The following is a 70,094-nucleotide window of genomic DNA, read 5'->3' as shown; positions in this document are numbered from 1 at the left end:
CAGGCTCCCAGGAGAGGAGCCTGACGTGGGGCTCGATCCCAGGACTCTGGGACCATGCCCTGAGCCAAAGGCAGACGCTTAACGACTGCACCACGCAGGCACCCCTAAATGTGTGTGTTTGGCTCAGTCTCTTGTGCCTCTGCTATGAGATAAAAATGTCCAACCTGCGAAGATGCATTGAACAGGAGGCTCGGCCTGGAGCGGAGCCTCAACGAACCCAGAGTACTCTTGGCCTGTAGATACCATTTCCCAGTAAAAGGAAGCTGGGATCCTTCGAAAAATTACTGATTCCAAAGCTAGAGCAAAGAAGCTGTCAGGTAATCTTGGAACATCTTGGTGTGCCAGAATGCACGAACACTAATGCGGTCTTTTGAAAAGGACACAAGAGCTGGATTGAAGGGGTTCCTGCTGGCCAAATTTGAAACAATTTGAGCATCAAAAAGAATAATGATGGTAATGGATTATAATACATACAATAGAGAAAGAATCCAGGAGTCCAGAATCATAGTTAAAAATATAAAGGGGGAGAAGGAGCTTTTCTCCACAGAATTCCGCTAATACTGTAGAAGAAATGACAAAATTAGGAAATCAATTTGCACTCATTAATATACTATTTAATACTTGTAAAGAACTTCAATGAATGCTGAAACCATTGTATGAAAGCTTGATGGGGAATATTTACATGGTCTCGAAGTATCATTGCACAGATTGTTAGGGAAGGGAAATGATCACCTTTATAACAGAGTGAGTTGGTGGACACCACCTTTACTACGTGATCAAACTTTGCATCATCAATTTATGGGGCAAACTAGCATCATGTGTCCCCTGATGTGATCTAATGGGAAGGACACATCACGCACTGGGTTTTCTCACTAAAAATGTTTATCCAAGGGGCAGCTGGGTGGCACAGTTGGTTAAGCTTCAGACTCTTGGTCGTGATCTCAGGGTTGGGAGATTCCCTCTGCTCCTCTTGCTTGGGTGCTCACTCTCTCTCTCTCAAAAAAATACATAAATCTTAAAAAAAGATTTAACCAAAATCTAATAATGAGAAAGCAGTCACACAAACTTAGAATGTGGGACATTCTAAAACACAGTAGCCCTAGACTTTTAAAAATGTCAATGTCATAAATGACAAAAAAAAAAGTCCAGAGACTAGGAGTCTGTTCTGGTTTAAAGGTGATTTAAATATTAGGCTATATTATATCAGTATTAACATTTGGTGGATATGATAACGTTATTCTATGGTTATAAATGCTTTTATTTTTAGGTTTGACATGCTGAAGTATTTAGGAGTAAAATGCCATGATGTTTACAACTTCCTTTCAAGTAGTTCAGGAAATGTGTGTGTGTGTTTGTGTGTGTGTGTGTAAGCATGTGTGTGGAGAAATAGAGTAAAAATCTCAATAAGTTAACAATTAGTGAATGTAGGTGAAGGATTTAAGTGTTCATTGCATTATTCTTTCAATTTCTTGAGGGTAACATTTGAAAATAAAAACTTGAGGGGACATAACAAGGAATAAGTCTAACAGAAGATGTACAAGAACAGGGACCTTAATGTTTTTCAAGAGTTTCGTCAAACACACAAACTTTAATGGTATTTATAGTGTATTTGCCACGTATATACACTATACTATTCATTCTATGTGTGGAAGATATCAGTGACCAAGGTCTCTGACCCTCGTGGAGCTGATTGACATTGTGTTGTTTTGTTATGATTCTGAAGTTAGTAGCAAGAGGTATGAAACCAACGTATGAAACCAACTCATGGCTGTAGATACCATTTATTGTGCACTCGCCTTGCAACAGCAAATGCACTGGGGCAGAAACCCGACTCCCTCCTCCACATGGCTCAGCAGGCAGTTGCCATGCGTAACCTTGGACAGAACAGTCAGTTTCACTGAGATTTTGGCAAGTGGATGAGAACATTCCAGATATAAAGCATAGCTGGAGCAAAGGGTGCTCTTAATTCTACATGTCACACCCACTTTCCCAGGCTGAGGCATAGAACACAGAGTCATCCAGTCGCCCCCCCACCCCATAATTCAGTCCGGGACTGCTGGAATCATGGACTACTCAATCGGGAGTGGAAAAACGTCTGTGCTTCGCGAGGGGCACTGCGATAGATGCTAATGAGGGTGAGGGCCATGTTGGGGCGGAGGTACCGGTTTGTGGCTGACACAGTAGGAGGCCAACGGACTCAGCGGCCTGGAGAGAGGGAAGGGGGACAAACATTGTAATGTTCGTCCTGTCAGACAACTCATAAATGCTGTTTTTCTTCTTTCAGGTTTTTCAGGGAAATCAAGACTCCTTCACACCTGTGGTGAACTCTGTGGACCCGCCACTACTGACTCGCTACCTTAGAATTTACCCCCAGACCTGGGCGCGCCAGATTGCCCTGAGGCTGGAGGTTCTGGGCTGTGAGGCCCAGCAGCTGTCCTGAGGGTCCAGACCACTCCCTAACTCGGGCCCAGCACCCCTCTCAGACTTGCCTTCTGCCTCCGAGCCCAGCTTGCGGGTTATTTCCTGCCCCACACTGCTCATGGCGCCGGGACGTGTGTGTGTGTGTGTGTGTGTGTGTGTGTGTGTGTGTGTGTGTGTGTGTGTGTGTGTGTGTGTGTGTGTGTGTGTTGAAACTGCACGGTCCTAGCAGACGCTGCCCTGAAGCTTCCCAAATCAATTGTCATTAACCCTCCGTTTCCCAAGAGCGTTGCATTCAGTTTAAGTCTTCTCCATTTGCTGCAACTGCTCCCAGATTGGTTTTTCCTTCCCCCGTAATGAGGAAAGTAGGAAACCCATCTGGAAAGCATTCTCCTCCTGACAAATTAGGTCTCTCACACGGCCACCACTTCCTCTTTTGTAGAAAAACAGTGTGTTTAAAGTTGGCAGAAGATACTCATGACATAAGCATTTCAGATTAGGCTTCAAACGTTTAAAATAAAACTCTCATTTGTTTATTATCCTGTGAAGCATGGAGCAAAACATGTTTGGGGATCATATCGCCACAGCCTTGAAGCCAAAGGCAAGTCATTTTAACAATCTGCAAAATGTAGATAATGTAAAAACCAGTACATAAACTCTATTTTTTTAAAAGATTTTATTTATTCATTTGACAGAGATAGATAGAGACAGCCAGCGAGAGAGGGAACACAAGCAGGGGGAGTGGGAGAGGAAGAAGCAGGCTCCCAGCGGAGGAGCCTGACGTGGGGCTCGATCCCACAACGCTGGGATCACGCCCTGAGCCGAAGGCAGACGCCTAACCGCTGTGCCACCCAGGCGCCCCCATAAACTCTATTTTTGCCTCTTTATAGATATAGGTTTAGATAGATATCATTATTTTAGTTGGTCGTCATGGGGCATTGTTGGTGGCATACTCTTACCTCAAAAACCACTGTTTTTAAATTGAGACTCATAGTTGGGAATCAAGAACCCCCCCACAATTCCCTGACGTTATATACAACATTATGTATGAATGCATGTGTGCATTTTTCTGACAAGAGTGTCCAAAGATTTCATCAGAGTTCTAAAGGGGTGAATGGCTTTAAAGAGTGCAATTTAATCTCAGAAGGATGTACAAATAAAGCCATTTGGTCTTAATTCTAATCAACAAGTAAAATAATAGGTTAGGATCACAGGAGTAAAATGACAATGTCTCCTTGAAGTTTGTGCTGACCAGGAAAGGTAATAATCATAACGGATTTCTAAAGGGCATGTTTTTAAGAAAAAAACAAGGAAAATTCCTGGCTATCTGGGATAGGAGCTTCAACTGTGTAATTCTAGTGATATACTCATTTTACTCCCTCCCTCAGCTAATTTTCTGCTGAAACACAACAAAAATGAAACAGGGGAAATTCTATACCATGACTGGAAACCAGAATCCCAATTACATAGTTGGAATTTCGTACACGGCAAAGGGGGCCATAAACCATAGAGCAGTTAGAGGAAGCATCCAAAGTCAGCAATCCAGAGCAGCTTAAAAGCAGGAGTTCCTAGTATAAGAGAAAAATGTGTTACAATCTCAGAAGAAGTAAGAAAACAGATGCTTTTTTCCCCCAAGCTAGAGCATTTTCTAATAATCCTGCTTGATGCTGATCGGACCTTTTGGGGAATGTAGCATTGCTGTCACAGTCTAATCACAAACCACAACCGATGATGGTACAGAAGGTTATAATTCTGTAAGATTGTAAGGTTAGAGGTTAATTTACAGAAATCAATAAATTGTTTTTCTTAATAGCCTGGTAAAAAAGTTAACCCCAAAGGTGATGTGGTTTTATTTCCTGTAAAATGTTAGCCACTCTTATGTCTAACTTAATGACCCTGTTTTGGCATTCTTTTCCTATTGACGATGTACATCTCTATTTCTCAAATGCTCTTGGACCCAGGCCTTTTGTCTGCCTGCTGGTTTCCTCAATAACTAGTTAAATAAAACCATGGCACATACAAACAAATGCCTTCGAGAGTTGTGTTTTTACACTGGAAATAAAAATGTGAGCACTGATATTAAAAACAAACAGAGGCACTGAATGGCAAGATGGAAACTTTAGAAAACAAAATCAGTGAGTTAGAATACCAGATTAAATTGAGGTCAGAGTAGGAAGTGTTATCATTTACAAGAGGTAAAATAAAATTTTAAAAAGTTAGAAATGGAGCCTTGATCCAGGAGAAGGCTTTATAGAGAGAGACTGAAAGAGAAATGCTGTGCTGTGCTTACTGTGGCTGCGGTTAGCAATACTGCATTGTGCACTTCAAAATGTGTTCTTACCACAATAAAAATTGAAAGTTCCTGAAAGATCAGATTAGATGTGGTCAAATAAAACAATAGGAAAAAAATTCTTTGGGATAAAATAATAATAATAATCAAACAAATTTGAATTTTCAGATCAGAATCTCTTAGTGCAAAGCGAAATTAAAGAAAGGAAAACAGACACGATTGCTAGCACCAGAAACTCCACACTATTTTATAATCCTGGTTGAGGTAGTTACAAAATCACTGAGATAATAGAAAGTTAATTATCAGAAGACTGGGGAGTAAATTCACTCTCCTATGACAAATAGAGTCTCTAACTTTAAGTGAACAAATATAATTTTCTGTCACAAACATTTTATCAAACGTAATCTCAAGGTTACAAGTCAACAATCTTTGGAAGATACATATTAAAACAAGTCTATCTTTCAATGTTGTAGAGAAGTGTAGGGGCGCCTGGGTGGCTCAGTTGGCTGGGCATCTGCCTTCAGCTCGGGTCATGATCTGGGGTCCTGGGATCGAGCCCCACATAGGGCTTCCTGCTCTGCTGGGAATCTGCTTCTCCTTCTCCCTTTGCACCTCTTCCCACTCATGCTCTCTCTCACTCTCTCTCTCTCTCTGTCAAATAAATAAAATCTTATAAAAAAAGAGAGAGAAGTTTAGTGAACTCTATAGACTATATAGCAATCCAGCTTTATGATGACAAGATACAGATTCAGACTTAACTTTATTGTTTATGAAATGACCCTAACGATTTCTAACCTTCTTCCTCGACTATCTAATCACAGGGTGATGACTAACATAGCGCTCGCTCCTAGAAACTTTGTGGGTACAATTTCACCCATATTGCTAACCAAGACTGAGACCATAAAATTTCATTGAGATCAGAAGACTCAATATTACAAAGATGTCAGTTCTTCACCAGCGGATCTATAGATTGAACGCAATCTCAGTCTGAGTTCCAGTATTTTCTCATTGTTTAATCAAGCATGTGGAAATGTAAAAGACCAAGAATAGCCAAAATATTCCCAATATCAGATAACATTTATTTTATTTTTTAATATTTTTTAATTATTATTAAGTAATCTCTATACCCAACATGGGGCTTTAACTCACAACTCTGAGATCAAGAGTCACATGCTATGCCGACTGAGCCAGCCAGGGGCCCCAGCAACATTGATTTTAAAGCCACAGTAATTGAGGAACCTGGGCGGCTCAGTCAGTGAAGCGTCTGCCTTTGGCTCAGGTCATGATCCTGGGGTCCTGGGATAGAGCCCCACTCTCTCTCTCTCACTGTCTCTCTGTCAAATAAATAAATCTTTGAAAAAAATAAAGTCACAGTAATTAAGACAGTGGCATTGACACAAGGACAGAACAATAGATGAGTGGAACATATTAGAATCCAGAAGCAGACCCACATTGTATATGGACACTTGATTTATGACAAACTAGCTCTCCAGAACAGTAGTACTGGGTCAATTATAAATCCATATGAAAAACTGAAATTTGGGGCACCTAGCTGGCTCCTTCAGTAGAGCATGTGACTCTTAATCTCAGAGTCATGAGTTCAAGCCCCACGTTGGGGGTAGTGATTACTAAAAATAAGTAAATCAATAAACTTTAAAAAAAGAGAAAGCTATTTTTTAAAAATGAAATTTGACCCTTCCTCACACTATACAAAAATAAAATCAGTGTTAAGTTAATTAAAAGCTCTATGAACAGCAAACAATAAAATTTCTAGGAGGGTCATGGACGTGTTTCTTAAACAGCAACCCCAAAACCACTAACCATGAAGGAAAAGATTGATTAATTTGACTACATTTAGATTCAGATATTCTGTTCATTCACAGAGCGGGAGAAAATATTTGTAGTATGAACAATTGACAAATGGATGTGGAGCAGGTGGAACTCTCTTCTGCTGTTGTGGTATAATTATTTTGGAAAACAACCTGGCATTATCTACCAAAGTTGGGCACGTAGATACCCTACGATAATTCTCTTGGGTAGTGACCTAGGAGGAGAATTGCCACGTGAACCAAGAGACAGGGGAGCACCATCCATAACAGCTCCAACCTGGAAACCAGCCTTATTGCATACGTTTCCTAGTGGTTCATTTTTTTAAAAGCTTTTATTTATTTATTTGTCAGAAAGAGAGAGAGAGCACAAGCAGGGAAAGCAGCAGGTCCAGGGAGAGGGAGAAGCAGGCTTCCCACTGAGCAGGGAACCTGACATGGGGCTTGATCCCAGGACCCTGAGATCATGACCTGAGCTGAAAGCAGATGCTTCACTGACTGAGCCACCCAGGCACCCCTTTGGTGGCTCATTTTAATTGCTGTATGCTATTTGGTTATATAGTATATATCGCAATTTATCCATTTTTTCTCTAATACATCATTTATGCGGTTTCTTCTATGAAGGTGATCATCTTTTCTTAAAAATTAACTTGTAAGATGGGGCGCCTGGGTGGCTCAGAAGGGTGAGCATCCAGCGCTTGGTTTTGGCTCAGGTCATGGTCTCAGGGGTCATGGGATTGAGCCCCAGGTCAGGCTCTGCGCTCAGCAAGGAATCTGTTTGAGGATTCTCTCCCTCTGCCCCTCCCCCCAATCACCTGCATGCTCTCTCTGTCTCTGTCTCTCTCCAAAATAAATAAATAAAAATCTTAAAAAAGATCAACTTGTAAGAGTTCTTTGTATGTTAAGGTTCTTAACCTATTATTTGTCATATATGCTATGAAATGTATTACCTAATTTGTCATTAGTCATTTATATTTCTGTATAATATTTTTCTTTATGAGAGCTTAAATTTTTTATGCAATAAATTTATCATCAGTACTTTCAATTATGGTTTGGAGTTTTATGACATGCTCAAAGTACCTTTTTCCACACCAGGATTACCAAAAACATCCACCCATATTTGACTCCAATATGTACATGGTTTTATTTTTGTTTAGTCCTGATCCATCTAGAATTTATTTATTTTTGTGTGTATGGCCTTTCCTTCAGTGCATCTGAATGAATAGCCCACCATTATATTAAACCATCTCTTTTTCCCCACCATATGAAATGCCACTTTTATCATTTATTCAAGTTCCATATGTATACTATTGTAAGATATAGTAGATACCATGTGGCAAATAAAATACCTGAGAATTCCTCAAGCCTAAAAGGAAACACAGATGTTTGTACATAGGCAGAAAAAGATGCCTTTATGTTTAGCTGTCAAATAGAGAGAGGTGGGGGAGGGTTCTATGCATAGATGATATCATAAGGAATGGTAGCATTCTATTTGGAATTTCAGAGACCTTAGGGGAAGACTCTGACCAGTGTCTTCTGCAGACTGCTGCACTTTGAAGACTGAAGCTTAATTCACTGGCTTCTTTGGATCCCTTGTCACTAAGTCAATTTTCAGGTAAGTGGCTTCCCACCTGACATGGGTCTCTTTAAGTCCTAACAAACTGTAGATGAATGTATTAGTTATGAATGTCTTAAGTATTAGAAAGTCCAAATTAGAATGAGTCAAATAGGGGTTATTTTTTCTCATACCAAGCAGCCTGGAGGTGGGCTGACGGAGGTGTTGGTTTTGTGACTTGAAATTGTCAGAGTCAGAATAGATGTCATTTTCTTGGCCTTTTCTTCATGTACATTGCCTCATGGTAACCCTTAAACAATGGTCAAGACAGTACAAAGGGAAAATGGTAGCACCATCTCTTTTATCAAGACAGCAAAAAGTCTCCCAAGAAGCCACCCAACAGATTCCTGTTAATCCTCATAGTCCAGAACTATGTCACCTAACCATTGCTAGCTGCAAGGATGGCTGGGAGAGGCAGGAGTCAGGTTTTACAGCTTCTCCAGTAAGTGAATAAGAGACGGGAAGGACTGTTGGCTCAGGCAATAGACAAAATTTGCTATCCATTCATTCCTTCAGAAACAATTTATTGAGCATCTGAACACCCTATGTGCTAGGCACTGTTCAGCCCTGAGCAAAACAGACAAAAATCCCTGCTGTCAGAGAGCTGACATTCCCATCAAGAAAGACATAGAATAAAATAAGATAAACAAGTAAACATTCTGATGAGGTTTCTGAAGAAAGACCAAGCAGGCAAGCTGGTTAGGATGTTTGTGGGAGAGTGGTACAGTTTTAATAAATGGTTCTCAGGAAAACCCTCATGGAGAAGGAGATATTTGAGCACCTAAAGGAGGTGATATAATGAGTCAGGAGACCATTTGGAAGAAGGGGTTTGGGGGAACATTCCTTGGAGAGAGACTAGCAAGTAAAACAGACTCCAGATAGGAACAAAAGCTTGTTCAGGCAGAAATCAGGCTAAGGAGGAGCAATCAGGAGGAGAAAATCGTAAGATATTATCTAACTTACAACAAAGTGCCATCTTTTTGGCTGCTCAGTGAAGAGGCAGAAGGGAGGCCAGGATGGAATCAGGGAGACAGAGATGGTGGTGAGTCGTACTGGAGGCGGTGGGAAGTGGCAGGACTATGGAAACACTTCATAGAGAAAGCTGACCAGACTTCTCTGGCAGATGAAATTTGGAAGAAGACAACCCCACAGGGTTGGGCCTGAACAACTGTTATAACTTGCCTGAAGGGGGGTCTAGTCTACGAGGTCATGGCACCCACCTGGTAGAGCATAGCAAACTGTTGTTTTGTGTGGTTTTGCGTTTTGGAGAAGGGATGTATTTTGCTTTGGAAACTGATCATGTTCAGAATTCAGCAGTGTCACTCAGTGAATTATTCTTACGTTCATGACAAATGAGAAGCTTTTTGCAATAAAAACTAAACCACCATAAGGGCGTCTGGGTGGCTCAGTCGGTTAAACGTCCAACTCGTGATTTCAGCTCAGGTCATGATCTCAGGGTCGTGAGATGGAGCCCCGTGTTGGGCTCCATGCTCGGCGTGGAGTCTGCTTGAGATCCTCTCTCTCTCTCTCTCTCTCTTTCTCTCTCTCTCTCTTTCTCCCTCTCCCTATGCCCCTCCCCCTGCTGCTCACTCTCTCTAAAAAACAAAAACAAAACCCCTCCATCTTCTAACTCTTCAGACAAAGCTGCTTTGGAAAGAGCCAAGGAGAAGGACAGCTCCCCTTGGCCAAATGAGCTAGGAGTACAGCTGAGTGGCCTTGAGGAGAATCCATGGAGCCCCAGAAGCCGCTGAACATTGGATTTCTGCTGTGGCCCGTGAGCTGCCTCTTGATGGAGACCGCAAGTTCCTCAACATCTCCTTTACCTGCCGTTGGAATACAAGACAAAGCAGGATGGAAACCACGCTCAAGGGGTATGTTTGCTGTTAAGATCAATGTTCCCATTATCTTTGTAAGATGTAAGACTCATGTCTCAAGTCAGGAAAAGCTGAGTTTGTATTGCAAAATAGTGTTCACCGGGCACCTGGGTGGCTCAGTCAGTTAAGTGGCTGACTCTTGATTTCAGCTCAGGTCATGATCTCAGGGTCCTGGGATCAAGCTCCGCATCAGGTTCCATGCTTGGTGGGAAGTCTGCTTGAGATTTTCTCTCTCTCTCCCTCTCCCTGCCCCCCTCATGCTGTCTCTCACAGAGAAAGAGAGCACAAGCAGGGAGAGGGTCAATGGGAGAGGGAGAAGCAGGCTCCCCAATGAGCAGGGAGCCCCACATGGGGCTCAATCCCAGGACCCTGGGACCATGACCGGAGCCAAAGGCAGACGCTTAACCGATGCTGAGCCACCGAGGCACCCCAATAAATAAATCTTAAAAAAGAAAAGAAAAGGGGCGCCTGGGTGGCACAGCGGTTAAGCGTCTGCCTTCGGCTCAGGGCGTGATCCCAGCGTTATGGGATCGAGCCCCACATTGGGCTCCTCCTGCTATGAGCCTGCTTCTTCCTCTCCCTCTCCCCCTGCTTGTGTTCCCGCTCTCGCTGGCTGTCTCTATCTCTGTCAAATAAATAAATAAATCTTTAAAAAAAAAAAAGAAAAGAAAAATAGTGTTCCCAGTAAAGCAAACTATTCTGGTTTGGTCAATTTAGATCAACAACAACTAACCCACCGACTGTCATATGACAAAGGCTCCCTGAGGACAAAGGGATAATTAAAGTTTTTTGTGGGGAGGGGTTAGGGAAGACTTGTTCCCAGATCCCAGCTGCTGTCATGCACACATACAGCGCTCAGATCTTTTCATGAGGTACCCCCCACGCTTACTCACTATGACCTCAAAACAACCCTTGAGATATCTGGGGCAGAGATTACTGTTTCTATTTGATGTACAAGGAGGCAAAGATAATATTCACCTGAGGGTATCTTTTGTTAATGTAAATCCTTTGAATGCCTTGGAGCCATCACAGCAAAGTAGTCAAGAATATGGTCTCTGGGGGTGCCTGGGTGGCTCAGTTGGTTGAGCATCTCGGCTCAGGTCATGATCTCAGGGTCCTGGGATTGAGTCCCACATGGGGCTCTCTGCTCAGCGGGGAGCCTGCTTCTCCATCTCCCTCTGCCTGCTCCCCCTGCTTGTGCGCTCTCTCTTTGTCAAATAAATAAATAAAATCTTTTTAAAAAAGAATATGGGCTCTGGGCAACTATAAAAGCATGATATCTGGGACCACAATGTTAACTTGAACCAGGGTTCAAATCCCAGCCTTACAATTTACTTGATGTCTCCTCATTGAACATCTTTGCTTTCTCAGCAGAAAACCACGGGTTCTGGCTTAGCAACTTCAGAGATTACTTGTGGGATCGCATCAAGAGCTCCATACCCCCAGCAGCTATTTTTGCTTTTCTTCTCGCCATAGCCATAATGGGGACCCTCTGCTGCCTCACGTAAGCTGCTGTGGGATGAGGAGAGGGAAGGAGAGGGGAACCTGAGGGAGAGGCAGAACAATCAAGTTCCCCACCAGCCCATACATGTATAATTAGGGGAAAGTTTTAAGGAACGTAATTCTTGTTTTATCTGATCCCCTGCACCCGTTACCAACAACTTACAGGTGACATTGAATAACCAGTTTCCAACTGATTTTTTTTTTTACTAACTTCATTAACTCCTAATTATCTTTCCCTTTGGTTTTGGAATTATATATGGAAAATATAAAATTAACTATGTTTTCAAATGCTACAAATTCAAAATTTGCCATAGTATTTATCTATATAAATCATATGAAGTCAAAGAGATCCCTGAAATAGTTAACAAAATAAACATAGGTAGAAAAGCCGTAATTTTATTAATCCAGTCAGTATTTGCCAAAAGATGACTGCCTGCTGGTCTCTGTCCTAGTTGCTAGTGAGACAGAAATAAGACAACTGAATAATTGTCTGGTGGATCAATGCAATGGTGGGAGACAAAGTCCAAGCGGGGGAACCTATGAAAGCATGCTAAAGGATTGTTCAAACTGCACAATCTAGGGGCGCCTGGGTGGCACAGCGGTTGAGCATCTGCCTTCGGCTCAGGACGTGATCCCGGCGTTCCGGGATCGAGCCCCACATCAGGCTCCTCTACTGGGAGCCTACTTCTTCCTCTCTCACTCCCCCTGCTTGTGTTCCCTCTCTCGCTGGCTGTCTCTCTCTGTCAAATAAATAAATAAAATCTTTAAAAAAAAAACTGCACAATCTAATAAAGTGACTGCGGGCAAAGATCAGCTGAGGGTGTGGCGTCCCCACCCACGAGTCCTGATAATCATCAAATGATCACAGCATGGAGAACCCTGTCTAGGAAACAACCTTGGATATGGTTACTGACACACAGAACTGATCGGAGCCAAACAGATGTCAGCTAAGTTTTTGAGAGAAGCTTATTGCCAAAGAAACCAGAGCCAGAACTAAATGAGCTGTCTGTTGTGTGAGCCTTAAAACAGTATTTGGACCTCTGATCTTCCATGAGAAGGACACAGGCTTTGAAGTTTCCTAAGATGGCATGCTCCCCAACACTTGCTTCAGTCACAGCCACAGAGAATAATGGACAGGAAGAACCTCCTAGAAGGTGGGCAATGGGACACAGAGCTTCTCATACAAAGCAGATCAGGCCTAATCAATATGTCTGCCCAGCAGGATTACAGGATTACTTACAGAGCAAATGACTGCTGTGTGTCTCCCATTATTCCTTTTTCCAAATGGGAAAGTTTATGGTTCTACTCTTCCTGCCCCGTCATTGTATTCAGGGTGTGGAGATCAGGAACAGATAACTTGTTTTACTTAATAAGTTACTCAAACCAAGAGAAGCCGCACCCATATTTAAGAGAACCAAGCATCACCCAGGTACTCTGGACTTTGAGCCTAGATACAGTCAGTGATAAACGGGATTTTAGTCTCGTGATAAAGTTGTGCCGCAAGTCAGTTGTTGTGGAAGCAGACAATGAGACAGGAGTTCTGTGTTCAGGGTATTATCAGGGATCAACACCTGTGGAACGTAGGGGGAGAGACGGAGAGGTCAAACTGCTTTGCCAGCCCAACAAAGCCTCAGTTGACCCCATCAGAGTTGTCCCACATTAGCCTGAAATGGCTGAAACTTTTTTTTTTTTAGAGAGACAGAGAGAGCGAAAGAGAGAGAGTGCGCAAGACTAGGGAGGGGGCGGGGCAGAGGGAGAGGGAGAGAGAGAATCTCAAGCAGGCTCCGTGCCCAGCACAGAGCCTGATGCGGGGCCTCAATCCCAGGACCCTGGGATCTCAGGACCCGAGGTGAAATCAAGAGTCGGAAGTTTAACTGACTGAGCCACCCAGGCGCCCGTGAAATGGCTGAAACTTTATAGAGACTGTGCGTTGACAACACTCTCAGCAGCTAGAGAAATAAGGCTATTCTCAAGGAGGGACCCTAGTGGCATATTTCCATGTGCCCTACCGGGTGCCTATAGTCCATGTATGGAAGGAAAAATGCAACACATCAGACAGAGAAAGGCTGCAATTCCCAACCAAAGAAGCCAGGACTCAAAGATATATCTGATTCTTCATCTCTTAAGTCATTGCTACCCCAGCTATGGCCAGCAATGGCCAGCATCTGAAGTCTTGGTCCAACATACACATTCAGAAGGACTTCCCGTGGAGATAAAGCAGCCAACACGCCCAAAGAAATACTTCCCTCTTTGAAGCAGCTGTCCCAGCCTGAGGAGAAAAACCATTAAGCCCTTGCTGGGAACAAGCAAGCTGGCTCTTGAAAGAAACACCAGTGAGGACAGTGAGATATAGTAAAATAAAAGACATTGATGAAAAAATACAAAAGGAGATAGGCAAGACAGGATTTTAAAAGCCAACACCATTAAATAGACTGAATTAATTTAGTTAAAAACTTTATTTAGTTATTTAAAAATATTTTTCACTTTAGTGAAAATAATATTAAAGAAAAAACCGATAGCTGCAGAGGGCACATAATTAACTTCTCTGTAGAAGACGACCAACCCAACACAGCAGGAAAACAACCACTTTGAGGTGTAATTTTTTAAATGTTGCAACAATAAAGGAAGATTTGAGTCTATAGTCATAAAGGGCACATGAAGTCCCAGAAAAAATTGGCACTTGATACTGGGCACATAGTAGACTTTCTTTTTTTTTTTTTTTTTTAAAGATTTTATTTATTTATTTGACAGAGAGACAGCCAGCGAGAGAGGGAACACAAGCAGGGGGAGTGGGAGAGGAAGAAGCAGGCTCACAGCAGAGGAGCCTGATGTGGGGCTCGATCCCATAACGCCGGGATCACGCCCTGAGCTGAAGGCAGACGCCCGACCGCTGTGCCACCCAGGTGCCCCACATAGTAGACTTTCAATAAGACTGATTTTTTAAAAGATTTTATTTTCAAGTAATCTGTACCCCCAATGTGGGGCTTGAACTCACAACCCTGAGATCAGGAGTTACATGCTCTACCAACAGAGCCAGCCAGGTGGCTCGGTTGGTGAAGCATCTGCCTTTGGCTCTCGTCATGATCTCGGGGTCGTGGGATCGAGTCCCAAGTCGGACTCCCTGCTCAGCGGGGAGGCTGCTTCTCCCTCTTCTCCCTCTGTGTGCCCTCTCTCTGTGTGTCTCTCAAATAAATAAATAAAATCTTTAAGAAAATACATTTCGCTGTAAGGATTGGAAAGAGTTTCTCTGTGCCTCTTATACGCTATACTCACCTAGCTGCTTTGTTGCCTGAGGAAATCAGCATGGACGCCTTGTTCATCTCTCAGGGCTCTGCGGGCAATCAGGGACGATGACTGGTGCTAACAAGTATGCAAAGAAATGTGTATAAGGAATTTTTAGTATGATTTATAATAGTGAAAAAATAGAAACAACTTAAATGTCCACCGGCTGGTTAAAGAAAGCACGAATGTTCATACAATGAGTACTATTTAGTCACCAAAATGTCGTAGAGGATGATTACATGGAATCATATTCATGAAATATTGAGTGGGAAAATGCAGATTATAACAAAGGAGATACAATTTAAACTAATTTGTTATTGGAAACTAGGGGCACCTGGGTGGCTTAGTCGGTTAAGCACCAGACTGTTGATGTCAGTTTGGGTCTTGATCTCTGGGTCATGAGTTCAAGCCCAGTGTTAGGTTCCAAGATAGTGTGGAGCCTACTTAAAAACAAAAAAATAAAAATTAATTTTAAAAAACTATATGTACAGGGTAAAAAGGTTTTAAGGATCTAACCAAAGTATTAGACATTGGTTATCTCCTTCTGGTGGTAAATGGGTGGTTGTAATTATTATTACTATTGTTGTTATTGATTTTCATGTTGATTTTCATCTAACTGCACTTCCCAATCTTTTCAGAACAAATTGTGTTGTTTAGTTAGTAAGTTTTTTTAGCAAATACTTTATTTTCTTAAAAGATGTGTTTGTTTGAGAGACAGAAAGTGCAAGTGGGAAGGTGCAGAGGGAGAAGGACAGAGAGAATCTTCAGGCAGACTCTGAGCACAGAGCCCAGTGTCGGGCTTGATCCCATGACCCTGAGATCATGACCTGAGATGAAACCAAGAGTCAGACACTTAACTGACTGAGATACCCAGGTGCCCCTAAAAGATACTTTAAAAACAAAGGAAGAGGGGCACCTGGGTGGCTCAGTGAATGGAGCATGCGACTCTTGATCTTGGGGTCATGAGTTCAAGCCCCGCGTTGGGTGTACAGATTGTTTAAAATAAATCTAAAAATATCAATCAATCAATAAATAAAAACAAAAGAAGAAAAGCTACCTAACCATACTTCCCCATCTACCTCCAATCCCAACCATACGATGCTAGAAACATTCATACTCTTATTTTCTCAAGTCATCAAAGCATTTTGTCTGAATGAAATCACAGGGTTCATATTAAGAGGAGACGTCTAAAATCGTATCTTGGAAAAGGTAATATAACAACAAAGTAACTTTGTGCAAACTAGGCCACAGTATAGGAATTTAGTTAATCGGTTTCTCTTCTTTTCCCAGTGTTCTTGTAGGTGAACCAGTCCAATGAAGCACTAGGAGATTCAGTTGGGCAGAATATGCTATTTGCTTACGATGAGGAAGTACCTATCGATTCAAATTAAATTGTCTTCCATCTTAAACTATCTTTGCCTTTATTTTCTCCTTTAAAACATGTGATTGAAAAATGGGAATAGGCTTATTGCTGTTTTAGCCTTACTGCTGTTTTGATTATAAAAGTAATACATACTTATTACAAAAAATTTTTCATAAAATACCAAAAGAAAAAAGTACGTATAATCCTAGTACCCAAAAATAAACACTGTTAACATCTGGCTGTATCTTTCAAACTTTCCTCTATGCTTATATGACCAGTTTCTCAAAATCTTTTCTGTGAAACAAAAGTTCTGTTTTAGTAAATGTTATGAGACAGTAGGGCTCAGTGGTCAATTATGCTTGAGAGATGCTGGATTAAACATATTTAAACATATTTATTTGCTCCAGGACATCCAAGAGACCTTAAAGGGTCAACATTGAGCGGCTCCTGGGTGACTCAGTCAGTTAAGCATCTGCCTTTGGCTCAGGTCGTGATCCTGGGGTCCTGGGATGGAGCCCCACTTTGGGCTCCCTGCTCAAGGAGGAGTCTGTTTCTCCCTCTCCCTCTGCCTCTCCCTGCTGTTTGTACTCTCTCTTGCCCCCCCAAATAAATGGATAAAAAATTTTTAAAGGCCAATATGAATCTCCACAAGAGGGTATAATATACAGCATTTCTCAAACAAATTTGAACATGGGATTTTTTTATGGATTCTCATGAGAACTGCTGATATCCACACAGGCACAGAAATTTGTTCACATAGACAGTGCTCCTTTTACCATACTGTGCGTGCTGTTTTGTAGCCTACTTTCTTTTTTCACTCTATGACAAATCATAGTATTCCTTGCAGTGGGTATGACACAAGTCATTTAACCACCCCCCCTTTTCCAACAATTATTTAGGGTGTTTGTACTTGTTTACTATTATAATATTATATTATAATATGATACTATTATAAATGTAATGCTGGTAATAGTTGTACAAATTATCAATTTGCTTTTCTCCTTTGCTGTTCTGGGTTTGAAATCACTCAGTGAACACTTACCTAACAGTTACTGTGAGCCAGGCACTGTTCTGGGCACACAACAAAACAGCCAGTAATCCCGGCCCTTGTGGAGCACTGAGCTCGTGGGAGGATCCAGATCATTGAGACAAGAGGTATTCCGGGCAGAAGGCACAGCGGGGTACAGGAGTTGGGACAAGAGCACCCCTGGTATGTTTGAAAGCAGCAAAGAAACCAGAGCAGGTGAGGGCAGGGTAGGTCCCGTGGGCCAATGAATGGATTTGGGCTCTTCCTGAGGGTGATAAGGGAGCCAACAGAATGTTTGGAGCAGAGGAGGGAAGTAATTGGATAGATGTTTTTATAGGGTCATCTCAGCTGCCATGTTGAGAATATAGGGGAGCAAGTACAGAAGCCAGGAGACTAGTCAGGTGAGAGACAACTTCGCTTGGACCAGGGTGGGGAGCAGCCGAGTTGCAGGCAGCGTCAGATTCTGGAGATATCTCGAAGGCAGAGTCCGGCAGGATCTGATTCTAAGTTGGATGAGTGTGGGAGAGAGGGAGGCTTCAAGGATGCCTCCCAGGCTTGTGGCCTGAGCAAGTAAAGGGATGGAGTCATCATTTATCGAGCTGAGGCAAACTGTTGGAAGGTAGGAATGTGCTACATGGAAAATGCAAGGACAAAGAAAGACTGAAGTGATATTCTAATTGATACTGAGATGAGATCTAGGGAGCTGTCAGCCACAGGCCACACCACAGGCCAAGGTGAGTGTAGCTAAGACCGACAGAAGCTGCTGAGAGCATGATCGAAGCAAAAGACCATGGGGGGCACTAGAGGCCAACAAGGGACAAGTGGAAAAGTGAACATATCTGTCATCCCCCTTCCGCTTGGCATCACAAGCCCCTCCTGGCCCCCAAGGCAACCCCGGTCCCATCTTCTAACACCATAGCCTTGCCTGTTTTTAAACTTTATAAAACCTCAATTATATGTATGTATTCTTCTGTGGTTTTCTTTATTTACTTTATGTTCCGAGATTCTCCTTATTTAGACCATCAACTGTAGAAGGACGCTTACCGTTTCCAGGGGTTTCTTTTCTCTCCTCCATAAAGCTTCTATAAACATTATTGCCCATCTCACATGTGCGAGAGTTTTCCCACAGAATACGTGCACACCCCACCCCATGAGCAGCGCTCCCCAAAGTGATTGCACCAATTTACGCCCCTGTGAGAGGTACAGGTGTAATGTTCCCAGTGTCCCACACGCTTGAGAACACAAAACATCATCAGTACTTTTGCCGTTTGCCAATCTGGTAGATGAGAAATTATACCCTGTTGTTTTCTTACTTTGTCTTTCCCTGATAACCGATGAGACCGAAGACCTTTTCATGTGTTTATGGATCATTTGTCTCTCTCTTCTATGAAATTCCTATTAATGAATTTTGCCCATTTTTCGAATTTGTACTTTTATTTATTCTTCTGTAGGAATTCTTTACATATTCTGTATACCATTGTTTTGAACGCCATTGATGTGGAAAATACCTTCTCCCAGGTCAAGGATTGCATTTTCACTCTTGATAGGATGTATTTTGAAGAGGGGACATACTTACTTTAAAGTGGTCAAATTTGGCAATCACTTTCTTCTAAGAAATCCTTTTCTGGGGTGCCTGGGTGGCTCAGCCGTTAGGCGTCTGCCTTCGGCTCGGGTCATGATCCCAGGGTCCTGGGATCGAGCCCCGCATTGGACTCCCTGCTTGGTGGGAGGCCTGCTTCTCCTTCTCTCACTACCCCTTCTTGTGTTCCCTCTCTCGCTGCCTCTCTCTGTCAAATAAATAAAATCTTTACAAAAAAAAAAAAGAAATCCTTTTCTACCCCAGTGTCACAAAGGAAGTCTCCTATATTGTCTTCCAAAAGTGTTTTGCTTTGCCTTCCACTCTTAAGTCCTTCAAACAGAGAGTCTGACATGGGGCTTGATCCCAGGACCCCAGGATTATGACCTGAGCTGAAGATAGAAGCTTAACCGACTGAGCCACCTAGGCGCCCCCAATTGTAGTTTTTTAATACCATAAGAAGCTATACTTTTCCATTCACAAACTTTGACCTGAATTACTGTGCCTCAAGGCAGTTCAAGGAATTGAGAAAAACAGATAATTGCAATAAATTCCAAGAAGCAATAAATTCCAAGGAGCAAACCCAGATTCTGAGCAATGAGCGCCCTGAGCTGGCCGCGTAGGGTCATCCCTGCTCGGAGTCAGCTGACTCACTTGGCCAGTACTTTTCCACCCCGAGCTACACCTCAGTAAAAACTTGAACTAAATTTTCTCAAGGAGTCACTCTCTCTGAAGTTCTTCTGACTGCAGTAGTTTGGATAAAGTGTTTGCCTTCACTTCTAACTGGTCTTGGTTTCCATTTTGATAAGATGCATCTCCAATACGGCCAGTACCACCGAATCTATAGGCTGGTTGAATCTTCCAAACCATGACCATGACTTACCTCTCCATTTTTTAGCTCTTCTCTAGTAGATTCCAACAGAATTTTATAATTCTATCCATATGGTATATAGAGTTACATTTATTCCTAGGTATTTTATCATTTTAGATGTTGCACTGAATGGTATCTTTTAAAATTATATTCTCTGTGTTGTTGGTATACAGAAATGCAGTCGAGGGGCGCCTGGGTGGCACAGTGGTTAAGCGTCTGCCTTCAGCTCAGGGCGTGATCCCGGCGTTATGGGATCGAGCCCCACATCAGGCTCCTCCACTATGAGCCTGCTTCTCTCTCTCCCGCTTCCCCTGCATGTGTTCCCTCTCTCGCTGACTGTCTGTCTCTGTCAAATAAATAAATAAAATCTTTTAAAAAAAAAAAGAAATGCAGTCGATTTCTGTATTTAAAAATCTATAAGGGGAGTGGGGGGATGGGATAACCAGGTGATGGGTATTAAGGAGGGCACGTGTTGTGATGAGCACTGGGTGTTATATGCAACTAATGAATTGCTGAACACTACATAAAAAACTAATGATGTACTATATGGTGGCTAATTGAATAAAATATTTTTTAAAATAAAATAAAAAATAAAAATCTATCAGGGGCACCTGGGTGGCTCAGCCAGTTAAGTGTCTGCCTTCTACTCAGGTCATGATCTCAGGGTCCTGGGATCAAGCCCCGCATCAGGCTCTCTGCTCGGCAGGGAGTCTGCTTCTCCCTCTGTGCTCTCCCTCTCTCTTTCTCTCTCTCAAATAAATAAATAAATAAATAAATGAAATATTTAAAAATAAAATAAAAATAAAAATCAATAACCTTACTAATAACACTTATTACTTTTAATAAGTTATTGATAGATTTTTAAATATTTTACAAAGACAATAAAACATCTGCAGGTAGTAACAATTTTGTTTCTTCTTTTCCAATCTTTATACCTTTATAATTTTCTCTTTACTGAGCTGGATAGGACTTACAATACAAAATCTTAAAGAAAATGCATTTAGCTTTTCACCACCAAGTGTATTTGTTGTAGATCTTTTACAAATCACGTTGAAAAATCAGGTTAAGGATGCTTCCTTCTATGCGTGATTTGTTTTTAAAAAGTTTGCTTTTTTACTACTATGAATAGTTATTGAATTAAATTGAATATTTTGGGGGGTGCCTGGGTGACTCAGTCAGTTAAACATCTGCCTTGGGCTCAGGCCATGATCCCAGGGTCCTGGGATGGAGACCCATGTTGGACTCTCTGCTCAGCGGGGAGCCTGCTTCTCCCTCTCCCTCTGCTTTCCGCTCCCGCTGCTTGTGCTCGCTCTCTGTCAAATAAATAAATAACATCTTCGAAAAAAAAGAACATTTTTCATCTGTGAGATAATAGGATTTTCCCATTAATATATTAACATGATTAATTTGGATTAATAGATTTTCTTTTTTTTATCTTTATTCTTCTTTTTTTGAAGATTGTTTATTTATTTACTTGAGAGAGACAGAGAGAGCGGGAGAGAGCACAAGCAGGGAAGTTGCAGAGGGAGTAGCAGTCTCAATCCGATGCGGGGCTCCATCCCAGGACCCTGGGATCATGACCGGAGCTGAAGGCAGACGCTTAACCGACTGAGCCACCCAAGCGCCCCAAAATTTTCTTTTTTAAAAGAAGATTTATTTATTTAGAGAGAGAGAGAGAGAAGAGGGAGGGGCAGAAGGAGAAGGATCTCATGCAGAGGGGGTTCAGCCTCACCACCCCAAGATTATGACCTGAGCCAAAGTCAAGAGTCCAGTGACCAACCGACTGAGCCACCAGGTGCCCCTGGATTAATAAATTTTCTAATGTTAAGCTAATCTTGAATTCAAGTAAGTATCTGAAGGTTTTGGTCCAATTTAGTTATCTGTAGTTTCTTGTTGGATCTTACCCATGCGTCCTCGCTTTCTTGTTTGTATGTAGTAATCTTTTTTTTTCTATTTTACTATGAGCTGTAAGGGCTGAACTATGTTTATGAATTCTCAAGGGAGAATTTTTGTTTAGCCCTTTGTGGTAGACTCAATCACTAGTCCTGCAGAAAACAGATGAGTGGTTACCAGGGTCTACGGACCAGGGGACTGGGGAGTCACTGCTAATGCCGATAGGGCTTCATTTAGGGGTGATGACAATGTTCTAGAATGAGAGAATAGTGATGGTTGCACAACTTTGTGATTATACTAGAAACCACTGAATTGTTCACTTTGTTTAAGATTTTGTTTTTATTTATTTATTTGTCAGAAAGAGAAAGAGGTAGAGGGAGAAAGAGCGTGAGCACGGGGGGGGGGGAGGGGGCAGATGGAGGGGGAGAAGCAGGCTTCCCACTGAGCAGGGAGCCCGACCAGGGCCTCAGTCCCCGGGATCGGGATCATGACCTAAGCCCAAGGCATACGTTTAACCAACTGAGCCACCCAGGCCATCCCTGAACTGTTCACTTTAAATGGGTGAATTTTATCATGTCTTGGGCTAGCCCTCAGAGGAGACCTGCTTCATGGGGAGGTGGGAAAAAGGAAGCATGGTTTGGCTCAGAAGCAGCAAAGGCATGTGTACTATGGTTTCTCTCCCTAGAGAAAAAAGGTAACTGTAGTTCTGAATATATTCTATGTGTACAGAAGAAGGTTTGGAAAGTTATAGTCCAATGTGGGTAAGGTTGTCCCCTCTGGGGAGTGGGAAGGGATGAAGGAAGGGTTTTTCTGTACTTTATATATTTGTGTATTTCTGATTTGTTTTCTTCTTAGTTCAATCACACTGCATTATGCCAATATGCCACAGTTGATGGGCATTTGAGCTGTTCATAGGCTTTTCCTATGAACAAAAGTATTTTCATGAGCATTGTTGTACATGTTCCTTGTTGTACATATTCAAGAATTTCTCTTGGATATATATACCAAGGATATATATACCTAGGAGTGGAATCGCTGGCTAAGAAGGTAGATGCATGAATTGGTATGGACTCACATTGTGTCCAACACTTGATATTTTAAGTCTTTTTAATTTTTGATAACTGAGTGGGTAGTATTTCATTGTAGTCTTGATTTGCATTTCCCTGACCACTGATGAAGTTACACACCTGTTCATATGTTTATTTCTCCATTTGTGAGATGGTTATTCATGTTTTTTACCCATTTTTTACTGGATTTTTAAAAATTAGTAATTTATATCCTTTGTATATTTATAACAGGAATCCTTTGTCATTTCCGTATACTGAAACTATTTTCTCCTGATGCATGTGTAGTCTTTTTTGCTTTTTACTTTGTGTTTTGATAAGTAAAAGTTCTTAATGTAAACAAAGCCAAATGTATCAACATTCCATTTATAGTCAGTGGTTTGTCTGCATTGTTTTGTTAAGAAATCTTTTTCTATCCCCCACACTAAAAGTTCTTTGCTGATGTTTTTTTTTCAAAAGCTTTTTGACATTTAAGTATGTTTTTGACATTTAAATTTTTAATACACCTGGAATATATGGGGTTTTTTTTGCGTATGACAGGAAGAGGATTCCTATTTTATCTCTTTCAATTTAAGCAACCATTTTTCAGCTTCACTTAATGAAAGTCTTTGTTGAGTTACCTAACATCCCAACTGTATTATATACCACAATTCTACACATGGAGGGGCGTGTTTCTGTGTGTTCTGTCATCTATTCCATTGCTCAATTAATATATTCCTGCACCAATATCAGACTCTTCATTTTGATAGCTCTTGCTCTCTTTCCTTTTCTCTATGTCTCTGTCTTTCTTAGCTTTCTACGGTTCCTTTGTGGTCATCGTAGGGAAGGGAACCATCAATTATGTGATCTCGGCCTCTTCTCAGAGAAAACTGGTTGATGCGGCTGCAAACTCTTGCCCTCGGACTTTTTGAGACCAGTAAGCCCAGTAAATTTTTGTTTTGTTCAGAAACTCTTCTTTTTTTTTTTAATTAGGACTCCTGCCTTAACACCAGCAAAGCACTAGGGTGCTAAGGAATTCTGCTGTAGGAATGTCGGTTCCCTTTGCTTCCAGGGATCCCTGAAAATTTTTGTGGCATTAACAGTAGGAGATGGGGCCCAAGACAAGGAAAAAGAGTTTGCTGTTGGAAGCCATCAGGCCCTTCATCACTGAATTGCAGAGAGCAATGTAAATCACAGGGTACTTGCAGCCCAAGGAGTCTTAAAAGCATTTTCGCAACGTTCTGGGCCCGCAGAGATTTCTGGGTAAAGACTGAAGTTGAAGGGACGGCTTCCCTGCTGTCCTCACGAATTAGGCCAGGGTGTGGGCCGAGCTGGGGACCAGCCGTAGCGGGAGCGCGCTGGTCTTTACACCTCCGACCCCTTCGGGGTTCAGCCTCCGGGTCCGGGCGTGGGCGGGTCTAGGGGCGGGGCGCGGAGGCGGGGCGCGGGCGGTGCTCCGCCCCCGCCCGCCCAGCGCGCTGCCTGCGGGGTGCTGACGGGCCCCTGCGCCGCCTCCGCCGTCTCCACCGCCCCGCAGGCCTCCGTTCTCGCGCTCCCGGTTCAGCGCGGCTCGCGACTCCCGGCTCGCGGCCCTGCGTTCAGGCTCCTGGAAGATGACGCTCAAGGCGAGCGAGGGCGAGGGCGGGGGCGGCATGCGCACGGCGCTCTCCGACCTCTACCTGGAGCACTTGCTGCAGAAGCGCAGCCGGCCTGAGGTGAGAGGGCCCCGCGGTTCCCCGGGCGCAGGGTGAGGGGCCGGGGCTCGGCTCCAAGCCGCGCTGCCCGCTGCGGGACCTGCTCAGTCCGTGGCCCGGCCCCGGGGGGCTGCCCTCGGAGTGGAGGCCGCGGCGGCTACCGGGCTTCCTTTGGAGGGCCCCAGGTGCGGCGGGTCGTTTCCCCCAGGAGCCCTTGTATGTGGAAATCAGGAGAGGCCGCGGCCTGTACAGAGCGCTTATTAAGGCCAAGGAAAACTTCGTGGACGGAAGTCAGGGTTAGAGAAAGACCTTAAGGAGCAGATCCAAGAAGAGTAGGTCTGCCTGCTCGTCGTTGAAATGCTTGTGTTTGGGTCAGCGTTGTAAGACCTCTAAAGCGCTCACTCACCGTCCCTCCGCATTTAGGGAGGGCCCCTTGTGCTACTGTGCAGATGGGGCGGCCGGTGTCTATTTTCTGGTGGAAAAGGAATCCAGGGATTCCAGAGGTAACTGGGATGGGTGGGAGGTAGCTGTTAACCTCTATCCTCAAAGATGCCCTGAGAGGATGTTGATCATTTTCGTATTATCTCTCATAGTTCTGAGTGTGGATTTCACCTAGCAAACAAGGTTGTCTCTTAGGCAGAGCTACAGCCACCAGAATGCTCACTCACTCATCTGCAGGCTGACACTGGCCCCCAGATGGAGCCATCACCCCAAATATAGGCACAGCAGCCCCTCCAAGTAGCCTGGCCTTCCTCACAGGTTGGTGGTCAGGTAGTACTAGTGAATGTCCAGAGAGAGACAGAGAAAGAGAGAGCACAAGCCAGGCAGCAGCTGCACTGTCTACAGGGACCCAACCTCAGAAGTCAGTGTGAATCTCCTTCCTAGGCTGCAGGATTGTTCTGGGCAGGGCTATATCATGCTCACTGTTTTTATTTTAAATGCCTAATAAATAGGTCCTCAGAAATGTTTATGAATTAATGAATGACTGAAGAGGTGGACCTTAGAGATTTAGCATAAACTTAGCTGTCCGGGCTCCTGGCGCAAGAAAACAATGGATAAGCGTCAGCACAGGGTTCACACCTGTGTGTTGTTTCCAGTCATGATGGCAAATGCATAGTCATGTAACCATCACTAAAATCATGATACAGAACATTTTTACCCCTCCAGAAAGTTCCCTGGTGGTCCTTTACAGCCATTCCCCCCAACCCCAAAAACCTGGAAATCGCCCTGGAAACAGAGCTGTTTTGACACTAGCATTTGGCCGTTTCAGGACTGTCTTATAAATGGAATGCGGCTGTATGCAGTCTTTTCTATGAGGCTCCTTCCACTCAGCACAACCAGAACCCCATATATAACTAAGTGACCAGACCTTGTGTAAACCTGTCTGCTCCGTAGGGCAGGCTTGAGAGATTGTGGGCCTCTTGGAAAAAAGGCCCTATCACCACGAGACTTCTGTTGTCCTACACCCTGGCTCTGAGTCAGCAGTTGTAGTGGAGCTGTGAGTTTATCCGCAATTACTGCACATGCCCTGCCGGGTAGCCAGTTAGTTTTGCTGTTCTTAAAGGATTTGAAGAAGAGGAAAGAAAACTTGCTAAATCCCTGAATGGAATAGCATCCAGATCTACCATGGTGCGGACATTGGAGGGAGGATCTCCAATGGTTTCTTGAAGTTCACCTTCCCTCTGGGACTCCTATCTTTGCTGCCACCACTAGGCTCTGCCTCTCCCTTGCTGTGTATCCTTGGGCAAGCTTCTGGGCTCTCTGTGTCTTAGGCTTCTCTTCTCTGTCAGACGGACCTGTCTGGAGAGTTGTAGGGATGGTTCCGTGAGGTAATGCTTGTCAAACACGTTGACCTTCACGGGAGCGTCCATTGTCTCCTGAAGAGCGGCCTGTGCCAGAGCAGTCCACACATCTTCCCTCCTGGCAAGAAGCAGGCAAACCTGTGGCAGAGCTGTTGGCTTCAGTGGAATCCAGAAAATGAGGAAGCTGAAACCTTCATTTAAGGGGAATGCTTTCTGTAAAAGTTCTAAAGACTCAAAACCCAAAGTTTCACTTCTGATTATAGTTCACGTTTAATATTGAAAACGTATGGGACCGCCTGGGTGGCTCCGTCAGTTAAGGGTTAAGTGTCTGCCTTGGGCTCAGGTCATGATAGCCCCCCACTCCCCACTCCGGGGAGTCTGCTTCTCCCTCTTCCTTTGCCCCTTCCGCTGCTCGTGCTCTCGCGCTCTCTCTCTAAATAAAATCTTTTTAAAAGGAAGATAATTTTGCAGTAGATTTGAACTATAGTCTGGCTCCTGTATTTAAGTATATTTGTTTTCTTGCAGAAACTCATAAGCTATCTGTGGCCTTATTCTTGACAGCAGTACTCACGAGTGCACATACAATTGGTTGTAGAATTCCTCTTGTATCCTGCTCAAAAGAGCACTTGTCCCATGTAGTAGGACGTTGAGAATCCCTCAACATTCACTTGGGCCTTTCCCACAGTGAAAAAGGACCTAACAAAAAATCTGGCCCCAGGTAAGCTTCCCCTAAGATCTGTCTGTTTGTCCTTAGGCAGGCAGATGCGTTACTCCACACTGGTAGTCGTCCATTCTGACGCGGTCTTGTTGATGGCCTACTCTGTGCGGGCCTGGTTCTGGAGCTGAGAAGTCCAGAAGGGAGGACGCCGAGGCAGGTGTGGAGTGCCGTGTGTAAAGCTGTCAGACCTTGAGTCTTGCCAAATCTAGGATATCGTCGGTGAATAGTGCTCCAGGCCAGGATGACTGCTTGTGCAAAGCCATTGAGGAGGTTCTTGCCAAGTGTGACATTCAGAGTGTGATCATTCTTCGTTGTGAAAAGTAATACACTTGTGGCAGCCAAAAAATGTCCTGAGACACTGTCAGATGTCCCCCGGGATAAGAGAGACAAAATCGGTTGACATTTCGTTGATGCAGAAATTTCACCCCTAAGCAGTGAATTGCTCAAACCTTTCAGTGTTGCTAAAAATGGAGGGCCCTGGGTGTGGAGTGTAGGAAGGCAAGAGAAAATGCAGCTCCGAAATTGTCTGTAGGGAAGGGAAGTGACCCCAAGGGTGGGAAACAGGAAGAAAAACTCTGAATTAGGGAACCAGAATTTTTTCTGATTCTTCACTTTTTCCTTTTCCTTCATATAAAGAAATATACACGCATACATACATGTGTAGGTTTTTGCTCAAAAGTCACCTTCCCTGCAAGGGAAGAAGCCTTTGCCTCTGTACATAGTACACCGGGTAGATAAAGTGCATTGGAAAAGGATCTTTAGAGACCTGACCTTTGGACTGATTGATGTATGTTCTCCGGCGGATCTAGTGCCTGAGAAACAGTGCACCTAGTTAATGTATGATTTTAAGATAGTTCTTGCCAGAAACTCCTGGCTCCTAGGCCTTCCTCTCCCCAGCTCTTCCCCAGCTCTTGTCATTTGTGGTAAAAGTGCTAATCTCTTTCTGATAATACCTTAGAGCACTCTCGGTTTTCTCAGTTTCTCTTTTTTTCCAAAGTGGAGTGGGATCCTGCCCAGGCTGATGTGGGCCAGCTCCCATAGTCTGCCCTCTGGTGATGGCTTGTGTTCTTGGCTTGGCCTTTTCCTAAGTCTCCACGCGGAAACAGTTGGCAAAGAGCCTAACAGTAGGCTGAACAAATGTTTGTTCTTGCCTGCACTCACTGTCACTCATTCTTAATCCGAGCGTTTGGATGAAAAATCCAGCTTTAGTTGCTCTGTTCTATTCACCCGCACCCCCGCTCACCCCCACTCCCCACCCCCACCAAGTTTGTTTTTCATCTTTTTTAAAATTCCAGCTTCCTTTGAACAACTGCCTCTGCCCTTTGAACCCTGCCGCAGATGTTTCCTCCAAAGGGTTTCAGGGCAGCAGGCATTCCCACTCCAGCAGTTTGTACAATAAAAGGCCAGAAGGCTGCAGAGCAAAGGCCAGACAGTGGAGTCCTGGGGGGATGTTTACTCCCCAGTTTCTCCAGACCTTGAGCAGTCATCTTTAACCAGAGCCACTCCCCATTGCCCCCGGGGGCTCTGGGGCCTCCCGCGTCCCTGGAGATGAGGGCTGTGATCTTTAAGTTTAAAGTGAACTCTAGGACATTTGCCTTTATTACTTGTTCACCGTTGTGTGTGTCACTTACCAATCACGTGGCAGTGGTGGCGATGGTGGCAGGAATGACTCAGAAACAGCAGCACGTGCCTTGCGAGTCATTCATGTCATCCTGTTCGAGGTGTATGTGGGGGGCTTATGTTCCAGCTCAAGGAGACAAAACGAACAGAATAAGCAATCAAATATATATCTCTCAAAGTGGAATGTATTACCAGCTGGGGAAACAAGACAAGTTACGGCAGATCAGGGGGCCAGGACAGGTGCCGGGTACATGGGAGGTCAAAAGATGGGCGAGTTAAGTATCCCGAGTGGAAGGCAAACACCTTCTCCTTTCTCCTAAGTTCAGTGTGGGCCGGTTGTGTAGCAGAACACTGGGATGCAACTTCATGGGGCAAAACTTGTGTCTGAATCCTGATTCTTGTCTTTGCCTCCCGCTGAAGAGCAGACTGCTCTTTGGTCTGCTCCAGGACTTCCTGTGGTCTTCCTCTTTGTGCCCCTGCAGGTGCCACTCTCCTCATCAATCAGAAAGCCTTTGTGAAGCTCCATTTCCCAGGTTTTTGTTTTCTTTTGTTTTGTTTTTGGATTTAATTTTTTAAAATTTTTTGTTATGTTAGTCACCATACAGTACATCCTTAGTTTTTGATGTAGCGTCCCATGCTTCATTGTTCGCGTGTAACACCCAGTGCTCCATGCTCCAGGCAATATGTGCCCTCCTTGATACCCATCACTGGCCTATCCCAGTCCCCCACCCCTCTCCCCTAAAGCCCTCAGTTTCCCAGAGTCCATAGTCTTTCGTGGTTCGTTCCCCCTTCTCTTTACCCCCCCCCATTCTTCCCTTCCTTCTCCTACCAATCTCCCTACTATTCCTTTGGTGTTCCATAAATGAGAGAAATCATATGATGATTGTCTTTTGCTGCTTGACTTATGTCGCTTAGCATAATCTCCTCCAGTCCCGTCCATTTTGCTGCAAATGTTGTGTAAATGTTCTTTCTGATAGCTGAGTAATATTCCATTGTATATATGGACCACATCTTCTTAATCCAGTCATCTGTTGAAGGGCATCTCGGCTCCTTCCACGATCTAGCTATTGTAGACAATGATGCTATGAACATTGGGGTGCATATGGCCCTTCTCTTCACTATGTCTGTATCTTTGGGGTAAACACCCAGTAGTGCGATTGCTGGGTTATAGGGTAGCTTAATTTTTAACTTTTTTGAGGGACCTCCATTTCCTAGTTTTGAAGAAATCTGAAAACCGTGTTCTGTGTCCTTTGAGCGCTTACTGTCTAAGACAACCTTAAACTTGATGGAGGCTATCTTTTCCATTTATCACTTACGTCGCATGAATGAATGACTTCCCCTTATAGTGATGAGCTGCCGAAGGGCAGACAGCGTGACTTAACTATGTGAAGATGTCCCTCACTTCATGTGGTCACAGACCCACAGATTAAATTAAGGAATCACCTTTACTCTGTCTGTGTGTGTGTGTCTGTCTGTGTGCGTGTGTGTGTCTGTGTGTGTACACAGACATCAAGTGTAAGTATATGTCAGTATATCCTTGCTCCCACAGTTGTCTGTCGTGAGGAGATACAGGGGGCTGGTTGGAGGAGCTTGCTGTGAGGTGAGATCGAGAAGTGGTGTAGGGAAGTTTCACTGAAGACAGACAGGCCCTGCGGAATGTAGAGTGTCTCAGGAAGTCAGGGTTGCTCAGGGACAAGTTTGCAGTGGAGAACGTTGTACTTTGCTTTTAGAAGCCTTACTATTACAAGCTGGTTCTTTAGTTAGCACATTGGAGATTTCCGTTTATCTTAGTCATCATTCACAACTTCGGGTGAGTGTAATGGTGACTCTGAGTCATCGCAAGGAACATCTTGATGGGTAAGCACATTTGAAAGACCAACCTTTGGGACAGCAGCTCTTGAACTTTTCTGACTGGAATGTGTTCTGCCTCTGGTAAGCTTTGCTGAGCCCTTAATTTAAAGGCTGACATGTTAAAAGCAATCTTTGCAATAAAGCTGGAGAAGAAGAATATGAGGTAAGTGCGCCGGGTTATCTGCCTCTCCTAGGTACACTATCATGTGGGCTTCTTCCCCTTTCAAAGGTCGCTTTGTATTCTGTGGACTAAGACTTTCTAATCTGTCACTGTCGAGAACATTATGCAGGTTCCCACTGAGTCTGGAAACAGGTGAATCATCGTAAATGGTTTATTGACAGTACGTTACGGCACGTGATACACTAATATGAGCCATGTTTCCTGACTTTATGGCCACCTGTGGTTAGCAACGCACATAACTGGTAGTTGCTGATAAGCCTATAGAATTCATTCCCAAGTTGAGTTTTCAGCTTTCTCAGCCCCACAGTTAGTAGTGGTAAGAAATTCATAAATGAGGGTCAAGGGAAGTCCTGTCTTTTATTTCATACTCTGAGGCCAGAAATTTGACACTTGAGCTCATCATTTTTTTTTTTTTGCAACAATCATACAGTCAGTGGTCCTTGAATTCCTCGTTCTATAACACATGCAGATGGTGAAACCATCCAGATAGCACAGATGGTGAATTTGAGAAGAGGAAGTCTTCCTTCCAACTTGACACTACTTTTCCTCTGGTTTTCTTGAGTCTGCTGACTGGAAATGTTGAATGTCGTACCCTGTTGCGGGCATCTGTGAAGAGTGTTAACCACATGGTCTCGGGTCACCATGGGCCATGCTTTGAAGAACTGTTTGGTTACTGTGTGTCATGGCCTCTTACTTTTCTGAAAACCGATCCTGTTCAACACATAGCTCTCAAGGATGTGTCGTCGGTACCCATTCTTTGGTAACAAGCTCTCCTGGTTATAGTTGTTGGGTTGCAAACTAGCGCTACTTGCCGGCCATTTTGTTACTTATTTTGTGCAAATAAGTTTGTTCCTGTGTACTAGGAGTTCAATAATAGTACAGTATCAAAACCATGCAATCGACATTGGTACAAGGTGTGAGTGTAGTTCTGTGCCATTTTATCATGGGTGTATATGTATAACCGGCACGCCAGTCAAGGTACAGAACTGCTCTGTCGCCACAAAGACCTGCGTGGTGCTGCCCCAGGACAGTCACGTGTCTGCTCATCCCTACCATCTCTCATCCTTGGCGACCACTACTCTGTTCTCCATTTCTATAATTCTGTGATCTCAAAAATGTTATATAAATGGACTCATATAATATGCAGCCTTTTGAGATTGACTTTTTTCACTCATTAGAAGGCCTTTGAGATCTATCCCAAGTTGTGTATGTTAATAGTTTGTTCCTTTTTATTGCTGAGAAGTGTTTTGTGGTATGGATGGACCACAGTCATCTGTTGAACTGATCACCAACTTTATAGCCATTCTGGTTGTTTCCAAGCTTTGGCTATTAGGAATAAAATTGTTATGAACCTCCACATTACAAGTTTTGTGTGAACATTTCCCTCAGGGTGCTGTTGCTGGGCTGTAAGGTACTTGTTGTTTTTAAAGATTTTATTATTTGTCAGAATGAGAGAGAGAGAGAGAGAAAGAGAGCGCTTGCACACAAGCAGAGACAGAGGGGTGGGAGGGGCAGAGGGAGAAGCAGGCTCCCTGAGGAGCAGAGACCCAGCTTCTTCCTCTGCCTGTCTCTCATGAATAAATAAAATCTTAAAAAAAAAGAAGTACCTAACTCTCTTCCCAGATGGCCATTTTACATTCCCACCAGGAAGGGTGGGAGATTCAGTTTTTTCGCATCCTCACCTGCAGTTAGTGTTGTCATTGCTTTTATCTTCGCTGTTGTGATAGGTGTGTGGTGGGATCTCTTTGCGGTTATAGTTTGCATTTCTCCCTGATGGCCATCCTTCCTTCCTTATCCTCTTCAGTGAGATACCTGTTCCTGTCTTTTGCCTATTTTTTAAAAAGATTTATTTATTCATTTTAGAGAGAGAGAAGGAGACAGAGCACGCATGTGTGCATGTGGGGGGGAGGGCAGAGGGAGAGATAGAATCCCACCTCCAGCGAGGAGCCCTATGTGAGCTGATCCCCGAACCCCTAGATTATGACCTGAGCCCAAATCAAGAGCCTGATGCCCAACCCACTGAGCCACCCAGGCTCCCAGTCTTTTGCCCATTTTTTAATTAGATAGTTTCTATTTTTTTAGGTCTTTATTTAAATACCAGTTAGCATAGTGTAATAATAGGTTCAGATGTACAGCACCCAGTGCTCACCACAAGTCCCCTCCTTAGTCCCCATCACCTAGTTCACGCATCCCTCCCTGCCTGCCCTCTGGGAACCATCAGTGTGTTCTCTAGAGTTTTTCTTTTTTTCAAGTTTTCTATTTAAGTTCCAGCTAACATACAGTGTTGGATGTTTGGTTTGTAAACGTTTCCTCTCATTCTGTAGTTTGTCTTTTCATCCTCCTCACACAGGCTTTCACAGAGCAGAACTTCTTAATTTTTAAGAGGTCCAAATTATCAATTTTTCCTCTTATGGATCCTTTTTTTGTGGCAGGTATAAGAACACATTGTCTAGCCCTAAATCCTGGTGACGCTCCTATGTTGTTTTTCTAAAAACTGTTAGAGTTTTACACTTTACATTTAAGTCCATGATCCATTGTAAAGGTGAAAGGTTTAGGTCAGTGGAGTTTTTTTTTTTTTGGTCCATATATGTCTCATTGCTACAGCGCCATTTATTGAAACAACTACCTTTCCTCCATTGAATTGTTTTTGCACCTTTGCCAAAATCACCTGGGCATATCTGTGTGGGTCTATTTCTGGGTTCTCTATTCTGTTCCATTAATCTGTGTGTCTATACCAGTCTTGATTACTAGTAACTATATAAGTCTTGGAAGTGTGTAGACTAATTTGTTGTAACCCACATGGATCAGGTGCAGAGCTACTCCTCAGCCATGTGAGCAGTGCCAGGTCTTCTGAAATTTCTAAAGAGAGCTTGGAATCTTCTGCTTTTTACTAAATAAAAGTATGTGGTCAAATAAAACAGATTTGTGAGTTGTCCATTTACAGTTTCTGCTTTAAATTATACCATTATTTCTTCATTTATCATCCCACTCACTGTAGAGACTACCTCTTGACTCCCCACTTTGTAAAGGGACAAGATCAGTGGCCCCTTCCCTTCACTTCTTTTCTCCCAACTTCTGTCATGGTGTTGACATTGACAGTCTTCAACTATGATTGCTTCACGACTTGTCTGTAGGTAGATTCTGAAAAGGGGAAGTCAATAAATGGTTTTTATATTATTCTAACTGACTGCCGACCCAACAGCTTTATCCCACTTCTCCCTGATCTTTTTTTGTGTTTGTTTATTTGACAGAGAGAGGGGGAGCACGAGCAGGGGGAAGGTCAGAGGGAGCAGCAGGCTTCCCGTTGAGCAGGGAGCCTGCCAAACCTCGGGCTTGATCCTGGGACTCTGAGATAACGACCTGAGCCAAAGGCAGGCGCTTCACCGACTGAGCCACCCAGGTGCCCTCCACTTCTCCCTGATCTTGTTTGAGACAGCAGGATGCCCAACTCAGTTGTTATTTTCTGAGCTCCTTTGGCCACCTGGGACAGCCACGATGTGCAGTTCTGGCTGAGGAGACATGAATAGATGTCCTCTGGCCTGGCTCTTCTTCCTGCCTTGAAAGTGGAGCTGAGAGCCAGATTGGTGGTGTTTCGGGAGCTGTTTTCACCTCAAGCCTCCTTTGTTTGGTTTTCTGTGCAGGGACTCCTGAGCCCCAGCATGGCACAGTCCTCCGTGGCTGTTCTTCGATGAGCAGGTTCCTGGCTCTACTGTCACAATTCTTCTTGGTCTATGGCCTTTTCCCTATCATCTCCTTTCTGTCTTCTAGAAAGTTATTGAAATCTCTCATCCCTGGTGACTTCCTCGTGTTTTCTTTTTTGTGGGTTTCTATTTTCCTCTCCCCTTTTCCCCTTTCATTTATACAGGGTCCAGGATACTTAGGCTGCCAACTTGAGCCTGGATCACAGTCAAGACAAATTTTATCTTGCCGGAATAGAAAGCTTTGTGCTTTCTGGCACTTTTGGGAGTAATATGTTTTCATTTGACTATATAGAAATTTATTAAAAAATGAAGGGATGCACGAAATTTTGAATGCTGACCATTTTTAAATAGGTATATCTTTTTTTAAAACAAAAGATTTTATTTATTTATTTGACAGAGACACAGCGAGAGAGGGAACACCAGCAGGGGGAGTGGGAGAGGGAGAAGCAGGCTTCCCACTGAGCAGGAAACCTGGTGCTGGGCTCCACCCCAGGACCCTGGGATCATGACCTGAGCCGAAGGAAGACACTTAACGACTGAGCCACCCAGGCGCCCCAAATCCTGACCATTTTCTTCAGCAGTGTCTAAGGGTGATCTGTTACTATCCTTGTTTTGCAAATGAGGAACCTAAAGCACAGAGAGGTCAAGAAACTTGCCCAAAGTTACCCAGCCATACTTGAAAGAGTCAGGGACTCAAATCCAGTATGTGTACAGTTCTGTGAAAAGGTTTGCTACGTGGTGTGTGTATGTCAGGACACCCCCATACAGATGCACTGGTAACTGTATTATTAGACCATTTCCTGTAGAGCACCTTCAAGTTATATGAAGTTCTGTGCTCCCAGGTGCCCCAAGTTGATTTTCAAAATACAATACAATTCTATTTTCATACCAAATTCTATAGGACTCATGTGACATATATGTCACGTGAGTATTTTTAAGTTTTAGTTGCTACACAAGGCACTTTTTCTTTCTCAGCACTTCCCTCTTTTGAGGCTACCCAATAACTAACACGCCTTCAAACCTCACCATCTTATCAGAGTTTCTACTGACCTCTTAGAAAAGATGAAATAAATTAAAATTTAAATATCATTTTATATTATTTCATAAGGTGCACCCCCAATGTTATGAGATGTACATCTGTCCATAGGCCTCTACCCTCTGATCTTCCAGTCCTTTCCCCTCTAGGCCCTTGGCTACTGCCCAGGAAGAAATGAATGAATGAATCTAGACCTAGACAGACACATTCGCCGCTGGGGATATTCCCACTTCCCCTTATTCGCAGTGTGGGTGGTGAAGCACGCCACTCACAGTACCCCCACTGTCTTTGAGGGTACCCCCCCAGGTGTGGCTGGAATCTAGTGGCTATCCATTTGGACCTTGTACTCAAATACTGAATTTACCCTTCCATAAACCAGAGTCAGGCCTATTCTTCTTCCTCTAGGTGGCCATATTGTTTTTGATTTACTATTTTATTTGGGGTGGGTGGGGGACACTTTCAGAGGTTTCCACTTGACTTGATAGCTCTTACCACAAGCTCTGGGCTACTCCAACATTAATGGACTAGAAAAATGAGGAAGAACCAGCAAAGGAGACTGAGAAGGAGCCCTTCAGGTAGCAGTTATTGGTGTGTGGAATCCAATGGACAGCTATGCCAGTTTATTCATCATACTGGTGATGGACTTTTGACATCCTTCCAGGTTTGGGCTTTTAAGAAAACTGTTGAGCTGAGAAGGATACAACACCACTTCCATGGGATTCCTACCAAAAATGTACAACCTCAGCCTAATTGTAAGAAAACATTAGACAAACCCAAGTTGGGAGTCTACAAAGCAGCAGGCCTGTCCTCTTAAAAATGTCAAGATCATGAAAGACAAAGAAAGGCTGAGGAGCTTTTCCAAATTAAAGGAGGCTAAAGAGATGTGAAAACTGAATGCAGTGCCTGATCCTGGGTCCCAGCCTGGGAAAGAACATATATAGCTATAAAGGACATTATTGGGGTACTTGATAAAATTTAAAGAGAAACTGAGGACCAAATATAGTGTTGTATAAATGCTCAATTTTCCTTTTTGAGAAAGTTTTAGTTCTCAGAAAACACACAGAAGCATTTACGGGTTAAGGAGCATAATGTCTTCAGATGATGTTTAAATGATTCCAAAAATTAAATTGTATAGTATTTTCTTTTACAAAATAGTGCTGCGATGACATCACTATCCACATCTTTTGTTCCTCACTTTCTGTTCTGTTACTCTGTCTGTCAGACAACACAGTGAGTGCCAGTTGTCCAGCTTTGCCTTTGTCAAGATTGGGAGAAAGGGGTCCCAGTGGAGATGTGATCTTGGGATGGTGGGAGGGGGCGTCCCTTGGGTTCAGTGGTATTATTGTTATCATCATGGGCCAGGGGCTAATCCTAAATGCCTAATTCTCTTCCTATTTGTAGCCAAAGATAATCTGTGAGAGACTAATGGTAACCTGAATCATCTTTACGCAGAGCATCAGGTTGTTTGAATGAATCCCACCCTGGATCTTGGCTATAGACTGTGAGCGTGCATGCGTACATGTGCGTGTGCACCCGTGCATGCACCATGCAAGTACGTGGCCCCTTACCAGAGACCCTTGGTGCAGCACCCTGGATATCAAACCCATTACTGTTTCTGCAGCAAACTGGATAAACATGTCTATTAAGTTAGATAATAACATTTACAAATAGCCTCACATCAATTTAGATGAGGGATGCCAAACTTATGAAATAACCATTGGTTTTCAGAGTCTTTTAGATTTTAGAATTGCAGTTACAGACAGACAGCAGGCCTTTGCTGCCTCCTTTATCCATTGCTTTGTTGCTTTGATCTGACAGGCTGTGTCACACCAGGTGAATGCTGTGACTGAAGATATGTACACCAATGGTTCTGCTGCCCCAGGTAGCCCTACCCAGGCCAAAGGGCAGGAAGTACGGAAGGTGCGACTCATACAGTTCGAGAAGGTCACAGAAGAGCCCATGGTAATCTCTTATCATATTCTAACCCACTGTTTACTCTCGACCCCTTGAGTCCCTGGGCCACACAAAGAAATGCAGAAGGCTCTCAGCCCTCCCTCAGATCTCTCCTCCCGGCAGCTTTCACGCCCATTCTAGCCGCAGATGAAGAATCTTTCTCTGAAGAAATCACCTTAAATTGTCCTAAAGATAAGCTCAGGAAGAGCTGAAATAAAGCTTACTGTGCCATTTGTCTTCCTTGCAGGGAATCACTCTGAAGCTGAACGAGAAGCAGTCCTGTACGGTGGCAAGGGTGCTTCACGGCGGCATGGTGCACAGACAGGGTACTCTGGCGGGTCGTAGGCTGTCTTTCACTCAGGGATTAATCATTTACTCCCTTTTCAGTGCTGAGGGACAGGAAGCTTATAATCTTTAAATCCAGGAGCATTTTTGTGTGGGTGGCAAGAGATTTTTTGTGGCTTAATAACTGGCTCTTTGTATGACTTGCCCAGTGCCACCATCTCTCCCTCTGAGTGTTCTTACACACCTATTTATACCAATATTTTTCCATGTAATAGTTGAGCAATTAAATATATGCAACCTATTGCATGGGACTTTGAATACATAAAAGTGAAGGAAACAGACCATCTCTACTTCCTGGAGCCAACAATTAAACTGAGAAAATACACATTAAACAAATAATTACAAGTAACCGTTGTATCTTCTTACTGTGAAGGTGCCATCAGTTTTCAGATGCATCATTTAGTAAAAGCTGTTTGTGGCGGGGGTCGGGGGAAGAGAACATTAAAATAGGACACGTTTTTAGTAGCTGATGATAACCTGTATTTGCTACTTGATTCATTCCATACTTTGAGCCCTACCCTTTGATGTTTAGTTTGGGCTTTTTTTGTATCTAGGGTGGCACAAATATTGGTAACTACTCTTCACATAGAATCTAACCATTGATTGACTTTACCGTTAGGTGGCGTTTGTGGGTTTTAGCTGCACAACGAAACTGCCCAGTGCTTGCCTTGCTGCATCCCTCAGCGGAATCAGAAGAGCCATTCCCTTCCCCCATGCTTAGAACGTGCTCTAGGTCATGCTTGCTTTTCTGTGGTATCTTGATTTCTATTGACAGCTCTTGTTTTAATGTTTATTCTTTGTGGACTGATTTTGTGTTTTGTGGTAGGCTCCCTTCACGTCGGGGATGAGATCCTAGAAATCAATGGCACAAATGTGACTAATCACTCCGTAGATCAGCTGCAGAAGGCGATGGTGGGTATTTTCTATGCCGTTGATATGTTTGCGAACTATGGATCCACATTGGTGTCACTGTGCATCATTTTTTTTTAAAGATTGATTTATTAGACAGAAACAGCCAGCGAGAGAGGGAACACAAGCAGGGGGAGTGGGAGAGGAAGAAGCAGGCTCCCAGCGGAGGAGCCCGATGTGGGGCTCGATCCCAGAACGCCGGGATCACGCCCTGAGCCAAAGGCAGACGCTTAATGAGTGTGCCACCCAGGCGCCCCCCCTTTTTTTTGTGCATCATTTTTCTATCAAATCTTTATACTTCGTTGAGGGGACTCTTACCGCTGCTAATCTTTATTCTGTGCAAGAAAGGACAGTTCTGTACTTTCATCTAGTAAATTTCTAAAACAAGGTGAATAACCCAGAGTGTCTGTCTAGAAAGAACACTGGACTGGGTGTCAGAAAGCGTTGGTCTTTAAGGGCAGCTCTTAAACCCTGCTCTACTTTATGCTAGCCATGATTTTGAACAAGTGAATTAATTTCTCTAAGTCATCTGTAAAATGAAGATAGGACTCCCTATTCATAGATTTGTTATGAAGAGTGGATGGGATATTATAAAGGAAAAGTTGAGGGGCGCCCGGCAGCCTGCATCGGAAGAGCGTGCAACTCTTGATCTCCGGGTTGTGAGTTTGAGCCTCACATTGGGTGTAGAACTTACTTTAAAAAACCCACATGAGGTAGTTGGGTGTCGTTGGCCACATCTCAGACACTCAGCAGTGGTATGCTAAGGGACATGCCAGGGAATGAACCAGAGAAAGCAGCTTGGGAAAAAGTGTCATTTGATCAAGAGTCGCATGCCCTTCAGACTGAGTCAGCCAGGCGCACCCCCGCCCCCACTTGGGTAGCTCGCCTAGTGCTGGGTTCCAGTACGTGGCCCTAGGGGCGCTGGGCCCGCTTCTGCAGAATAAACCCAGTGTAAAGATTACAGCCCTCAGGGGAGGGGGTTCTTTTCATTTTAAGCCTGAATTCTGGCTTGACCTCATCTCTGGGGATGACACAGTGGGAGTTATAACCACAGGGAGTGCCGTGTAGAAATAAACTTTTACAATTAGAGGAACAAGTGAGGAGCATCCCTGGTTCGGTCGGTAGAGCATGTGACTCTTGGTCTCTGGGTTGTGAGTTCGAGCCCCACATTGGGGGTAGAGACTACTTAAAACTAAAATCTGCTTCTGACTAAATGAAATAACTGAAACCAGATTTACCCTGCCTTTTGAAACAACCAAAACCCTAAACATCCATGTACCTAATGACAGAGCTTCAAAATACTCGAAGCAAAAACTGGTAGAACTGCAAGGAGAAAACGACAAATTCACAATTACAGTCCAAGATTTCAGTATCTCTCTCGTAATAATCAGCAGAACAAGTAGCTAGAAGATCAGTGAGGATATAGAAACTGCGCAGAACCCTACAGTGCTATTGTCCTAAAAGAAGGCACAGGGTACGGACTTCATTTCGATTCTGATGCAAACACACAGTATAAAACCACATGCCTACCACCTTGTGGGGTCATAAGAACGTCACTGCCAGGATGTCCTGTCTGGGTGGCTCAGTCACTGAAACATCTGCCTTCAGCTCAGGTCATGATTCCAGCGTCCTGGGATCGAGCCCCCGCATGAGGCTCTCGGCTCAGCGGGGAGTCTGCTCCTCCCCCTGGTCATGCTCTCTCTCTCTCTCAAATACATTAAAAAAATCTTAAAAAAAAAGAACATCACCTCCATCCCTGGAGCTTCACCTTTGTAACAGTCTTCACCACCCTCTGGAGCAGGCTACCTGTTTCCTGGTGGAACGTTGATCTGTGGAGTCCGTCTACCTGCTTGTCTCTCATCTAAGAGGTTATCTGGGGCCTTTTCCCACCTGTGAGAAGGAGGTTACCAGCACAAGAAGGGTGATTTGTTTCCCCACAGCATATCCTCCACAAAGCAGGCCGCTCTGTGATTTGGCCAATGGTTGCCTCTCAGTAAGACTGGATGCATTTTTTTCCTCAGCTTGTGGTGTGACTCTAACCTTTGCAAATACGTGAACCTTCAAAATTTGTGCTTCCTTTTGATTTATGAAAATATAATTGAGTACGTAAAAGTTAATTTGTGTCATGACAGAAGAGATCATAAATAGGCTTGGAAAAATATTTGTTGCACATATAATAGGTAGAAAGTTAGTAACTCTAATATTTAAAGAGTTTCTAAACTTGGTTATAAAAAGACACACAACCACAGAGAAAACTAGACAAAAGGTATAAGAAAAGAGGCTCAACTTGAATTACAGTAATGCAATCACAGAATAACGCAACCATGAAATACTTTCCACCTATAAGATTGGCAGAATGAAAAGGGATGTTAACATGTAATTCTGGCAAGAATTTGGGGAAAAGGGCCTCTCATAAATTCCTGATGAGAGTGGAATTGCTATAATCTTTTGGAAAAGTAATTTGAGGACGGCTATTTTTTTTAAAGATTCTATCCATTTATTTATTTATTTGATAGAGCACAAGTAGGGGGAGCGGCAGGCAGAGGGAGAAGGAGAGGGAGAAGCAGACCCCCTGCTGAGCAGGGAGCCCAGTGCGGCCGGATCCCAGGACCCTGGGATCATGACCTGAGCCGAAGGCAGACACTCGACTGAGCTGCTCAGGCACCCCAAGGACGGCTATTAAAATGTTCTTACCCTTTGATTCTGCATTTATACCATGGGATTCTATTCTGTAAAAATTAAAATGCAAGTATAGAAGAATATATGTTCAAGGATGTCTATTGCATGGGACGCCTGGGTGGCTCAGTCAGTGAAGCGTCTGCCTTTGGCTCAGGTCATCATCCCTGGGGTCCTGGGATCGGCCCTGCATCAGGCTCCGTGCCCAGCATGGACTCTGCTTCTCCCTCTGCCTGCCACTCCCCGTGCTCCTGATCTCTCTCTCTCTCTCTCTGTCTCTCTCTCTCTCTGATAAATCAATAAATAAAATCGTAAAAAAAAGAGGATGTCTATTGCAGCAGGTGATAGTGAAAAAAACTGGCAACAATTGACATGCCCAGTAATGGGGAGTATGACTGAATGAATAGCATGTTATGGAATAATGTGTAGAGTGTAATCCCATTTTTGTTAAAAGTAAACAAAAATACATACATATGAATATGGATATATGTGCAAATATTTGGAAATGTTTTCTTTGATGTCAAGAAAGGTACGGGTTCCTTTAGGTTCACCTGGAGACCTTTTAGGGTTGAGTGTGGGGAGGAGGGAAGAATCATTAGTTTTTTCTTCATTATTCTTTGCGCAGCTCCGTGTTGTTACACTGGTTTATGGGGCACATGAGACTTTGATATCGAAGGAGGAATTGTCCTACAAAATTTCAAAGTCTACAGTAGAGATGGATGTTGGAAAAACACACTCTTCGGGCACTTTGAGAGGGGAAATAAGACTTTATGAAACCCCAGATCATACATTATATATCCATTATAATTTTATTTCCCCTTTCTTTTTTAATAGAAAGAAACCAAAGGAATGATCTCATTAAAAGTCATTCCCAACCAGCAAAATCGTCTTCCTGCACTACAGGTAGGTGACACCATTTTCTCTGTTGTGTTCTTTGAGGTTCGATTGAAATGACATGATTCTAATTTTAAGTTCTCAGTATATCATGAGTGTAGCTGTCTGGTGCTCTCTGAACTAAATTAACATCCATTACATACAGGCAGACCTTCTTTCTGAGTTGCTTGTTTGTAACCGATGTGAAAGGAAAGGGTAATCTCTTTATTCTAAGAAGAAAATGGGCAAAGCAAATAAAGCGATAATTCACAGGAGGAAAAATACAAATGGACGCTGACCGTATGAAAAAATAGCCAATTTTACCAGTCATCAAAGAAACACAAAATAAAATGTGTGCAGTATCATTTTTCCCCCAAGCAAATTGGCAAATCTTTCTTAAGATTTTATTTATTTTTTTTAAGATTTTTATTTATTTATTTGAGAGAGAGAGCACGAGCAGGGATGAGGGGCAGAGGGAGAAGGAGAAGCAGACTCCCCGCTGAGCAGGGAAACCCAACGCAGGACTCCATCCCAGGACCCCGAGATCATGATCTGAGCCGAACGCAGACACTTAACTGACTGAGCCACTCAGGCGCCCCGCAAATTGGCAAATATTTTTAAAAACAGTAATAGCCCAGTGATTAATAGTACCAAAGGAAAGAAAGAGTCCTCTTTTTTTGAGTTCAAATTTTTTTTTTTTTTTTTAAAGATTTTATTTATTTATTTGACAGAGATAGAGACAGCCAGCGAGAGAGGGAACACAACCCTGAGCCGAAGGCAGACGCTTAACCGCTGTGCCACCCAGGCGCCCCTTTTGAGTTTCGATCCCATAACGCCAGGATCACGCCCTGAGCCGAAGGCAGACGCTTAACCGCTGTGCCACCCAGGCGCCCCTTTTGAGTTCAAATTTTAAAAAATAGTTTATTTTTGAAAGTTGGAGGAAGAGTATTGCCTACAAAACCCAAGTCCCCTGGATTTATTTATTTTTAATTTTTTTTATTATGTTACGTTAGTCACCATACAGTATACATCATTAGTTTTTGCTGTAGTGTTCCATGATTCATTATTTGCGTATAACACCCAGTGCTCCATGCAATACATGCCCTCCTTAATACCATCACCGTCCTATCCCATTCCCCCNTTTCTGATAGCTGAGTAATATTCCATTGTATATATGGACCACAGCTTCTTAATCCAGTCATCTGTTGAAGGGCATCTCGGCTCCTTCCATGATTTGGCTATTGTGGACAATGCAGCTATGAACATTGGGGTGCATATGGCCCTTCTCTTTACTACGTCTGTATCTTTGGGGTAAACACCCAGTAGTGCAATGGCTGGGTCATAGGGTAGTTCAATTTTTAACTTTTTAAGGGACCTCCACACTGTTTTCCAGAGTGGCTGTACCAACTTGCATTCCCACCAACAATGTAGGAGGGATCCCCTTTCTCCACATCCTCTCCAACAATTGTTGTTTCTTGCCTTGTCTATCTTTGCCATTCTAACTGGCGTAAGGTGGTATCTCAGTGTGGTTTTGATTTGAATTTCCCTGATGGCTAATGATTTTGAACATTTTTTCATGTGTCTGTTAGCCATTTGTATGTCTTCATTGGAAAAGTGTCTGTTCATATCTTCTGCCCATTTTATGATTTGTTTATTTGTTTCTCGTGTATTGAGTTTGAGAAGTTCTTTGTAGATCTTGGATACCAGTCCTTTATCTGTGGTGTCCTTTGCAAATATATTCTCCCATTCCGTGGGCTGTCTCTTAGTTTTTTTGACTGTTTCCTTGGCTGTGCAGAAGCTCTTTATCCTGATAAAGTCCCATAAGTTCATTTTATCTTTTATTTCTCTTGCCTTTGGAGATGTGTCGTGAAAAAGGTTGCTCTGGCCGATGTCATAGAAGTTGTTGCCTATGTTCTCCTCTAGAATTTTGATGGATTCCTGTCTCACATTGAGGTCTTTCATCCATTTGGAGTTTATTTTTGTGTATGGTGTGAGAGAGTGGTCAAGTTTCATTCTTTTGCATGTAGCTGTCCAATTTTCCCAGCACCATTTATTGAAGAGACTGTCTTTTTTCCACCGGATGTTTTTTCCTGCTTTATCAAAGATTAGTTGCCCAAAGAGCCGAGGGTCCATTTCTGGGTTCTCTATTCTGTTCCATTGGTCTATGTGTCTGTTTTTGTGCCAGTACCATGCTGTCTTTGTGATCACAGTTGTAGTACAGCTCGAAATCCGGCATTGTGATGCCCCCAGCTTTGTTTTTCCTTTTCAACAGATCCTTGGCGATTCGGGGTCTTTTCTGGTTCCACACAAATTTTAGGATTGTTCATTTCAGCAGTTTGAAAAATGGCATTGGTATTTTAATCGGGATGGCGTTGAAAGTGTGGATCGCTCTTAAGAACACTTACTCAGAATTCATTGAGACTCTACCTTAGACACATCCCTTCGCTAGAAACTGGAGGTGATAGACAGAGAAATGGGTCCATTCCCAGTTCGCAGACAGCTCAACAACGGTAGAGGAGAGAAAGTGTTTGGATAGGGCCTTGACAGATGAATGTATGTAAAAGTTTCTAGTGAGGGTCATTTATGTTACCGTGGCAACATTTTCTTTTTAAGCAATCTTTTTAAATCAAAGTTTGGGTATACGTGGGTGTATGTATATACTACAAAATATACAAATCACAAGTATAAAAGTACCCATCTGACCAGCACCCAGCTCCAGAGACAGAACATGGCTACGAACCCCTGGACCTATTTCCAGTTATCATAACCCTAACTTCTAACATCAGAGACAGGTGTTGCCCCTTTTTTAAATTGTTGTAAATTGAATCATACACTATGAATTCTTTTATTTCTCATTTCATTCACGCAGTATTATGTCTGTGCTGTTTCATAGATGATTCCTTGTCCTTCGTTTGCTTTCCAAAGGTCATTTGCGCAGTTGCCCCAGACGCTCACCAGTACTTTTTCTTCATTGTGGCCATTGTGGTTTTAATTTCTATTTTCCTGGCGACTAATTAGACTAAGCTCTTTTTTTTAAATGTTTTTCTCCATTTGGATGCCCTCTTTTATGAAGTACCCATTCTGAGGCATTTTCTTACTGATTAGTAAGAGCTCTCAATGTATTCTGCATAAGAATGCTGTCCTGTGTCTTTATGAGACTAGCCTTAGTTCTTCAAATTGCGTTTGGAAAAATTTACTATCAAAGCCAATGGGGCCTGTGTTCATGTGTGTTTGGGATGAGGGGAGGACCGTGTTCCATAACAGCTTTCAGTACTTTCTTGCTCATATTTTCAATTTCTTGTGCTGCTTTTGGGAAATTGTGTTTTGTAAGGGATTTGTCAAGTGTATTCATGTGAAGTTGTTCATGATATCTTCTGAGAACCTTTTCCGCATCTCTAGGATGTCTACCTATCTTCTACACATTGATTTTTATAGTTGGCCTGGTAATATATTCAGTAGATGACCATACTTAACTAATTCCTCATTCTTGGAAAATTACCTTGATTCCAATATTTCTGTCTTGTAAATAATGCTGTGGCGAACATACTTTTCCATACATCATAACTGACAACTTGTGCATAGAAGGGGATCATGGAGACCAGGGGTATCCACAGCTTAAGACCTTTGTAACATTCATATTGTTTATTTAACATACTGTGAAAAGATTTCCCCAGGAAATATGCATTTCTTTTTTTTTTAAAGATTTTTATTTATTTATTGGACAGAGATAGAGACAGCCAGCGAGAGAGGGAACACAAGCAGGGGGAGTGGGAGAGGAAGAAGCAGGCTCCCAGCGGAGGAGCCTGATGTGGGGCTCAATCCCATAACGCCGGGATCACGCCCTGAGCCGAAGGCAGACGCTTAACCGCTGTGCCACCCAGGCGCCCCGGAAATATGCATTTCTGATAGTAGCTGCTTTGTCCTCCAAGACAGACAACTCAGCCCCAGTAACCACCAACATGTTGGAGGGATCAGGTCCGACCACAGTTTCAATCACTTCTCCCTGCTGTTCACTCAATCCTGACCCTATTTACTTATAGCAGAACTTTCAATCAAATACGCTGATGCTGGCGTCTCTCAGTTCCCTTTGCCTTATTTTTTAGATGTTCATGAGAGCACAGTTTGACTATGATCCCAAAAAGGACCATCTGATCCCTTGCAAGGAGGCGGGACTGAAGTTTTCTACTGGGGACATCATCAAGATAATCAACAAAGATGACAGTAACTGGTGGCAGGGGCGGGTGGAAGGTTCCTCCAAGGAGTCAGCAGGATTGATCCCTTCTCCTGAGCTGCAGGAATGGTGAGTCGCTTTTGTATGGGTGAAATTTACCAACGGAAGGACTCATGCTTGCCACGCATAATCGCTCAGTTTCAAAAATCTGTCACCTCGTGTGTAGTTTCTGTTTCTTGACCAAGTGTAATGGCTGAGGGGGCAACAGTAAGCCAGTGGACTTGGCTTGCAAGCCATTGCAGGTAAAGGAGCCCGAGTGAAGCGCTCTTCATCTGTCTGTGGGCCTCTGTTTCCTCAAATGCTTTCCCTCTGCTTCCAGAGCAAGTGACAGCACTGGAACTGGAGCCCTCTCTGGTCTCTGTCTCCCAGGCTAGTGCATTTCTGAGACCTGCAGAAAACAGTCACATGTGAAATGTGTGTCCATGATGCAAATTCCCAGTACGTAGAAAAAATAAATCCTGCCCCCGAGTTGGGTAGCTCGCCTAGTGCTGGGTTCCAGTACGTGGCCCTAGGGGCGCTGGGCCCGCTTCTGCAGAATAAACCCAGTGTAAAGATTACAGCCTCAGGGGAGGGGGTTCTTTTCATTTTAAGCCTGAATTCTGGCTTGACCTCATCTCTGGGGATGACACAGTGGGAGTTATAACCACAGGGAGTGCCGTGTAGAAATAAACTTTTACAATTAGAGGAACAAGTGAGGAGCGTCCGGCTGGTTCGGTCGGTAGAGCATGTGACTCTTGGTCTCTGGGTTGTGAGTTCGAGCCCCACATTGGGGGTAGAGACTACTTAAATATAAAATATTAATACAAATTTGGAATTAGAGCAACAAATGAAATATAGCGCCAACCGTGCATGGTAATGGTGAAAGACCCAAACAGGTTGGCTGTGGCTTCTAGGCCATTGTCAGAGGTAACACGTTGTGAAGAACATTGCAGGACTGGGAGCTCGAGGCCACGAACAGCAGATGGCTGAGGAAGACACGGTAGTACATGGTGTTCACCCGGGGGCTGTGACTTACTGAGATGTGCAGTCAGTGTAGTGGGTTGCAACAAGGATTTCTTTTGCAAAATGACATCAAATAGAAGTACTGGAATATATTCGGTGTATCTAAGAGGAGGTATTATTTTATGAAGCTGCTGTTTTAGTTGTATATGTGATGTGTTTGTATGTTTTATTTATAGATATATATGTGCATATATACAGCTGCATTGTATAGTATATTTCTTATACTGAAGTCGGGTCGTAAAAATTCAAAAACCAGTGAACCAGAGAAACTGAGTTGTTTCTGGGTTGTGTATGGAATCTGCTGAGAGGTATGGGATACAGACTCCAGGTTTACCTGTCTGAAGGCAGCTTACAATTCGTTGTGCTCCAAACTGCCTGTTATGCACTTTGTAGACATTCTGTAGCTCTGCAAACAGGAGGCTCAGACTAACACAGTGATGGCTTCTCAGGGCGCAGTCACCTCCCTTGCCTTTCTGGAGCGTTCTTATGTGGGTATCTACATACCTGGCACTGGAAATGTGTCCAGGAGCGAGTGACCCCCCCATCACATCCTCCCCTCAGTGCAGCCTGACCATTCCAGCTGGGCTCCTTCCACTTGTTTCTTTGTGTACCTGTTGGCTTCTCCATACTAGTCTAAACCCTGCTCATCACAGACCCAGAGCCTTCTACTCACAGAGGACGGGGTGGGAATGGGAGAGCTGGAGGGAGAGAGGGCAGCTGAGGGGGTACTGGCAGAAACACAGAAAGCAAGAGACTGGGGGGGGGATATGAGAGAGACACAGAGATTGGAGAGAGAATGAGACGTGCACACATAGGCTGAGAAAGAGACGGACACACAGAGAGAGATTGGGGAAGCGGGGAGGGAGAGAGGGACAGGCTGAGAGACCGGGGAAGGGCCTCAGTGAGAGTGAGGGCTGAGAGAAAGAGGGGAGCGGATGAGAGAGACACCGAGGGGGTGTAAGAGAGGAGAGGGTCAAGGACAGCACGAAGTTTTTGGCAGATTGGTCTGGAAGTTGGGTTTTTTTTCCAATATTTTATTATTAAGTGATCTCTATACCTAACGTGGGGCTTGAACTTCCAGACTGACATCGAGAGTCACAGGCTCTACGGACTGAACCAGCCAGGCGTCCCCGGCCTGGAGGTTTGATGTACAAGGGGAAAGGGCTCACCAAGCCCTGTCACGGCATAGGCGGATGACCTGGGGCTTTTACGCTGAGGTTCCAATGATATTGGTCATCTTTTCCTGCCAGGAGAGTGGCAAGTGTGGCTCAGTGTGCCCCAAGCGAAGCCCCAAGCTGCAGTCCGTTTGGGAAGAAGAAGAAATACAAGGACAAGTACCTGGCCAAGCACAGCTCAAGTAAGCTTCCGGGCTTCCTCTCCGCTGACTTCCGGCGGCAACAGGGAGATGGTTCGTGCATGCTGGACCATAAGTTACACAGAAAGCAGCCGTGTCTTCTGGTTTTCTTTTATTACAACATTCATCTTCCACTCATTATCCTCACTCCTCAGGTAGCCAACCGAACAGCCTTCCAGACCTTTCTCAGTGTGTCAGTGCCATCAGCACGACCAGCTCATGGTCTGAGCAACCCCAGAAAAGAGCATGTTTTCCTGAGAACTAATTTTGGTTTTATTTTTTACCTACTGTGGTGGGTAATATAATATACTACGATTATAAATGGGTTCAAGCAGATTGTAGATTAACAGTTGAATAAACTGCCATTCAGCTCACCCTCCCTAGTGATTAGCTTTTCATCTGCATCTCTGTCTCTGGCAGCAGTGAAGAAAGAACACTGGTGTGGAGGTGGGGGATAGAGAGATGGGATGAGTAGCCAAGTGGCCCATCCCAGGGGGCTGGAGCGCAGGGCAGCACGATGTTACTGCAACTATGGAGAAGAGAGAGGAAAGAGGAGAATACGGGGTCCAGAAAATTAGAGTCCAAGGAATTCACTGACAGACAGAATCATGTTGAGTTCAGATGGAAGACGTTGGGAAAAGCAAGAAATAGACCCAAAGGAACGGCGTCCATGGTCCAGAAGTGGTATACGGTGACGGCCTGTCTGTCATTCTGTCACTGCTGACTGTGGTTGTTCCTGACAGTGTCCCAGCTGGTAGAGTTGGCCAGAGTCCCCATCACCCTTTTGTTAAGGTTACATGAAGTTTGCTTGGCTGAAAAAAGCAGTGGGGCGATTAAGGGTCTCACTGCTTCCATCCCAGCCCCTGTAGCCTATTGCATACCAGAGTTCGTCTTCTAAAACCAAAATACGATCATGTCACTTCAATGAATCCAGGCCCAAGTCCTTTCTCCCCGGGCTCAGCTGCCTTCGTGCCAGGCTGACAGACTTTCAGCTCTTTCCCACCTCACCACCAGAACCATGTTCTTCCCAGCTGTGGAAATGAACATTGCTTGGTTTCTTTGTCCCTAGTTTTTGACCAGTTGGATGTTGTTTCCTATGAGGAAGTTGTTCGGCTCCCTGCATTCAAGAGGAAGACCCTGGTGCTGATCGGTAACTTCTCGTTGCCCCCTCCTCCATGTTGCTTTGCTGGTTAGGGTACATTTCCCTCCTTACGGTCCTGCCCGCGGTATATGATGCCCCCGCTTCCTCCCTCCAAAAAAAAAAAAAGGCAGTGAGGAGGAAAAGAGAAAAAAAGGCAGTGCAGTCTCTTGGGCTCTCTGAATCCTTACAGGTGTTCCAATGCAACTAGACCTTACAAGTTTTTCAGCAACTAATTATTTTAGGTGGGCACCTCACCACCCTGTCTTTAGAGTTAAAACATTAGTGGCTTAGAGGAACTGTGTTAGGGTCCCAGAGAAATTTCCAGGAAAAACACTGCTTTAAATCCAGTTCCACTGGGGCACCTGAGTGGCTCAGTGGGTTAGGCGTCTGCCTTCAGCTCAGGTCATGATCCTGTGGTCCTGGGATCAAGCCCCACCTTGGGTTCCCCGCTTAGCGGAAAGCCTGCTTCTTTTTCTCCCTCTCCCTCTGCCTGCCGCTCTGCCTGCTTGTGCCCTCTCTCTCTGTCAAATAAAATCTTTTAAAAAAATCAGTTCCATTAATTTCAGAGAGCTCAGTAAAGCAGATATCTTTAGAAAACCTCTGTGGGAGCAACAGTTATGTTCCGAGTCCTGGCCCTTAGCCCTTAGAGTCTCCTCTCCCAACTGGGACACAAGGGCCTGAAGCCCTCGATCCTCCTGCACTTAAAGGAATGCGTGCCCCTCCCTGACCGCAGTCTGGAAGCCACACTTGCTCACTTTCACCCACATCCCATGTCTAAACCTCTCCCCACCTTTGTCTTTGGGGAAAGAAATGGAAGCCCTCATGAGAATAATAGCAACCTGGTTTCTGTTTTCTCCAAGCCTTTCTTTTCTTCCTCCACAGGAGCCAGCGGGGTGGGTCGCAGCCACATTAAGAATGCCCTACTCAGCCAGAACCCAGACAAGTTTGCATACCCTGCCCCATGTAAGTACCTCTGGGGTCCTTGGAGGACAGGTAGTGGTCTTTTCTATGTGTGACTTTATTTTAAATGTTTGATTATAAAAACAAAATTTGGGAAAATGCAAATGTGTACATATAATCGCTCCAGGTAACTATGTTGCTATTCTTTTCTGTGCTGTTTGCCTGCATAAGAGAAGCAGTTGAAAATACTTTTATCCTGCTTTAAATAAGGAAGCAAGTAATGTTATTGAAAACATAGATGACTGGGGCACCTGGCGGGCTCAGTTGGTGGAGCATACAACTCTTGATCTCTGGGTTGCAGGTTCAAGCCCTACGTTGGGTGGAGACATTACTTACAAATAAAAACTTTAAAAAAAATTGTTACTTTTTTCATTTTACTTTATATTATAAACATTTTCTCATGTGCCTAAATCCCAGTCCATTGAGAGGCTATATTGTAATTTCCTTAGCTCTCCACTATTGCTGATATCTAGGCTGCCTCTCATTTTCCTGAATGTCTTCTGAATCAAAGCAGCGCTCAGGAAAGGCACAATGTCGGCAGTAGTCCTCAGTAGGAGGAGAATCGGGCCAGTGGCCAGGTAGGGAATCAGATGACTTGCTTTCCCCAAAGTGCATCTGCATAGTATGATTGCGTACATCCCCAGGAACAGATCCTCCTTCTACATTTTGCCTTTAGGGGTAAGTGACATACTAGGGGCAGAAAGCAGATGGCCCGTGGTTGAGGAATGAGTGGGAAAGTTTGAAAGTAGAAATAGCCAGTAGAGAAGAGTTGTTGTTTTATAAGATGGGAAGAGAGAGAGGCGTGTGCAGGTGTGGATTGAGAGACAAGCAGAGGGTGCACAAGACAGGGGTTGTGCTTCAAGCTGTGATATCTGGGGCATGTTTTAGAGGACAATTTATATGAATAATAGTAAATGTTGTGACTTAAGAATATTCCAGCATTTAACAAAATGAGTTTAAACCAAACCAAAGTACTCTTCTTTCCAAGCTATTAAAAGGAAATTTCACATACACACATTTTCAAGAAATCCTAACCATAGCCCATAGATCTGTTTAAAAAATATAATCAGAGGCACCTGGGTGGCTCAGTCAGTGAAGCATCTGCCTTCGGCTCAGGTCATGATCCCAGGGTCCTGGGATTGAGCCCCGCATCGGGCTCCTCACTCGGTGGAAAGCCTGCTTCTCCCTCTCCCTCTCCCAGCCACTCCCCCTGCTTGTGTTCTAACAAGTAAATAAAATCTTTAAAAATATATATAATCAGGGGCGCCTGGGTGGCACAGCGGTTAAGCATCTGCCTTCGGCTCAGGGCGTGATCCCGGCGTTCTGGGATCGAGCCCCACATCAGGCTCCTCCGCTGTGAGCCTGCTTCTTCCTCTCCCACTCCCCCTGCTTGTGTTCCCTCTCTCGCTGGCTGTCTCTCTGTCGAAATAAATAAAATCTTTTAAAAAAATAATAAAATATATATATATATATATATATATATAAAATCAACTGTCATTTCTCCAATTCTGAGCTCTAATATTCCTGGGATTGGTGATTTTAAGAACTGTAACTTCATATAGGAAGAGGGATAGGAATGTTCTTCATTGGGCTTTGCCTCTTTAAAGTTAACCACATTCCAGATGGACAGGCTGTTTCCTGTCCTGCATCGTCTATGGTCAGCCCTTCAGGATCCTGTGGGAGAGAACCCTCTATTAAACTCTCTGCACTGAAGGCAGCTGGGATTTAAGTACAGATGCCATGGTCCAAGCCCCTAGGAGATGGCGAGGACCCAGTTTTGTCAGGGATTTGGGTTCTTGTGCAGATACAACACGACCACCCAAGAAGAGTGAGGAAGACGGGAAAGAGTATCACTTCATTTCCACCGAAGAGATGACCAAGAACATCTCCGCCAATGAATTCTTAGAGTTTGGCAGCTACCAGGGCAACATGTTTGGCACCAAATTTGAAACCGTGCACCAGATTCACGAGCAGGACAAGATTGCCATCCTTGACATCGAGCCCCAGGTGGGTAGGCATGACAAGGCAGGCATGGATGAGGTTTGGGTCACGTAGTTTCGGTGGGGTCATCTAAAACCACGACAGTTGTACCAGAAATGATGGAAATAGTATTGGGCTTGGTGACGCCCAAAGATACGTATTAGAAGGAAGCCATCATGATGGCTAACTCTGGTCCTTTTCTTCCTCCCTCCCCTTCCTCTTCCTCTAGACCCTGAAGATTGTCCGCACGGCAGAACTGTCACCTTTCATTGTGTTCATCGCACCTACTGACCAGGGCACTCAGGTGGGAAGGACGGGGTTATGCAGGGTGGGTGGAGGTTCATTTTCCGGTTTGCCTGGACTGGGACATCAGTCCAGAGCACAGCCTGTGACCAGATCTCCCATGAGCCTCTTGGCTACTGCTATCCTTCTTCCTGAAAGGCCAAGAAGTCAAAGGGCATGGGCACATTTGATTTACTCAGCAGACACTTATTAAACCACTAGGTAGGCCAGTACCCATGCTAGGTAACAGGGACAAAATAAATCAGAGCCATAGTTCTAGAAGTGCTTGGGATCCAGTGGCAGAGATGGGCAATTTGGCAGATCCTGACACTGGTGCAATGTGGGCTCAAGTGGGAAGGACAGAGGTGGCACTGAACCCACCACCCCGCCAGGGAGAGGAAGAACTAGGCGGCCAGGCATACACTGCAAAGCCACCCCCCACTCACCACTCCTCTTTCTCTGTATCGGTGTGTGGAGAGCTGCTTCAGTCTTAGTGGCTGCACCACCTCCATTGTGCACATGTGGCAGGACTGTCACGTTTCACCGTTCCCTTCTGACTCGGTGGACGGTACACGTGGCATTTCACATATGTGCAGATAGCTCTGTAGAAATTCCAGGCAGGGTTGCCAGGTCCAAGGATGCTTATGATGGGAATTGAGAATTACCTGGGAAAGTGCTTGTTTCCTGTGCCAGGAGCATGTTATCCAAAGTTTCATTTTTTGACCAATCTACTAGAAAAATATAGTCTCTCTGTACTTTTCTCTTACTGTTAAGTGGTTGCATGTTTTATCAATCCATTAAAGGCTATTTGTATCATCTTTTCTGCAAACTGCCAGGTCACGTTCCTTGGCTTATTTTTCTCTTGCGTTATTGGCCTTTCTTGTACTACCTTCTAGGAACTCTGTACTCGGGTAATTAGCCCTTGGTGACATCAGTTCTAAATATTTTTTTTCCCAGTTTGGCGTCTTTTGGCGCTTATTGCTATGCAAACGTTTTTACTTTTATGGAGTTATCAGTCTTTTCATAGCCACTTGTTTGGGACTCTAGAAAGAGGCCTGGGGTTGTAAGTCACCCTTATCCTTGTCCCAGGGTTGCGGCTGTGGTGGCTACAGCAATGGGGAGATAACTGCCTAAGTCCATGCCACAGCGATGGGGCTATTGATCTTCAGAGTTCTGATGATTTATAATCAGGGTTGTTTTGAGATCCTCTAAGAATTGCAGTGCTCTTGAGTGTCTCTCTACACCCTACTCTATTAACGTTCTCAGGGAAGGTGTTCAGAGCTTGAGTCTTTAAGCAGGTGACTCTGAGGCAGGCAGTGGTCACAATGAACGTCCACTTAAAACCCATCACTGACTTCTTGGGCTCCATGCTGCGGGCCTGCCTCATCTATGCTTCTCTTTTCCTTGCAGACGGAAGCCCTGCAGCAGCTGCAGAAGGACTCCGAAGCCATCCGCAGCCAGTACGCACACTACTTTGACCTCTCACTGGTCAATAATGGTGTTGATGAAACCCTTAAGAAATTGCAAGAAGCCTTTGAGCAGGCATGCAGTTCTCCACAGTGGGTGCCTGTCTCCTGGGTTTACTAAGCTTGCAGAAAATGGGCAATGGTGCTGTGCCCTCCTCTAGCGGTTTGAATTTCATTCTCCTTGCTTTAAGACAAACAGGGACACTCCAGCTAGTTTGTCAGCTTCCAGTGCTCTGCATCTATCCTAATTAGGCCAGTGGGTGTCAGTCTTGTTCAGGCTCCTTGGCTGGGCTCTGATTTTCCTGATATAGATGGAGCCCCATTGATGAGGGTTTTGGAAGAATCTCTGGAAATCTAAGGCCCAAAGTACTATAAAAATGTAACTGCTAATCAAAGATGGTGCACACAGAGAGGAAAAAGCAATGGCCCTTGTTCTTTAAAGCCTGTGCTCCTTCACCTTTAATTACACTGGGCATGTCATGTGTCTTTGAAGCATTTGTAACCTCAACTTTCTAAAATGCCAGAATGAAGCAGCTGTGCAACAGGATGATGTCTGCTCTAGGGAAACCCTCAAAAGCAATAAAAACGTTGCTGTGTTAAGATACCAATACCCTGTTAACTCTCTGGAGAGGGAAACGGCACCACCTGTCAGCCCCTGAGGACAGCATCATAGCAGTTGCCTCTTCTGGATTCAGAAGTCTCCCTCAACCCCACAGAGGTCAAGATAACCCCACCTCCCATCATGGGGATGTGTGATGGGCAGGGAGCCATCCGGTGTGCTACATGCGGACCTGAACGCTCACAGACGTGTAACCTATAAAACGAGTTTGGGAGCAAAGGTGTGATCATCCCGTTTCTGCTCCATGGGGAGAGTGCTCAGAATGCTTTGCTTCCGCTTGCATCTCCCCCATTTTTCTCCTGGCAGCTGCTTTTTAGCTTTCTCGTCATTCTCAAGACCTGGTTTCCACAGCGTCCCCACAACTGGCTGCCCAAATTAATCTGTATCAGAGGCAAAGGACTCCACTCCATTGTTCACACAGCAGCTAGCTGCAGGGATTACGAACAGCTGTGCCCTCAAACTCCTACCACCACCACCACCCCCCCAAGTCTCCCGAGGCTGGTGCCCACATAGACATGCACATAAGATGCTCTAATCCTGGACGAGGACCCAACAGGCGCACACATGTAGCTTCCTGCTTTTTGACTTGCCAGAGGCTTCTATTCTGACCTCCTTTCCAGTGGAGGGAAACCCAGCCTCAGGCCTATGGTCAGAATCCCTCCCTGCCAGACACACTGCATAAGTACTTCTATCTTCCCCTTCTCAACTGTTTGGGGAGATCACTGGATTCGTGATGATTCCCCATTTTACTCTAGTCAATGTCCTGAATGAAGATTCCAGAGCATTTATTCCCGTGCCAGGTAATAGGCCCCAAGATGAATGTCACGAGACAAGAACCAGAGAGAGTAACCAAGGAAAAGCATCAAATTTCAAATAGGACATCAAGTTCCCTAGATTTTTAATCAAAAGTTTATATTTTTTTGTTCTACTAGGGTAACATCCCCCAAATTAGAAAGCCCGAAAAGAGATACTTAAAAACAAGTAAACTTTAATAAGTAAAAAGTACAACCTTCTCCCAGCAATAAGCGATTGCATCCTTTGAAAGTAAAGGAGATTAGTTAATAAAGAAGAGAACATGGAACACTTTTTTAGCTTCTGTCACAAACACAAGTAGGCAGATGAATTCAGGCGTGTGAGGCTGTACACACAGGCTCTGAAGGAGTATACAAAGGACACTAAGCCAGAGACGGGAGTGGATATAGCTGACACAATGGCTCGCATGTGGCCAGGACAGACCACTGTCCTCACAGGACATGGGAGAAAAAATTTATCCCCCCAGCAAACAACGTGGTTCAGTTCTATCCTTTTACTTGCTCCACACCATTTCACTGAGCAATGTTTAGAAACTTTTAAAATGGATTGTGGGGTGGTGCGAACCAGGAGAGCGCTAGGGTGTTAAAACAGCCATCGGGCACCAGCCGCAGCTGGTTCCTGGGCTGGGCTGGATCTGAAGGAGAGGATCCCCCACTCTCCCAAGCGGAGAAGTGGGTGGCATCAAACCTGCTTCCTTCGCCCATATCCTTAAAACAGGACAGGATGAAATGACCACACCAGGAACGTCACTGAGTCCTCAAATAGCAGCTAGAATGTGCCAGAACTCTCCACCCTTTCTGGGACCTGTGTTCCATTCCCTCAAGAACAAAAGGAATTCTGTTTTCGCAATAAGGCTTTAATTTCTCTTCCCAAGTGGACACAGCGCTCACAGCGGCGTCCACTACTCAGAAACCACTTCCACTTTTATTTTCTTCTTTTTCTTCTTCTTCTTGGTGCCGTCGCTGTCCTGGGAGACAGAGAAAGCCTCACAGCATCTGTTAACAACCACATTAGGGGAGTCCCAAAGGCCCAAAAAGCCTTTTCAGGATCTGTGAGGATATTCGGGATAAAATCAAGTTTACACAGAACACAAAGTCCTGAGCTTTTCAGATAACACAGATAACACCCTTCACATCCCCCCTCACCATCCACAGCATCCCAGCTGCGCGGTGTTCACTGTAAGACGCTGGGACCTGCCTCTGTCCATCCCACAGCAGCGGCGAAGGGCACAGGCACTGTGGGCACCGGGAGGCTGCGGCTCCCTCCCCCTGCGAGTCTCTGACCGTGCGCATACATACCCCGTCTCCTGGGTCGTCCACACTCTCTCGAGCAGCTTTGGCCTTTTTATCCTTCTTCTTCTTCTTCTCCTTCTTGATCAGCTGCGCAGAGGTCTCGTCACTTTCACTCTCTCGCTTCCGCTAAGGTGGAGACAAGTGATCAAATGTTAGATCTTGGGTAAAAACAGATGAGAAACGTTCAGTAAGAAGGTAGAGTACCACCGGAAAAGTTCCTGACTAAATCCAAGAGGAAGGTTTCTAATTACAAACCCCAACAGAACCTTAATTTACAGAGAATTCAAACACGGTCTCATCCCTGAAGACCAGGAAGCCACGGGCGCAGCGGGAGCACCAAAGCAGCAGTGGCGGGCTCAGGGACTGTGAAAAGTGCAAAGGTGGCAGGCAGTCCAGGAGTTTGGACAGGCCCCATGCACGCCCGAAGCTCTTCCCAGGCAGCTCGTTTCAGGTCACTCAGCACAACCACTCTGTGCTCTAATGCCTGAGAAACTGGGGTGCTACCACATATTTTCCTGAACTTTTCAAACGCTGAGCTAATGCGATTTAGAGGTTGTCAGCCGCAGGTGACTTTGCTGAGTTTTGTACAGCTTTGATTTCAACACAAGCTGTGCCGCCATCTGACCCAGGGTGGGGGCTACAATAACACGTACCTCCACCGTGTTCCAGTGTTGTCGCCTCTGCTGAGCCCACAATCCTCCCAGCAGACACAACACGGAATGTGAACTGGAGTCCACACAATCCAAATGAGTACCCCAAGGTATGGCATGACATCCTCTCTACTGTGTGCATCACGCACCCCCAAGGGGAAGCCTTGCCGTACTGAGCCATGACACGCGACTGCAACCAGCGAGAGAAGCCAAGTGCAATCATCTCCCAAAGCGCACTCCACACGGCTCACAGCACGTCACTTACCTTTGGGGCCTTCACCACTTCGGCAACTTCCTGTGCGGCTTCTAGCGCTCTGGCCCCCACCTCTCTCTTTGCAGAGTCACTGAAAGAGAAGTCGCAATACGTGAGATGCACCGAACGGCTTTCCAGGGAGGTGAGTACTGCTGCGTCCTCAATCAGTGATATCTAGCAAGTCTAAAGCCACCATCAAAATACTGACGACAGACAGAAGAGCTCACCACTTACTGTTGCAGACTGACTCCCTCTAGAGTCCCACGAGCCAGACTAGAAAGGGATAACTGTCTGCTGTGCAGGCCCAAGCCCCTGCCTGGCCCAGGCAGTCAAGCGGTAGTCCCTACAGCTCCCAAGGCCTCGTGAGCACCACACAAGTTCCTACAGTCCCACATTTTAGCAGCTCTCCCCCAGACTAAATCTGCCACCTCCCCATACCCAGGCTCCACACCCTCCTGTCCTGACTCACCTAGGCAGCCACCAAGCCGCACCTACCCCTCTGGGCTCTGCGGCCTTCCGTCCTTACTGCAGTTGACGTCCTCACCTGTAGCTGATGTACTACTGCGTCCAGGCAGCAAGCATGCCGTCTCTACCTGCCTGGGGCTCTCACACATCCTGCCCTCACCTGTAGTCCACATACTCCTGCATCCAGGTGGCAGGTGTGCTGTCTGTGGGCTTCCCATGCTTATCCAGAAGACCCTGCTTGATCATCAGCTTCTTCTGACTTGCCTGGTAGACCGTCAGGGTTTCAACATCAGAACAGTGTAACACATGAAGCAGGTATTACGCTTGCTCAAATAAGACTCCTCCCTTGGGTGTTCTCAGCTGGGCCTCACACTTCTCTGCAAAGCACTCAGAACTCACTCTCTCCAGCAGGAGCAAACGTGGGACTTGTCAAAAGTCACAAAGCCTACTTTATCAGTGAAAGCCTCTGAAATGTCATTTTGTGCCACTTCCCTCCCACCTCATTCTTCCACCACAGGGCCTTTGAAGTACATACGATTCCAGCTTCCCCAGCCTCTCCCCTCCCTTCTTCACCTCATCAACACATAACATTGTGTCCTTTATGTTGGCATGGCTCCAGCGAAGACCCCTTACCCAAACCCCCCAACCAAGTCCAACCCCTCATTTTGGACTCCTGAGGCTTTTAGTTGTGCTTGGCTTCAGTTGTGCAATAGGACTGATGTCCATCTGCTTCCCCCCAGTAGACTAAAATCTGTAAGGTCTGAGATGGTCCCATTTCTACTCACCATCACTCTCCAGAGCCCAGTACAAAGCAAGGTTGTGATGATAGGGACAAAGTCGAGAGCCACCCAAGTGAGTATTCAACAACACAAAAGAGTTAACTCACAGCAGGGCGCACACCCAGTCCCACTTACCTTTGGACCTAAACCCCACTTCCGAGGATAAGTGTCTCTCTCCATGATTACTCTCTTGATCTTGGCTACAATACCGTGGTCACAGGTAGATATCACTGCTGTGGTCATTAATGCAATAGCTGCAGGTGTTAGAAAGAGATGAAAGAATGACTTGGAAGGGAGAAACTTTGTATGTTATGAGCCCTAATTCCACTGTTTTATATAAATTTTAAAACCCCATTTTAGGGGCACCTGGGTGACTCAGTTAAGCGTCCAACTCGATTCAGCTCAGGTCATGATCTCAGGGTCATGAGATCAGCTCTGCATCCAGGGTGGAGCATGCTTAAGATTCCCTCTCCCCCTCTGCCCCTCCCTCCGCTCGTGCATGTGTTCACACGCTCTCTCTCAAAATAAATACGATCTTAAAAAAAAAAAAAAAACCACAAACATTTAAGGGGCACCTGGGTGGCTCAGTTGGTTAACCGTCAGCCTTCGGCTCAGGTCATGGTCCCGGAGTCCCGGGATCGAGCCCCGCATCTGGCTCCCTGCTCAGCGGGGAGTCTGCTTCTCCCTCTGCCCCTCACCCCGCTTGTGCTCAAGCTCTCTCTCTCTCTTTCAAAGGAATAAATAAAATCTTTACAAAGAAAAAAAAAAACATTTAAGACTCGAAGCTCTACTGCCTTGAGGTTTCCTTTGCTGAGGATGTTCTTATGGAGAAAATCCACCGTTATGGGAAAAAAGCTCTGAAACCATATTAAAATGATCAGTTGAAAAAATATTTACACTAACCACATAAAAATCAATGCTTCCTAAATCCTCAAGAGACCTTTTTTTTTAAAAGATTTTTTAATTTATTTATGTGACAGAGGGACAGCCAGCGAGACAGGGAAGACAGCAAGGGAGTGGGAGAGGAAGAAGCAGCCTCCCAGTGGAGGAGCCCGATGTGGGACTCGATCCCGGAATGCTGATCCCGGAATGCTGGGATCACGCCCTGAGCCGAACAACCGCGCTACCCAGGTGCCCCCTCGAGACCTTTTAATAAGTAAATCAGAACTATTCATTTAACCTGCCTGATTTGCACCAGAAAGAAAGCACATCATCAGAGTCCCTTCTCAGTTGCAAGCAAGGATCTACGGATAGCAGCCAGAGAAGGGAACACCTCAGTAAGGCACCCTAAAGACACACTCATCAGGCTTGGGGCTCAGGGCACACATGGGGAACAGCTTGCACAGCCCCTTCAGGGCAACGGAACATTTGAAGTTTTAAGGGACAATCCAACAGTAGCTGAAGGTTCACAAGTTAACTGCTATAGGCAGAAAAGGAATGGACTAAACTTTTCATCTCAATTACCACAGACATTTATTCCCTTCGTTAAGGATTTTCCCTCTGCCCACTGGAGCCAGGCTGCTGAGACATGGCCTCTAATAGCAGCCAGCTGGGGCAAGAGGAAGCCCCATTTACCTCCTTCTCATCTATGCCTATCTAACACAGTCCTTTGCTCTGACTACCCCTACAGGACCCAGACAACACAAGGATTAGATGAACCTGAGGAGCCAGGACTTGGGGCCTGCTCTTAGTGAGCCTGGTTGTGATGGTGCAGAAGGAACTAGGGCAAGCCCCCGTCTTACCCATGCAGATTGCTTCCCCCTTAGTGGTGATGACCACAATCTCCTGATTGACTTCGATGCCATCCTCATATCGGAGAACACCTGGAAGCATGATTTTTGCCCCATAGCAGATTGCATTCACCTGCAGAGACAGCATGACATGTCAGAGCCCCAGCTGCTGCACTAGCCCCTGCCCTCCATCCGTACCCTTACCAGCACAAAGGAGAACACTGCGGGGGGGGGCGGGGGGGGGGGGGGGGGAACCTGCGGGATGGCGCTAATGGCACTGACAGCCACTGGCTGCAATCTGGTGCATGAAGCAACCATCCGCCACGGGCTAGGCACCTGATACACATGGACTCAGAAACGTTATTAAAGGGGAGTTTAAATCCCTACTCCTCATTCCTCCACTGGACTTAAAGGCATTTTCATCTTAAAGCCAAACACAGCCTTACTTTTCCTTAATTACTCTTCTCTCTTTTTTATCCTTGAGGACGGAAACCCTAACAGAACTAGGAGACTTTTTTGCTTTTTTGGGAGATCTGGCCTCTAACAGGCTCCAAAATAGCCAGCAAGCAAGATTACTGAGGCCTGTTGAAACAATCACATGCAAGTTAAGGCCACCTCTCCCTGACTTCAGTGGCTTGTGCCATCTTGTTTTCACTTACCTAGAACTCTTTCGCTGACCGTATTTCACCTCCCCTTTAATTTCACCCAGAGGGTACCAGTCTGACCCATGCATAAGGAGGTTATATGACATTTATGTTGTTGTTTCATATGATTACATTTTTTCAATTATTATAATGGCATAGCTTAGTATACCTCTGTAATTTTTGTCTCTTATTACAAAGCCTAACGTACCAAAAAAAAATGCACCTCACACCCTCAACTTAGCTATCTTTTGTCCCTGACATAATTACATCATTAAGAGAACTACTTATGGGGTGCCTGGCTGGCTCAGTCAGTGCAGCATGCAACTCCTGATTTCAGAGTTGTGAGTTCAAGCCCCACACTGGATCTATATAGGGATTACTTAAAATCTTAAAAAAAAAAAAAAAAAAGCTTGGTAAGTTCAGAGACTTAAAGAGAAAAAAACTTTACTGAAATTCCTAAGGACATAGCTTATAATATCTCTGAAACGCTCATTTCAACTTTCAATCCCAATCAAAAAAAAAAAAAACTTTCTGGCAACAACTTAAATATATCAAGGCTTCTTAGGCACATGCAGTACTGCCAGGTTACAGGAAGATAAATTTTATGTACCACTAATAGTTAACTTTGGGACAACTCAAAGTAAATGTTTAAACAATTTGCCTTATTTTGATATGGAAGTATGTCTAGCATTAAAGTTTCCACTTTAGTATATTCGGTTTTGATTTAGTAAAAACAATTATAAATGCTTATTCACAAAAGAATATAGAGTCCAATCTACAAAACCAGAAAAAGAATAAGCCCAATGGAAAATAATAAGTTCACATCATGTTTCATCATCTCTTTCCACAGAAAGGATTTCAGAACACAGACTGTCTCTCATCTTTGTGGAATCACATTTTGTGCAAATGTGAACTTTAACTCAGAACTTACTGCACTGTCTTTCATCACCAGCCTTTTATGAGAAGTCAACAGCTTTTCCAAAGGGTAAACAACTCGCCGCAGGTAACTCTCATCCTTGTGGTTGTCATACAGCCACTGGGCATCAAGCACGTCATGCATTGTCACCATGTGGTCCTAAAAAGCAGCCATATATGAAAACTATTGTCACTGTATCTGAAATAGTGCAACAGAACCCAAACTTCCAAAACCTGAATGAATTTAGTCCAAACTCATGAGTCTTCAGTCTCTTCAGAATCACCTCTCTTCTGAAACAAACTGAGGGCCTCAGAGGGGAGGGGGGTGTGGGAATGGGATAGACTGGTGATGGGTAGTAAGGAGGGCACGTATTGCATGGTGCACTGGGTGTTATACGCAACTAATGAAGCATCAAACTTTACATCAGAAACCGGGGATGTACTGTATGGTGACTAACATAATATAATAAAAAAACATTTAAAAAAAAGATAATAAATGACTGGATCCAACTGTTAAAAAAAAAAAAAGAATCACCTCTCTTCTACATGTCTGTACTGATATACTGAAATCTAAGTAGGCATTTTTGTAGGCTGGGAGGTAGTGAATGAATAGAGTAATGCTTTCTATCCAATCATCTCCCACAGCCCAGGTTTTCAATGTTCCAAAGTTTAATTAACAGAACAGGGAAGCTGCCCTGAACTGAACTCAACACTTTGGAAATTGTGTTTTCCAAGATGTGAAGCACGGGGAATTCCACCAAGGGCGGGAAGATATTAAGTACCAGCTCTAAAACTTCTAGCCCCATTAACGGTGTACCTTTTCACTCATGACTCCAGAACGAACCCTCCGAAGTTCCTGCATCTGACCGCCAACTCCCAGTAACAAACCAAGGTGCACACACAGCGTCCGAATATAGGTGCCAGCCTCACAACTCACCCAAAAGATTCCTAAGACACACACACACAAAAGTAGCACATTGTCCAAATTGAACACAGTGAGAAACCCAGAATTATTCTGAGCCAGCAAGATTAAATACAATAGAAAGTCTCTGACCACACCATATACTAAGGGCATCTACTCTTAACAAGAAAATTTAATTCTCAAGAATGCATTCCTCTCCACATGTGGTCAATGTTAATTCAGTTCCTCACAGACCTAATGACCCACCTAATCTTCTTTCAGGATCATACTCAATCATCTTGCTCTCATATATGGTCCGCACTCGGAGTTGCCTCTTTACTGCAGCAATAAGTGGGGGTCGCTGGAATAAGGCACCTGTCAGAGTTTCTAGGGCCTGAGAATAAGCACAAACCAAAATAAAGACTCTCATTGCATGGACTCTCAAGTAAGAGTAAACAGCCTATTGTGGCAGTTTGAGGACACAAATGAAAAAGTTTCTTCCAATCATTTAAGGCCTAAATGTCCTTTCCATTTTTGCTTCTTCTTTCAAAGACACATGGATGACTCAGTGCTTATCAGAGCCCTTTCCTCAGAAGGGACATGGCCAGAAGTGCCCCTGCCAATCTGCAGTACCTGTCCAGGCTGGCATGAGCAACCCACTGAGAAGGGCGTAAGACAGGACAGCCAGGAAAGCCGACCTGTCTCCAGATGTCTACGGGTTGACACCCAAATCGCCAAAAGATGCCCTCCCTGTAATCACAAACTTACCCTAGAAAGTTGACTCCCCCCTTCAATAGCATTGTGTAGCCGGACAATTCCCACATACTCTTTGCCTGAAAAATGACAAAAGAGTAGTCAGGTGTGGCCACTGAGTTTTCTGTATTTTTATATGCTCATATTCCCATTTTATGCAGCAAAAGCATGCAATTTGATGACCTCTTTCTGTAAAATTTCCATTAAGACAGGTTTCATGGTTTGAACACGGGAAAGGAATGGAGATGCTTCCTCTCATTAGGAGTTCAACTTCCAAGCTGCTGACAAGGATAGCTGGAATACCCAGTATAGAGCCTGCTTAGAACAAAGCCTTGCAAGGTCATGTAGGAGTTTCCCCTGATGAAAATGAGGGAAGGGCATTTTAGCAGCAAATACTCCGAGGAGCCTGGAGCGATAAGCCTAGAGATGGACTCAGACACAGCTCTGTCTCAGTGCTGGGAACAGATAGTCAACTTGATGTGCACATGCCCAGTACCTGGAACTCCAAAAAAGGCAGACTCACTACGATATGGCAAGGGACAGAAGGTACACAACCAGAGTATCCCTGCTTAGGATTTTTTTTAACTAATGAAGAAACCACTGCCAAGGGCCAAAAAGTAGAAGGAGGAAATGAAGAAAGTCTTCCAATAACAAAGTAGCTGCCTCTGTTTACTCCCTCTTCCACATACCTGCACTCTGCTGAGATTTCACCAAGCGAGTGGCTCGTTCTATGCACACGATTAAACAGCCAGTCACCTTGGGATCCAGAGTACCACTGTGTCCTGTCTTCTCCACCCGAAGTATTCGTCGGATCCAGGCTACCACCTCATGGGAAGAGGGGTTGGAAGGCTTGTCAAGATTAATGAAACCTGTCCTAAAATGGAAAAGAAATCACTGTGCCATCATCTCTGGCCCTCTAATAAAAACTAAATCTGAAGAGTAAAAAAGTTCACCACGGGTACAGGTAATGTATTTACAGCAATTCTAGGCCATTCTAAAATGCCACCACGTCCTTGAACAACTGATGTGAAAAAGTAACTTTTTTAAGTACACTCAATGACCAATGTGGGTTCAAATTCATGACCCAAAGATCAAGAGTCCCATGCTCTACCGACTGAGCCAGTCAGGCACCCCTGAAAAGGTCATATGAGAAGAACAGAAGTCTGAACAGTACATGCTCCCAACACACGTACCTGATATAGTCCCCAATCTCCCTCTTCAAAGGATTTGAACCACAAGGAAGAGGTGTATAATGTGCTGTCCTTACATTTAGCTTATCAAAATTCTGGAAAGCAATGATACAACACAAAATAAACTTAATAAACCATTAACATATGTAAAACAAGAGTCAGCACCACTATCGACCATGTTATGGTTAACCCGCAAGTTTATAAACTTGGATTCAGCTCCTATATTTTCATTATCTAGTGTGAAAGACTGTTAAGCCTCCTTACACACTGGAAAAATTACCCATATGAACAGAATTAAGACAAATTTGATCACTTCTCAAGAAAGATTTCTTAGAGTACTAAGACTGGCAACGTTTCTCATACACAACCAGCTTGTTCCTGCACCAGATCTCTGCTTTACCCAGGTCTGCTTCTTTTCATTCTTCTCCTTTCCAAGGCTTGACCACAGGTCTGAGAGAGCTCCCCTCAACTGAAGCTCATCCTTCATGTTGCCCAGTTTAGTTTCATCATGGTACTTAGTGCAAATAGCAATTGTTTTTTTAACTATCTCTCACACCTAGATTTTAAATTCCAAGATAGCAGGGACGGTGGCCTACCCAGTTCGCTAGCATATAGAGCCTGCAACAGTAAAGCAGATATAAATGGTAGACCCAACTGACCAAGCAGAAACTCAAATGTGTTGAATTATAAAAGCAAATCCCTTTCGTTTACTTCATAGATATTGGTTTATTATAACACTTTGTCAAGAGGCATCTCAGTAACTTTCTCTACCCTAGCCTTTTCTCCTAATCTCATACCTGGTACCCACTAAGTTGTTTGTGAAACTTGTAATTCAACTCATTACTGAGCCACTCTATTTAAAATCCAACACAACAGTCAGCAATTTCTAGAGGACCTGTTACATGCTAAGGACTATGGCTAAACACGTTTCATGGATTACCTCCTACAGCCCTCAGCCAGCCTTCCCAAGAGAAGATACCATAAGCAAACAGCCTCAGAGATTAAACAGCCTCAAGAGTCAGGCTCAAAGTCACACACTGCCTGACTCAAATTGGTCTGGCTTCAAAGCCCGTGTCCTCAAGCACTAAAGCAGTCCCACTCCAAGTGTGGCCCACAAACTTTACAAGTCTGTAACGTGGAGTTAAATATAGAAACCAAGAACTAATTATTTATAAACTTTTAATGGCAGTATGACATTATTGTGACATTTTAACTGCATTCTGTTGCAGCACTGGGTGCACTGGAAATGAAAAATGAAAGAAAACCTAATTCTTCGTGTCAGACACTTTGAAGAACACTGCTTTAGACTGTATCATCTGACATTCCCTAAGTCAAAGATGCTAGTACAAATCACTCTTAATGAACTCCTAACACTCAAATAATGTAAAAGCTAGGCATTGATCTGATACATAATCTTAACTACATACCTTGAGCAACAGGGGCCACTGAGATGTGTCCAACTGAGCCACCTTGGATTCAGGTTTGATAAGAAATTCTTCAGCATGTTGTATCTCCTTATACAGGACAGAAATACACTGTTAAACTTCCCACCTGCTTTTGAACAATTCCATTACTACCATGTAAGTCTAAGCCTCTTAAACAGAAAACAAGGTAGTCTCTATGCCTCTTCACTGGGACTTCCAAGTAAGAAAGAAATGAACCAGGATCTCAGAAGGGTAAGTGAAGTGCCACCAAGATGGGGACTGCTAGGAGTGCCTGGGTGGCTCTGTCAGTTAAGTGTTTGACTCTTGATTTCGGCTCAGGTCATGATCTCAGGGTCCTGAGATGGAGACCTGTGTCTGGCAGTGTGGTGAGCATGGAGTCTCCTTGAGATTCTCTCTCCCTTCCTCTGCCCCTCCCCCAACACAGCGCCCACAAGCACACTCTTTCTCTAAAGAAAGAAACAAAATCTTCAAAAAAAAAAAAAAGATGGGGACAGTTACTTAAAAAGAAAGAGGGATAGTGGGTCTGTGGGTGGGATAAACAAGAATTTCACGGAGAGCAGCTGGTGTAGTCAACATAATTTAGCAAACTATACTTGACAGGAGAGATTTAGGTGGCTGGGGTAGTGTGGTTTCTACACAACCACCACCCAACTCCAACCCATTCCTTAAAAACTTTTAAACAGTTCTTTTATGTAATGTGTTACCTAAGTAATGTTTCCCTTCAGTTAAAGCGAAGTATAACATATTCCTACTCACTGCTACATCATCTTCGGGTAACGACTTCCGCTCCTTTTTCTTCTTATGTTTCTTCGGCAAAATAAATACTAAAACAGACAAGAGTTTGGGGAGTTTTTCTCGAAAATAATGGTAACGAAGCTGAAAATAGAGAATGAAAGCACAGCAAGCAGAAAATGGACGTTTGGTCTTGAATTACTGGGGAAAGCAAAGTGTGTAAGGCCAAACGCGTGGGTTGAACAGCTGGGTAACCGACCGCAAGCAGTAGCACATGTCGGCTTCCATTCCGGTTCACCACGTGGCCGTGGCGGGGCTTAAACCTGCCGCAGAAGTGCTCGGCCCACGGGCTACAAAGTTCCGTAAGTGACCACTCAACTGCCCCCTACCCTGTCTGTGGCCCATAGAACTTTCTTGCGACTTGGAGCTAGGCGCACGCCGGAGCCCCTCGGCCCTTGTTCTTCCCTGCCTGTTCCTACACGCCCTTTCGCTTGGCACTGACCGTAGCGTCTGGGCTGGCGGCGGTACAGGTACTGCCAGGTCTCCCGTCACAGCGGGGTCGCCGACAGGGCCGACCCCTTTCAACGGCGACCGGGGCCCTAAGGAGGCTGTGCCATCGCGGGAGGCCCGGGCCTCGCGGAGCCACGTCACTGAGAGGACCCCCCATCCCTTGCCCTCACCCGTAGACCTAAGGCCAAGAGGCAAGGCCAGCGGAAGGCCCGGCTGCGACGGGACCCGCCTGACGGCAAACCAGCGGAGAGCTCGGCCCCCGACGCCGTCACCTTCCCATCCCCGGCTCTCCAGGGCGGCGGAGCTGGTACTTAGACCGGCTACCCACGAGGAAACGACACTTACCTTCCGCGTCCGCCATGTTGCCCCGCACAGCGTGCGAGCCGCGTGGGCCACCACCGAGGGAGCTAGCACACACTCCCGCCGCCCTCAGGCCGCGCCACTAAAACCCGCCCACCTGTGCGACGCCGGGTGCGTGCTGCGCCGCGGGGCTGGGGGGCGGGGCCAGGCTCCGGGAGCAGAGCCCGAAGCGCGCGCGGACCACCGCCGCAACTTCATTGGCTGGCTCGCCCCCGCCCCGCCCGCGATAGCGCGTCCGCGCGTGCGCTTTGGGACTTGCCCGGCCCTAGGAAGCCGGTGTTGGAGACGCATGCGCAGCCCGCCCCGGCTGCCCGTAGCCTGTGGGCGTGGCCCCGACCACGGTTCGCTGACCTTCCCCGGGTTTGACGCGGGCTTGGGTACCCCGGTATCCCGCAAGCACTCTGTTAACAGCCCTCTCGGCTTCCTGTCGCCGACCCTTTAAGGTTGGTATCGGATCAGTCCCGACTGAAAAATAAAGACGTTGAGGCACGGAGGTTGAAAGTCCTTTGCTGCTTGCAATACCCATCTAGCTAGAGTGGTGCTGGCCAATAGGAATACACAGCGAGTCACTTGTGGACTTTTAAATTTTCCAGCAGTCACAGGGCAAAAAAAAAAAAATGGTAAAAAGAAAAAGGTGAAATTGATTTTAATAACGATTTTTGTGTAACCCAGCGATCCGAAATATTATCATTTCAACATATAAGCGATACACTTTATGAATGGAATGTTTTACATTTGTATTTGAACTTAGTCTTTACAGTGTGTATTGTACACTTAACAGCGCACCTCGATTTGAACTCCAGGACGGGGCTCCATGTCGTGCTCTATAGTCACAGGTCGCTTAATGGCCGCAATATCTGACAGCAGGAAGTAGCAAATCCTGGTTCAAGCTGTCTTCCCTTCCGTCTTTGGTGTTCGTCTCACTCTTCTGTCTCTCAAGTGGGGGTTCTTAATCTAACCTCTGTGGACTTGACTGAGCTCTATTTATTTAATTCCTTATTGCAATTGTAAATGAAATCTTTTGCCATTATCTTTTCTAATGAGTTACTGCTTTTCTTCCATTTCTCCTCTGCTGTACAAAGATTTTATTTTGCTGTGGCTTAAAAAACAGCTGATGATTGGTTTTTCCTCACTTTTTATTCTTTTTTTTTTTTAAAGATTTTATTTATTTATTTATTTGACAGAGATAGAGACAGCCAGCGAGAGAGGGAACACAAGCAGGGGGAGTGGGAGAGGAAGAAGCAGGCTCATAGCAGAGGAGCCTGACGTGGGGCTCGATCCCATAACGCCGGGATCACGCCCTGAGCGGAAGGCAGACGCTTAACCGCTGTGCCACCCAGGCGCCCCCTCACTTTTTATTCTGTCTAGAATTTATTTGGGTGTATGCCAAGGTGATAATAATAATGATGTAAATTGGCTTTTTATAGATAACCAAAGTCCCCAGAATCAGCCAATCCATGAGCAGTTCACTACTCCCCCCCTTATTTTATAATAATTCATTGGTAAATATTTCACTGAATAACTTTGAGGTATTCATTGATGGTTCTCCTGTGGGCTTCCTCTTTCTCCAAAACTCTTCATCCAATCTGATAGCAAAACCTCTCAGCTTTGCTTTCAAAAGAGGTCCAGAATCTGATGGTTTTTACCACCCTCACTGCTGTCACTGTAGTCCATGCCATCATTACAG

At 44.6% G+C, this 70,094-nt stretch overlaps 4 protein-coding genes and 2 non-coding genes across 15 annotated transcripts in view; 3 read left to right on the top strand and 3 right to left on the bottom strand.

Annotated features, from left to right (window-relative positions):
• Window positions 1–6,306, top strand: part of F8 (coagulation factor VIII) — a 123,423-nt gene extending 117,117 nt beyond the window's left edge. For 5 of the 8 annotated variants that reach the window (XM_034649653.1, XM_034649652.1, XM_034649656.1 and 2 more), the window contains one exon: window positions 2,285–6,293. In XM_034649653.1, coding sequence (XP_034505544.1) covers window positions 2,285–2,440 — 156 coding nt within the window. In that variant the 3' untranslated portion in view covers window positions 2,441–6,293. Of the gene's footprint in view, window positions 1–2,284 lie in introns of all 8 variants that reach the window. The other 3 variants (XM_034649663.1, XM_034649662.1, XM_034649649.1) reach the window with 3 other exon arrangements.
• Window positions 6,307–8,049: 1,743 nt separating this feature from the next.
• Window positions 8,050–11,592, top strand: SMIM9 (small integral membrane protein 9). The gene is made up of 3 exons (XM_019793697.2): window positions 8,050–8,149; window positions 9,788–10,020; window positions 11,398–11,592. The coding sequence occupies exons 2-3, from the start codon at window positions 9,879–9,881 to the stop codon at window positions 11,529–11,531; spliced, it is 276 nt and encodes a 91-aa protein (XP_019649256.1). The 5' UTR covers window positions 8,050–8,149; window positions 9,788–9,878; the 3' UTR covers window positions 11,532–11,592.
• A 12,461-nt stretch (window positions 11,593–24,053) lies between these two features.
• MPP1 (membrane palmitoylated protein 1) lies at window positions 24,054–54,958 on the top strand. The gene is made up of 12 exons (XM_034648962.1): window positions 24,054–24,296; window positions 37,003–37,146; window positions 37,385–37,463; window positions 38,309–38,394; window positions 41,902–41,970; window positions 46,044–46,240; window positions 48,424–48,530; window positions 49,597–49,677; window positions 50,551–50,631; window positions 52,433–52,635; window positions 52,838–52,912; window positions 54,301–54,958. Exons 1-12 carry the CDS (start codon window positions 24,195–24,197, stop codon window positions 54,475–54,477), a joined length of 1,401 nt encoding a protein of 466 aa, XP_034504853.1. The 5' UTR covers window positions 24,054–24,194; the 3' UTR covers window positions 54,478–54,958.
• Window positions 54,959–55,842: 884 nt separating this feature from the next.
• DKC1 (dyskerin pseudouridine synthase 1) lies at window positions 55,843–68,571 on the bottom strand. Of its 3 annotated transcripts, none has more exons than XM_034648960.1 (15): window positions 68,393–68,569; window positions 67,562–67,629; window positions 66,788–66,874; window positions 65,364–65,455; window positions 64,860–65,044; window positions 64,186–64,250; window positions 63,685–63,811; window positions 63,334–63,464; window positions 62,533–62,676; window positions 60,970–61,090; window positions 59,363–59,481; window positions 58,609–58,712; window positions 57,996–58,074; window positions 57,087–57,206; window positions 55,843–56,783 (listed from the first exon to the last, which is right to left on the bottom strand). In XM_034648960.1, the coding sequence occupies exons 1-15, from the start codon at window positions 68,406–68,408 to the stop codon at window positions 56,775–56,777; spliced, it is 1,467 nt and encodes a 488-aa protein (XP_034504851.1). In that variant the 5' UTR covers window positions 68,409–68,569; the 3' UTR covers window positions 55,843–56,774. The 3 variants fall into 3 exon arrangements, with proteins under 3 accessions (XP_034504851.1, XP_002930934.1, XP_034504850.1); XM_002930888.4 differs by having other exon boundaries at window positions 55,843–56,755; window positions 68,393–68,565; XM_034648959.1 differs by having other exon boundaries at window positions 56,711–56,837; window positions 68,393–68,571.
• Window positions 58,152–58,280, bottom strand: LOC117797566. Its single transcript, XR_004622573.1, has one exon. It is a non-coding gene; the product is annotated as a small nucleolar RNA SNORA56 (small nucleolar RNA).
• On the bottom strand, window positions 63,099–63,236 carry LOC117797565. Its single transcript, XR_004622572.1, has one exon. It is a non-coding gene; the product is annotated as a small nucleolar RNA SNORA36 family (small nucleolar RNA).
• Window positions 68,572–70,094: the final 1,523 nt, after the last annotated feature.

The sequence above is a fragment of the Ailuropoda melanoleuca genome, chromosome X (genome assembly GCF_002007445.2).
Source record: "Ailuropoda melanoleuca isolate Jingjing chromosome X, ASM200744v2, whole genome shotgun sequence".
Taxonomy (NCBI): Eukaryota; Metazoa; Chordata; class Mammalia; order Carnivora; family Ursidae; genus Ailuropoda; species Ailuropoda melanoleuca.
Note: the sequence above shows the minus strand (reverse complement) of the source record. Positions and strands in the feature narration are given on the sequence as shown.

Coding starts and splice junctions, on each gene's coding strand:
- SMIM9 (XM_019793697.2), top strand. CDS start 9,879: ATGGAGCCCCAGAAGCCGCTGAACATTGGATTTCTGCTGTGGCCCGTG. Junction 10,021..11,397: donor ATGGAAACCACGCTCAAGGG/GTATGTTTGCTG, acceptor CTTTCTCAGCAG/AAAACCACGGGTTCTGGCTT.
- MPP1 (XM_034648962.1), top strand. CDS start 24,195: ATGACGCTCAAGGCGAGCGAGGGCGAGGGCGGGGGCGGCATGCGCACG. Junction 38,395..41,901: donor ATCAGCTGCAGAAGGCGATG/GTGGGTATTTTC, acceptor CTTTTTTAATAG/AAAGAAACCAAAGGAATGAT. Junction 50,632..52,432: donor GTTTGCATACCCTGCCCCAT/GTAAGTACCTCT, acceptor GTTCTTGTGCAG/ATACAACACGACCACCCAAG.
- DKC1 (XM_002930888.4), bottom strand. Junction 63,465..63,684: donor TGATCCTGAAAGAAGATTAG/GTGGGTCATTAG, acceptor TGTGTGTCTTAG/GAATCTTTTGGGTGAGTTGT. Junction 59,482..60,969: donor GGGGGAAGCAATCTGCATGG/GTAAGACGGGGG, acceptor TAACACCTGCAG/CTATTGCATTAATGACCACA.